Source organism: Dermacentor andersoni, chromosome 8 (assembly GCF_023375885.2).
Source record: "Dermacentor andersoni chromosome 8, qqDerAnde1_hic_scaffold, whole genome shotgun sequence".
NCBI lineage: Eukaryota > Metazoa > Arthropoda > Arachnida > Ixodida > Ixodidae > Dermacentor > Dermacentor andersoni.
The window spans coordinates 58909226-58970173 of NC_092821.1; the positions used below are offsets into that span (position 1 = coordinate 58909226).

Sequence of the window (60948 nt, forward strand, 5' to 3'; positions counted from 1 at the left end):
TAGCCTGCGCTTTTCTAACGAAGCTATATGACTAGACAGACGTGTCGATTGAAACGCATCACTGAACTAAGAAAACGTTGCATATCCATCGCGTGAGGAACAAGACACGGCTATCGAAGCCGGCAGTAACAGCCCATACAGAGGCCTGGGTTGGCGGTTCATTTAGGACTTTTTTCGAAGTTAAGATACCAATCGCAAGTGAAAATTGATGTGGTGGCACTTCCAAGCATAGTACTGATTACGGACAGCAACTTTTTATTTCTTGTACAGGCGTGAGTTTAGTTGCTGGGCGGCAGCGCATCTACCATGTCTGTGCGAGACGTATCTCTGTGAAGCTAAAACTGCTTCTCATTCTTGACATGGCAAATTATCCACCCATGTCCACCTGTTGGCGCGGCTTAGTGCTACATGTGCCGGGCTTGGGATATGTAGGTCCGACGAGCAAATGCCAGTCAAAGCATGTTCAGTTTTACTTCTTCTTTCTTTCTCTTTTGGTTGCACTAAAACGCTTTCTGTTGATTTCTGTATTAAAAAATACATATATGATGTCGAGGCACCACGTATTTACGCGCTAGAGCTGTTATTGCTAATGATGTGGGGTGTTTTATGGCGCAGGGGCAAGGCTTGACCAAAGAGCGCCGTGACAAGTGGTAATGGTGGCGATGTATTGTGGATGGTGTACACAATAAATTCCTCATGGTAGATGTAACATGCTTGCAAAAGGGCCTAAAACCTGTCGCTGTAAGTGGCGTAGAATATATAGGTGCTAAAATAGGCTGACTAGGTAGTTATGTGGCCTAAGGCAATGGGCTTTCGTTAAGACATGATGCAACAAAACATAACGATGACAGCAGGGTTTCGAGAGAGCCCTTTAATGCAGGGCTGTTAGCGCTAAAAGATGCATGGCCAAATGATTTTCAAGCTGTCGGTTCCGGCTAAAAAATCTAAGGCTGTTTGCAGATTAAAAAGCGGTTCATTGCTAAGAAAGAAATGCAGGGTGAAGGGGTATATTCTCGCGACACGCAGAAGGGAAATACTTTTTCCTCTCTATTTATATTGCAGGGCACTGAATAAGAATATGGACAACTGTCAAACAATTGCCGCACTTATTACAGGTCGGAGGATCGCTCCCAGTCAAGAGATAAGAGTCGGCAAAGTAGTACTTCCTCGTGGCGTGCTGTTTTCCCACTTATCCAGTTCCCCAGTTTTCGTTCTATCATGTGGAGCTTATTCATTGCTTGTGTATCCCACTCGCCTTGCCAATGATTCCTCAATTTACGGCGCAGAAAAGGCTTTAGGACAGTGGCAGGGATGGGGATATTTCCATCTTTGCCGCTAAAGCTCACTGACGTAGCCATTTCGTCAGCAGCTACATTGCCTTCTATACCCCTGTGGCCCGGTGCCCAGCATAAGACGATAACTTGGTTGCACATACTTGCGAGCACAACCACGCAAGTAGTTCATTCAAAACGGAGTTCTTGTGTTTTCGTAGGCTAATTAGAGTTCTCACTACACTTAATCAGTCTGTGAAGACAATAGCCTTAGCAACATTTGTGAGCCTCATGTGTTGAATAGCCTTAAGTATAGCGTATGCTTCCGCTGTAAAGATACTGGTGTGTGGGTTTAGTGCTGCAGATGCCGAAAATGAGAGTCCCAGAGCTGCGTAAGCAACACCAGCAGAACACTTCGAAGCATGTGTATAAAATTCATCGCAGGAGTAATTCTCCTTAAATTCCAGAAAATGCGAATATATGTGTGCCTCCGGGGCTCGTTTCAATATTTCTAAGAAAGAGATGTAACATTGGATAGTCTGCCACTCGCGAGGCGGTGGAAGCCGTGTAGGAGCCATTAGGACATTGTGTAAAAGAGGGACCCCTGTTTTTACTGAAAGTGCTTCCAACCGGAGGGACAGAGTAGACCTCGTGGCTGCTCAGTTTCGAAACAGCCTAGCAGTGGGCAAGTCGAAATAGTAGAATGACAAGGATATTTAATATCTGAGTTAACTTTCAGGGCGTAGGAGAAAGTTAAATATGTCCTTTGGTAGTACAATGTCCATTCGTTAGATTCGACGTAGAGGCTTTGCACAGAGCTAGTCCTAAAGGTACCTGCAGCAAGGGGGATGCTTAGGTGGTGAAGATGATATAGCATTTTCAGAGCACTAGGTCGAGCGGAATTATAGACTATTGCTCCGTAGTCAAGCCATGTTAATATTAGACTTTCGTACAGCTTTAAAAGACATCTCCTGTCGCTTCCCCAAGATGTGCGTGACAAGAGCTTCAGCATGTTCATAGTCTTGAGACAATTTGCCTCCAGATACTTCAGATGTGGCAGAAAAGTTAGCTTACTGTCTAAAAGGATCCATAGAAATTTGTGTTCATGGCTCACAGATAGCCGTTCTCCATTTAGATCTATTGCGGGGTCCGCCAGTATGCCTCTCTTGTTAGAGCACAGGACGCATGTACTTTTTGGGGGTTTAGCTTAAAACCGTTTTTGTCAGCACATTTAGACAATTTATTTATGCGAAGCTGTACTTGTCTCTCGCACATACATTGATTACATGATTTGAAACCTATCTCGATGTCATCCACATATACAGAATAAAACATAGTACGTGGTTTGAGAGTCTGGATCGAGTTCATTTTGACAATAAAAAGAGTGGAGCTCAGCACACCACCTTGCTGAACACCCGCCTCTTGCGTAAATGGACGAGAAAGAACGTTACAAACTCTAACACGGAAAGTGGGGTTGGAGAGGTAACTCTGAATCACGTTCCGCAAGTTGCCTCGAATTCTCATTTCAGACAGATCACGGAGGATTCCAAAGCGCCAGGTTGTGTCGTATGCCTTCTCCATGTTTAAAAATACTGACAAGAAAAACTGTTCGTTGACAAAGGCATCACGGAAATTGTCTCGATGCGGACAAAGTGATCTGTTGTGGATCTACTCACCCTGAAACCGCACTGTAAGGGATCGAGTATCTTCTTGCTTTCAAGAAAATAGATGAGGGGACGGTTCATCATTTTCTCAAATAGTTTGCGTAGACAACTTGTCAGAGCTATAGGCCTATAACTGTTGGGTGAGGAAGGGTCCTTGCCCTCTTTTAGATTAGGGATTGCGAGTGCTTCTTACCAGGCGAACGGAATGTAGCCGGCGGAGAACATGGAGTTGAAGAGTGACAGTAGTGTTTTTTGGGTGTCGGGGTGTAAGTATCTGATCATATCATACATTATTCTGTCGCTTCCTGGAGCGGACTTGTTGCAGCAGTTCAGTGATGCCTGGAACTCAGCCATTTTAAATCAACGATTGTATACTTCACTGGATGTGCTTTTCCGACCCAAATGCAGCTGTTCTGCTAGTCGTTGGTATTTTAGGAATGTATCTGTGTAATGAGATGTCCTTGAAATGTGCTCCTGGACAACCTGCCTGGTTCTCAAGAGAGGCTCCTTGTGTATTTACTAACGGTCAAGGATGTGTTTCGCGGCCTTTTATTTTGTTCACCCTGTTCCAGGCTTTTCGTTCGTCGGTATATTGACACGTGTACTTCTTTATCTTTATCGGGCCATCCACTTCTCACCGCCTAACAAATGTTATCGCACAGCGCAGGACGCGCCTACATGTAAAAGAAGTTTCTGGAATGTTATCGATGGTTCCGTCCACTGTCTTTCACCGCAACTTGTGTAATCTGATTGCAGGTATGCGCGACGCGAATAGTTTAGAACTTTGTGGAAGACACGCGGGTCCCAGCGGTTACTCTGAAACATTCGACGACTGATCTATAAAAGCCGACACGCTTGACCCGCTGATCAGATTTTCGACGATCGCCGACCGTGTTCGCCGCTATCGTTGTGCTATAAGTTTAGCCTGTTTTTGTGGGCACAGGTTCGCCCAATAAAAGTTAGTTTTGTCTTTTACAGTATTGCTACTGTGTTCTTTAACGTCACCACCACGTGACAATATCAATTGATACTGCTTATGTAGTTTTCCTAACTTTGCCGTTTAGCGCGATTGCGCGTTCTTCTACCTTTCGACTTGATCGCCTTGAAATTAGGTTCTCTCTGGTTGGGGAGTTACGAACGAGATTCCAAGCCTTATTTTGCTTTTTCCGGGCTTCCTTGCATTCCTTATTCCACTATGGAATACGTCGTTTCGAGGGCGACCCATTCGTTTTGGGGATACATACTAATGCAGCATCAATAATAAACGCTGTTATGTATGCTACTGCATCGTCTAGGCTAAGTTCACAGATATCATTCCAGGGCAACTGTGTTCGCAAAACTTCGTCCAGTCGGCTGAATCAATTTTCCATCGCGGAACATGTGCAGGACTTTGTTTTTTAAGGTTTAGAACGATGGGGAAGTGATCACTTCCATAAGGGTGATTAATGGCATCCCACTGTAGATGTGACACAATTGTACTAGACGCTATGCTTAGGTCTATCGAAGAAAATGTTTTGTGTATATAGCTGTGAAATGTTGGCTTTTTCTTGTGAAGCAAGCAGGAACTTGAAGAGAATTGGATGTTTTCTACAAGCCGTCCTCTCGCATCACAGTGAGAGTCGCCACACAGTGCGCTACGCGCATTTAGATTGCCGACGACTATGTAAGGGTGATGGAGCTCATCAATAAAGCTTTGAAATGTTGTGCTAGAGAGTTGATAACTCGGGGGGGGGGGGATGTATACAGAGGTGATGGTAAGTAGTTTATTGAATAGCACTGCTTCGATAGCAACTGCCTCAAGAGTTGGGACTTGCAGTTGCTGACAAACAACGCCTCTGTCGACTATTATTGCTACCGCGCCGGACGATGCAACAGCGTCATCTAGGTCTTTCCGGAAAATAGCGTATTGCCTGAGAAAGCTTGCGTAGGTTTAAGGTGTTTCTCCTGAACACACAGCACCTTTGTATTGTATTTGTGCAAGAGTTCTCTGATATCATCGAGGTTGTGGATCAGACCTCTCACGTTCTAGTGTAATATTTGTGTATCCACACTGTTTGTGTTTATGTGCTGTGTGTCAAGAAGAGCCAGTTGGCTTGTCGAGCATTTCCAGGCCCCGTGATCCAGGTTTTGTCTTTCTTGTAGCGGTCACCGGATGTGCTCCGCTCCTGAGGCGCTGTATGCGCCGCCTGGTTTGTGGTTCTGTCCATCGACTCCTGGGAGCCGCTGGACTTCGGCTCACTACAGCAGGATGTTTTCAAGGTAGGCCTTGCCTCGAAAAGCAGAGCCTTGGAGGCCACCAACCCAGAGGTCGATGGGCCTTCCTTTAGAGACGGCGCAGCAGCGCTCGCTACTGTCGCGTGGGGGGCTGGGGGCACTGCCGTGGCCACACTCTTTGTGGGCCGGGCTGATGCCCCCATCTGCTGCGGTGCCGCCCCTCTACGCGCCGCACCAGCATACCATGCGGTATGGAGGAAGGAAGTACGCTTTCGCGCTTCTTGAAAAGAAATATTCTCCTTGATCTTAAGTGTAATGATTCCATTTTCCTTCTTCCAAGAAGGACAGAACCGAGAGTACGCAGGGTGGTCACCCTCGCAATTTGTGCCTCAGTACAATTATCGGCAGGATGTCCGTGTGACGCGCACTTAGCACATGTGGTACGGCCCCGGCAGCTCTGAGAGCCGTGACCAAATCGCTGGCACTTAAAGCAGCGGTGCGGGTTCGGAATGTAGGGTTTAAGTTTGATTTTCATATAGCCTGTTTCAATATATTCTGGTAAAATGCTTGTTCGGAATGTCAAAATTAGGTGTTCAGTGGGGATCTCTTTGTCATACCACTTGATCTTTATTTTTTTGACATTTGTCCCGTGCTTTTCCTTCCAACCTTGAAGCAGTTTGGTTTCACTCAAGCAGAGGAGACCTTCTTCAGGTACGACTCCGCGTGTACTGTTCAAAGAACGATGCGGATTTATCAAGACGGGTGTACTATTAATTTCAACAAGTCCAGATAGATTCTCGTACTGTTTCTTGTCACTAACTTCGAGCAACAAATCGCCGCTGGCCATTTTTGTGACCTTGTAGCCGGGACCTAGTTTCTCAGTAAGAGAGTTTGGGACAACAAATTTTAATATAGTTCTTGCTGTTTTATCAGGGTTTCCAGAACTTAAGACATGATACTTTGGGTAAATTTGTTTGGTCTGGCCGAAAAGTTTCAGGGAGTCATCAGTGCGCCTTCTCTTGGAAAGAGGGCGATCAGGGAATCGGGAGAAGGATGAAAAAGCCGTCAAATAAATATCACTGCGGTAGCTATGCCAGCCACCGATCACCGAGCCCAACAAGGGGACGCTACGAAGCCCAAAAGCAACGAAGACACCAGCTGTACATAGTCACTATAACCTAATATAATATACCCAAGGTTGGAGAACTACACCAGGTTAACCCTTGCTACCTAGAAGTCTGGAAGTAATAAGCAGTGAAGCCAAGACAGGAAAGATTGAAAGTAAGAGAGAAAGACGAAGATTGAAGGGAAGGACAGGAAAAGGCGACTGCAGATTTCCTCGAGGCGGGTCAGCCTAGAGGTGCCGTCTATGTGAAGCAGAGGCCGAAGAGGTGTGTTGCCTCCGCCGGGTGGCCTTAAAGGTCCAAACACCCAGCATCGGCTCAACCCCCAAGGATCCCACTTTCCCCAGACACGGCGAAGCCGCGCACGACTACACGCGGTAGGGGCCAACCCTCGTGTGCTTGGGTACGTGGTGTCACAACACACCAAACGCCTGCTGACGCAGACGCCCCTGCTGGGCTAGAGCTGTTATTTCCACCACTACCCAGCGCCTCCTAGTACGCCGCGCCTGCCCATGGCCCCAGCATACGGCGCGCGACACTGGGCCCATAATCCGGCGTGGCACTGGACACCGGATACTGGGTACTGCGTTTTGCAATAGAGAATCTCGCCCAGCGCCTGCTGAGTCCGTCGCCCAATCATGCTGTCGCTCAGTTTTGCAAAGTTTATTGGGCCTCTAGGAGCATGTAGGTTGTTCTATGCACAAGATCACAACGACTCGCATGATGGGAGTTTACAGCTAACTTTACGACGTGGAGCATGCATGATCGTGGAGCAAAAAATTTGTCTTGCATTCGGCACTATATACCGCGTACCTCGCCAGGTATACACTATTCTCAAACAAAAGCGGATACAATGCCAACGTTGTCCTGCCTTTTTGCTACCCTGTGCTGACAGTGGCTTGTGCCAGTGTGAAATAGACGCGTCTTGCTTGTGCAATGACAAGGTGTAAACGAAGAACACGACATACACCACAGAGAGCGCAGTCTCTCATGTGGCACTTCAATTCTAGGGTTTTACGTGCAATCACCACAATTTCGTTATGAAGCATGCCGTAGTGAGGGACTCCAGATCAGTTTTGACCATCCCCTACATGCCCCCAATTCACGCGACATGGGCTTTATTGCATTTCGCCCCCACTGAAATGCATCCGGGCTCGTGCTTCGCAATGCACCACCATAGCTGCTAAGCCACCGCGGCGGGGATCTCTCATGCGGTACCTTCGCAATTTTGGGTGGTGTTTGTCCAAATTTATGGGTAAGTTTACGTAGCCTCGCTACTGAAGCTCCAGTGAATGTAAACATTGCTCTACACAATAAGATATTGAAAGTGAAACTAGCACCTTTACTACGACGACATATACCTTGCAGATACTTTCGAGGCTCTTTCCATAATTGACAACAGCCTTGAGCAGATGATTGAGATGATTGAGCAGATGATGTCAAGCCTGCACTCCAGAAAGCATGCGCCAGGCATGCTGGCCGGTGCTCACTCGAATCTTCAATGTTTTCCTGGAAAGGAAATTCAGTGTGAGCTTTCCGAGAGATACCATCTGTCACACCTACATGTGAAGAGAATGTGCTTAAATCGGACGAACTGTACATAGACTAATCTCCACAACGCCAATTGGCGACCGCCAGTGGAGACCTGCAGTGCGCTAAAACCCGTCATTACTGTTCTCAGCCAGAAAGGAGCTGTGAAATTGTTGTTGCCATATTCATTGCAGAAAGTTCTTGCGTGGCTGCGATACATTCTCTAAAAGTCAGCACATCGCTTTCCCGCTGCTCATTGTGTTAGTTACTTTGAGGCACTGTACTAGGACCTACACGGTTAACATATTCAAGTGTTGCATTTGGCGTTTCGTACACGCCAAATATGTGTGTTGATTGTCTCACTATTGTGCACCCAGCTGCAACACCCTTGGATTCCAGCAAGCTTTCTCCAAGCATATCGAAATTCCATGGACAGTATGTGTTGGCTTTCCTTTCTTTACCAGCAGCACAACCATTAACCGTTGAGGGTCTAGGAATGGCCACTTTTTTCTTTTTAACGTTATCATTGAACATCATCTCGAATGCTGACAGTACTCTTGTGATATTCTTGAATGAATAGAGACTGTAGGACGTCAAGAAAAGGTGATGCGTCATTGTCAAGCTGCCCTCCAAAGCAACAGTCCTGCCGATACTAGAATACTACAGTTGAAAGTGGGGTCCCTCATCCACCCACTCAATTCAACTCATCGCTCAGGTTGGTACAATATCAAGCGGCGTACATCGCTGTCTGGCGCCATCTTGTACGGAACGCATGTCCCTACCATGAGCGACACTGTTTGGTTGGCTGTAATTTGTTGCATTTCTGCCACTAGGTGCCCACAGTATGCTTCCTAGCGAGATTATTACGGCCTAGATGCTGTCACTCTAGAGTATATTCCCTTTTTTGAACCACATTGCAATAACTCACGCCCTGTGCTCTTCTCTTTCTTTTTTTTGGGGGGGGGGTGGAATTTGCCTGCCACTGTCGCATCACCATGGAATGATGCAAGCATTCTGCATCGAATTTACCACAGAGACGTGCCTTAGACGTACAGAACCTTGGGCGTGTAGAAGATTGGGAGAGTTTACAAGACATGTTGAAATAACGGTGCAGTGCTGAAGAACGAGACCAGACGGAAACTACAGGCAGGACGAGCGCCGACTTAAAACGGAAGTTTGGAGTCACTGCTCACTATGCATGTTCTTTTTTTAAGCGTCCTCATTGTTCAGCGCTACACAGGTAATTCAACATTTGCAGCGCTACCCATCGCAAGGGCTGTAGGTGAACGCTCTCTAGATGTCCCCTTTCGTCTTCTTTATTTCCATTTTCAGGCCACTATGGTCACCCTTGCCAAGCTCCGCAGTGGCAGTCCGTAGCTCGGCAACCTTCTTGAGATGAATAAATGCTACTACTAGTAGGAGCTATAAATGAGGCAGTACCAATTTGTGCAGTAACTCACGTGGCCAACTTCACTTGCAGGAGCTCAGAGAGGTGACTGAACTTATGGAACACGTGAGTACAGGTTGGCATGGTCGCCTGTGAAGTATTCGCGGACGTTTACCCACCTGAAAAGGGACAGAGATGGGGGCCCAGCAATTTTACTTCTTTGAAATGGTATTGGCATGGCGTGGAAGAAAATTGTTGAAAACAGGTGAAAATGTGTACTCGGAAGTACATGAGAAATATAAAGGGAAGGCGTACAATGCGCTCATGCTTTCAGTCGCAATGTGAGAAAGGAAGGCAAAGAATGGTTCATAAAAGCACTCATTTATATTGCATATTAGATGCAGTTGTCACTTGTCTGTAACCGCCGCATTACGCATGATAATGCTGCATGCAAGATCAGAATTTATGTGCAAATGTTATGATTGTGGGAACTAGAGATTATTTAATAAAAGGTAGATTATTGTGCGCAGACGGTAATCGATAGGCTCATTTCTTCACGAAAGAGGGCTTATGGAAACATATCCAGAAAGTGCACTGGAGTTGTCCAAGTGTGTGTTGGCATACCCCCAAATTTCAGTTTGCCCACCCCGAAAAGTAAGTTAGGCCACCCCTAAGTTTCAAGTAGGACCACCTGCAAGCTTGGAGTTGGCTCACATCGAAACGTCATGTTGTGCAACCCCTAAATTTAAGTTGGCCTGCCCCCAAATTTCAGTTGGGCCACCCATACATTTCAAGTTGGCCAATCCCCAAATTTATGTTGGGCAATGCTCAAATTTTTTTGGCTTACCCTTAAACTTGAAGTTGGCGTGTTCCGAAATTTGTTGGCTTACGACGAAATGTCAAGTTAGCCCACCCCCAAATTTCAAGATGACTCACCATGAAATTTCAACTTGGGCCATTCTCAAATTACAATTGTTCCAAATTGCAATTGTTCCACCTACAAATTTCCCTTGGCCAACCTTTAGTATAGGATTCTTCATGAATTTTTTAAGTAGCAATATGTATCCCAATGAGTTTGCATAAGTGTGATCATGGGAACAAGTTCTCAGAACAATGTAATTTTTTTCAATTGTTTCTTATCGCATATAAAGATGCCAATCATGAACATGTGCACTATTATAACCGTTTAACACGTTTTTTCAAGCCTCGCCCACTTGCGTTCGCTCTGAAGGAGCGGGTCACCCAAGAGCTGCAACGGTTACAGCGAGAGGGCATCCTGGTGCCTGTCAAGACGTATGAATGGGCCGCTCCCATTGTACCAGTCCTCAAGTGAGATGGCAATGTCAGGATTTGCGGGGATTTTAAGGTTACCATCAACCCCATCGCTACCGTCGAGAAGTACCCGTTGCTCCCGATTTAAGATCTCTTGTCAGCATTGTTCGGTGGACAGAAGTTCACCAAGCTAGGCTTCAGAGAGGCTTACCAGCAGCTGGTGCTCCAGGATGTCTACCGCAAGTATGTCACAATATCGACAACATTGGGGCTCTTCCAGTACACACGCTTACCTTTTGGCGTGGCCTCAGCCCCAGCCATATTCAAAGGGAGATGGAGAACCTCTTCAGGGGCATGAGGCACGCGGTGGTGTACTTGGACGAATTCTTGTTACTGGCAGCGACTACGGGGACCACCTGCAAAACCTGCACAACGCCCTAGCACGGCTGCAGGACGCCGGCCTCAAGCTCAAGCTAGAAAAGTGCATTTCCCTGGCCCCCAGTGTTGAGCAATTGGGACATGTCATTTCCCAGGCTGACCTAGCCCCGGCTCCCTGCAAAGTTGATGCTGTGCTTAAGGCGCCTAAGCCCCAGACAAGAGGGGGCTTCAGAGCAACTTCGGCCTCACTAACGTGTACAGGAGTTTCCTGCCAAACCTGTTGGGGCATCTACAGCCGCTCCATCTTCTGCTTCGAGATGGTCAGCAATAGGTCTGGAAGAAGGAACAGGACCGGGCATTCCAGCGCAGCAAGGAGCTAATCACCAAGGCTCCCAGTGCTAGTACACTTCGATCCTGCCAAGCCTGTCATCCTGACCGTAGATGCGTCGCCGTATGGCGTGGGAGACGTCCTGGCGCACCGGGACAAAGATGACCAGGAACGCCCTGTGTCGTTTGCATCTCGTCGGCTTCATGCTGCAGAGCAACGTTACAGCCAGCTGGACAAGGAAGGTTTGGCCCTCATGTTCGGTGTCGAACGCTTCCACCAGTATCTGTGTGGCCGGAAGTTCGGGGCGGTCACGGACCGCAAGCCGCTGTTGGGGCTGCTGGGGCCTGACAAGGCAGTTCCTTTGCAGGCATCACCTCGAGTGGTACGATGGGCCTTGAGGCTGGCAGATTACAGTTACCAGCTGGTTTACCGTCCGGCAAAGGACCTGGGACCTGATGCCCTGAGCCGCCTGCCCCTGCTAGAGGAGCCTGATGCTATTCCAGAACCTGCTCAAGTGTTCATGCTGGAGCACGCGTACCCGGAGGTGCTCTCCAGATCTGTGGTATCGCAAGCGACTAACCGGCATCCAGTCCTGTCTCAGGTGGCCAAGGCGGTGTCCTGTGGGGACGAATTGCTTAAGCAGGCCTATAGCCACAAGGCCGCTGAGCTGAGCTTGTAGCAGGGCTGCCTACTGTGGGGTTCCAGTGTGGTAATCCGTTAAAGTCTCTGGTCCAGAGTCCTGTAGTAGGTGCAGGCGGGTCATCCTGGCGTGGAAAAGACCAAGATGGTGGCCCGGTGCCATGTTTGGTGGCCTGGCCTGGACCAGGACATCGCTCACATGGTGTAGAGCTGCCAAATCTGCCAGGAGCGTCAGCGGGCCTCACGTCATGTGGAAATCACCCCCTGGCCATTTCCACAGAGACCCTGGTACGGGCTACATGTGAATTTTGGATGCCCTTCAAGGGCCATTACTTCCTGGTGGTGGTGGACGCCTTTTCGAAGTGGGTGTAGGTTCTACCTGTCACCACTCCATCAGCAGGTGCGACCATTGCGGCACTACGACACGTCTTCGCCGCCCAGGGTTTGCCGGACGTCATCGTGTCCGACAATGGTCTTGCTTTCGCCAGCACAGGGTACCTGGCCTGGCTGACGAAGAATCTGCACGATGATGGTTCCACCGTACCACCTTGTTTCGAATGGTGCAGCCGATCGGGTGGAGCAAATCATCAAGGACAAGGTCAAGAAGAGCCAGACTGGGGATTTTTGGACGCAGTTTGCCCGGATACTGTTTCAGTACCGGACCAAGCCCCACGATTTCACTGGCCGTGCCCCTGTGAGCTCCTGGTGGGTCGGATGGTCAAGACACCCTTGGACGTCGTGCATCCGGACCTCCGATCCACAGTGCTCCTGAAGAAGCAGAAGCTGGCTGCTGACCGAGGGTGCCGTCACGGGCCTTTGCCAGAATCGGGAGCTCCAGTTTTCGCCAGGAACTTCCGTCCTGGCCAACCCTGGTCTGCCGGACAGGTGGTGTCTTCTGCCAGCGCCTCATCGCTGCTCGTCCGCATGCCAGACGGGGCCACGTGGCAGAGACACGCCGACCATATCAGGCCTCGCCTCGGGACCTGCCCAGCACCCTCGATGCCTTCAGAGTTTCAGTCCGCAGGAGGACTAGCGCCGACACCCGTTGCTTCCAGCGGAGCACCGCCCACCTCGGAAGCCACAAGCGTTGCCAGTGGTGCGGCGTCAGTTGGACCGGTATCGAGCCCGGCACCACTCACACGGCTGACCACGACGAACCGTCCGGATAGAGCGAGGCTGGCTCAGGCAGCACCCGGCGTTGCCACACCCGGCCCGTCTACACCGGTGCCCATGCGGAGTACTCGACGGCAGATGCCACCGGACCGTTACTCGCCTGCGTAGCAGGCACCATCGACCCGGCCAGGACAGAGGCAGAGCCTCGTACATTGAATTTAGAAGTTTTTGTTGTTGTTAACAAACAAACTGGGGGTAAGAGGGTATAGCGAGCATGTGACGCCTCCTCGGCCATAATCTTTGTTGGCCCGCCAGGCTCGAGTGGCCTGCCAGGCTCGGTAGGCAACCTTGGCCTCGGCCCAGCAATAAACACCCACGAGCACAGCTGCTCGGCGGTCAGTCATCGTTCGTCACCAGCACGCTGCGGAGCGTCCGTCTAACGGAGGGTGCGTCGAGCCTTCCCTCCTTCACGAACCCGGGCGGATCGTGACAGTGGACGTGTGAAAGAATGCCGCCAGAGTTAGCTATTCAGCCAAACACAAACAAGCAACAATGATTAGCAGATCAGTGGGAGGTACGTGTCGCCAACTCGGACTTGGGGGTGCAGAGGACACTCCTCCAGCAAGTCCAGCGGGTGGCCAAGGCGAGTGGAGCCCTGAACTAAGGAAGACACCCATCGCTCTTCGACCGCTTTTCCCCCACCCTAATTAAAAAAAAAACTTTTCTACTACTACTACTACAGGAGTTGTTCAGAGACCTGGATTGGGAAGAATTTTCGATAAGAGTTAATGGAGAATACCTAAGTAATTTGCGATTCGCTGATGATATTGCCTTGCTTAGTAACTCAGGGGACCAATTGCAATGCATGCTCACTGACCTGGAGAGGCAAAGCAGAAGCGTGGGTCTAAAAAATTATTCTGCAGAAAACCAAAGTAATGTTTAACAGTCTCGGAAGAGAACAGCAGTTTACGATAGGTAGCGAGGCACTGATAGTGGTAAGGGAATACATCTACTTAGGGCAGGTAGTGACCACGGATCCGGATCATGAGACTGAAACAATCAGAAGAATAAGAATGGGCTAGGGTGCGTTTGGCAGGCATTCTCAGATCATGAACAGAAGGTTGCCATTATCCATCAAGAGAGAAGTGTATAACAGCTGCGCCTTACCAGTACTCACGTACGGGGCAGAAACCTGGTAGCTTAGGAAAAAGGTTCTACTTAAATTGAGGACGACGCAACGAGCTATGGAAAGAAGAATGGTGGGTGTAACGTTAAGGGATACGAAAAGAGCAGATTGGGTGAGGGAACAAACGCGAGTAATGACATCTTAGTTGAAATCAAGAAAAAGAAATGGGCATGGGCAGGACATATAAGGAGGAGGGAAGATAACCGATGGTCATTAAAGGTTACGGACTGGATTCCAAGGGAAGGGAAGCGTAGCAGGGGGCGGCAGAAAGTTAGGTGGGCGGATGAGATTAAGAAGTTTGCAGGGACAACATGGCCACAATTAGTACATGACCGGGGTTGTTGGAGAAGTATGGGAGAGGCCTTTGCCCTGCAGTGGGCGTAATTAGGCTGATGATGATGATGATGACCCCATAATTTGTTTTTCTAGTACGGTACGCAATGATAGCAAGGAGAAAACGCGAACTAGACGCTGAGCACATTTAGAAGGACGTTTGCCTCTGTTGCCGCCTAAACAAACCTGGAGGAACTGCTGAGAAAAAGTGTGCTACCAATCAAGCGAAGCTCCAGCATTCAAGTAAAAGCGGCCTATATTTACAGCGCTGAAACAATTGTTGGCGGTGTATCACCGACGACGGCGTCCGGCTTCATGTTAGCACCGACAGCTGGCCAGATCACACTGCTGCATCAGGGCTGCGACGCGGGCGGCCGTCTCTCTCTTAAAAAAATAAATAAATGTTGCCTGCAGTAAAGTATACTTTTTCTGATAAGTGGCATTGAGCCGAGTCAAGGCTGTAAGCATGGCTGCAAGGTATGGGAACAATGGTGCTTGCACAAGGTAAGTATAATTCGCATGTCTGCTACCACGCCCCTATTGCGTTTTGTTGTGCAACGACTGGCGCTGCTGACACTTATTACGCTACAGGCGTCGGTAACAGGAAAGAAAACGCACACGAGGACATTTTGATGTGTTCGCCTTTCTTATCGTGCGAGGCGCCAGTAGCTTCCACAGAGCTGGAAGGAGTTTGTCCTGGAGATTATTACAGCGCCGTTTACATTTTCTTTTATGCCAGCTGCCCTAGCACACTCCATATATGCCGTCCTATGTCTTGGCTACGACTACATTTTCTCTTCCGGCAAAAATCCGACCAGATGGTTAGCGCTAAAGTTCCTAACTATTTTTCGCTAGCAGGAAGCGTAGGCACTTTAATTAGCGCATGCGCACCAGTTTTGAGCCTTTGGCGTTATATTAAGTGTCACCTCTAGCCATTTAGCACATCACGTGCAAGCAATGCGCCAATCAAAGACTCGAACGTAGTAGAAAAGAGAGAGTAAGCGCGAGAGTGAGGAGGACGGCGCAAAGAACAAGGGGAATCAAGCGTCTTTCGCTTCCTTAGATCACTATAAATGAACGCACCTACCTTGTAAACTTGTTTTATCTAGGGACCGTATATCAATCGAGACTGCAGCGCCCACTGACGATGCAACGCATGTACGCTATGGTCGGCCCTCGCAGCAGGCGCCTTGCTGCCGGCTGCAAAAGAAGAGAAAAATGAAGCTGGGCGCCGCGTGCTCGGTGCGCAATCAGGGAACGCGCGTTGCTCTTCTAGAAGCCCTTTACGCTGGTTCCCGAAAAGAGAAAAGAAAGTGTCAGTTTGGATGCTGTTTTAAATTAGCAGACAATTTCTTTTGTTGTTCGAAAATTGGTTTTAGTACGGACTTTGCTGTCCAGCCCTGTCCAAGTATCCGTGCCACAGCAAGGCGACGATGAAAGAAATGAAGACTTCCTGGATGGCTTTGTTAGCCATGTTTTGAGGCATCGACAACTACTACCCTGCGCCACGACACCGTGACAGGTATCGTAAACTGTCATTCTTTTTGCTTTTTTGCTGAGTTACGTGGTTACCTTAAGGAAAGAAGGAGGTCTGGTACGATTGACAATTTGCTGCTTGATTCGACGCTTCGTTTCGTTTAAGAATAGTCACGCATCGTTTCTGTGTACTCGATAGTATATGGTCAAGAAAATACCGGGTTTTCGAAGCAGCCAAAATAGTTTGAAGACTCCCTGGAAATAAAAATAGGCATGCCTAAAACACAATACAATAATCTACATTGTTCCTTCGACAGTGCAATGTTATTCAGTACATTGTAGTGTGCTTACAACTTCCTTTTCTATCCCCTCCTTCCTAAATAGTAGGCAGTCTTTGTGCCCCTCTCGGCTGCAATAGCCAGCCTGCTCTTTCCCTGTCGCCCTCGCTCTGTGTTTGTATGTTTTAATATCGAGTAATAATAATAATTTTCTGTACTAATTACCGTGGCTGGTGGTATGATGCTTTCATATATAATATTTTGGGATCAGCATTGATGTAGTCTTGGTCTTGTTTAAGAAAGTGAGCGTAATTCCTGCCTCTAATCTGCTCAAACTAGCAGTACTGGTGTAGCTCCTGCGCACATAGTTTTTCAGCAGTTCTGCGAGCTAACTTTTGTTTTCGTGTTATAATAAACGGAAACATATGCAAGGAATATGCTCTACAAAACGTTAATTACAGTCGTGGAAGTTGGCATATACATAGTGCAGGCGATGATTATTCGCTGAACACCTTTTACCATAAGGGCTAGGACAGAAAACGGCTCATGGGAATGCAGCGTACGGACGCCCAAACCTTAATTTTGGCCCTTGATGCACGGAATCTTGACATCGCAGTTGTACTCACGCTTGTCTTGCGAATTTGGTGATCAGTAAGGTTATTGACACCACGTCATGGAAGCCTAGCACATTCCGTATATTGAAAAAAGTGAAGGAACTGTGGCCCTTTCTACTACGAAATCGGTGCAATACGACATTAGTGTCTCTGTGTATGCTCCCGCAAGGAATAGAATTGCGCATAGGTAGCTCATTATTTTTGAGCTCTGCAGTCAAGCCACTCATCGCGCGTGCAGGAGGAAAATGCCGCGCGGTGTTCTATTTTTTTTTTTTGTCTGCTGGTCGCGAGCTACACGCGGCAATCGTTCGCAAGCGCTGGGCAAGATGGCACGTTATAATGCGTGGAACTCTGGAACGATTCGCGTAGCCGGAAGGGGGTAGGGTTTCTACCCCCCGAAATCTTTAGCTTTCATGTTCTTATATACACGAACATATACAAACACATGCACGAACTTACATATAGGGGGTAGGAGACCCCTCGATCCCACGAAGTAAAATCCTGACTACCCCCGTGGCTCGAACAGCTCAAAAGTTCGCGGGCAAACGCGCAGTAGCTTGCAACAAAAAGCGGTGCAATGTTTTTCAGCATGCATATGAAGTTTTCTCGCGGAGGCCGGAAGGCAAGAAATGTTTTAAAGGGAGATGAAAACTTATCTGCCTGGAGTTACATCAGTGGCTGTTAACCATGACCGTCATTTATCACCAACCGTTCTTCATAGCAGCTGCAAGCTTTCGATATGTGGGGTGCAGACACGTTGATTTAAACGCGTTTCAAATGTTCACGTGCGCACATTTTTCGCAAAGCTTATTTTTACGATTCGTTCATACCGCAGACTAAACAGCTGCTTCGCCGCAGCAAATCTGCAACAGAAAAAAAGATTCAAGATGTGTGCACGTGCCGTAGACTCTGGCGCTGTAGTCCTTGGGCCACCATGGGAATGATGGGAAGTACATGGATTTGTCTGATGTTCGTGCTTGTGGATTCAGACGTTCTTGTGGCTTTTTATATTGCGCTATATAAATATTACTGTCGTACATTTCCGCGCAGTCTATACTCGTCGATGTGCAGAGGACGCCGCGAACACGTGAAACTGCTATTAATTGCAATGATTGAGCTTGTCCAGGTGGCTAAATCGAAACGCGCCAAGCGTCTCAAGGCACTGGCATGCATTCATAAGGGCGTTTCCTTCGCTCGTCGATACACGCGTTCATGGCTTAATGGTTTCAATATCAGGCTTCTGTGTTCGCATCCTGCCGTCGGACAATTTTAATGATGGTTATTTAATTATTTATTACCTAGTATATTGTTGAAAATGACCAGTTTACAAAGTCACAAAGCCGTTTCAAGCCAAAAGAACGAAGTTTAGGCAAATTCATGTACTTCCCATACTGGTACAACCGCTCTCACTGCAGCTTCCGTAGACACTAGCGCAAGAGTTCCCTCTAGTAATTATCTTATGAAACTCTATGGCACAAGCTTCTAGATCAAGTTTATTTCGTACAAGGGAATGGATCACCAATGGGTGGCGGCAGCAGGGCGAGTGCTGGTTCTTGGAGCCCTTGGGGGCAGAATTCAGAGCAACTGGAAAGGCAACAAGCTATTAATAGTAAGAAGAGATTATTATTGTTGTACTAATCACATCACGATGGCAAACTAGCAAAGTAATTATTCACACATTGTATACTGTAATATGACAACACATTTTTCGTTATCTTTTCATAGTAGTCAGGTCAATTTGCTATAGCACAGCGGTTATCAAACATACAGGCCGAATTGTACATTCTTCACGTCGACTAAGGCTGATCGAAAAAGCAAGGAATCGTGGGCGGTAAAGGCTGACGCTATCACAGCTTTCTAAACAGCGCGAGTCCACGATGTTATCGCTTACTACAAAAAAAAAAAAGACAAACAGGAGAGAAAATGGTATAACTCGTCACTTACAGCGCAAACATAGACGGAGGACAAAAAGGACGACGTAGACAAGCGCTGTCTGCCAACTGATTTTATTTTTCAGAACCAAACATATATACCCTAAAACACCAAGACAAAAGCGCCCTCTAGAGGTAACACCCGACATGAGAATGCATTCAGAATTTTACCTAAGATGAACGAGAGCGCATGTGCGATCTCAGGAAACCCAGTTCTTTTTCTGTTAGTGCGATAGATGGCTTACTAACCGAGTCGTCATCGGCAATCGCTGCTGCTTCAATGATAATTCTAGTAGTTTCATTGGGATGCCTAGCCAAGATGGTCGTTTCCTCAAAAATTGGGACGCAGCCGCATTGTGCGCAGTGAACCCCCAGGAAGCCTTCCCGCCCTTTGCGAACTTTATTGCTGTGTTCTTGTAACCTAACGTTGATACATCTACCAGTCTGTCCTATATAAGACCTACCACATTTCAGGGGAATCTTATACACTATACCTTTCGAACACCCTGTAAACTTCTTCCTGTGATTAATGCTGCAAATACTACGTTTCTTAGCCGCAGGATTGGTTCTGACGCAAAGCTGGGCCAGTTTTTTTGGAGCAGAGAAGACAACGTCGATACCCGCTCTTTGTCCTATTTTCTTAAGTTTGTGGGATATTCCATGGACATACGGGATAACAGCTGTTTTTTTACTTCGTTCATGTACCTGAGACTCAAAGCTGTGAGGCTCTCTGTTAAACTTATTACGCAAGCTTTCCGAAACTGAGACCAGAAGGTTGCTCGAGTACCCTGCAGCCCTCAACCGAGCTACCTGTGCACTGAAACTGGGATCTATCAAATGATAACATGATTTCGTTAGTGCATTATGTAAGCAGGCCTGAACGATACCTCTCTTAACGATTTTTGAATGGGCAGAAGCATACGATAACAGAGGCTTGTTAGCTCGCGGCTCGTACATCCAGCATACATGTTGCTCGGTAAAAGACAACTTCAAATCTAAAAACCTAAGAGACCCATTATCCTGAAGCTCATGAGTGATTGTGAGGGGAGATAAGCATTCTTCGAACAGGTCTAACACTTGGCGAACAGAGGCGGCTACAAAGCTCTCCTCACAATTAAACAAAACCAAAAAATCATCGACGTAGCGAAAGGCTTTTTTGATTTTTGTAGTGCCCATCCGTGACATGACGTTCCTATCTAGGTAAGCCAAAAATAAATCGCTCAACAAAGGGGCGATGCATGACCCTATACATATCCCACTTTTTTGAAGGAAAACATTTCCATCCCATTCGGCAAAAGTTGAGCTAAGGTAAAGTTGAAGCAACTTGATAAAGTCTGAGACAGACACACCACATTCATTCTGGAACGCAATGTCACCAAAACCACTAATGGCTTCTTCGACAACAACCAGGAGCGCTTGATGCGGAATAGAATAGAACAAGTCTTTTATATCTATGGACATAGCCTTAAATGGGATATCAGCATGTTGTGACAGGTACAGGATCACCTCGTTAGATCCTTTAACCAGAAACGGATCACTAACTTCTAGCTTCTTCAAGTGGCACTGAAGCCAACAGGAAAGAGTGTACTGCCACGTACCCTTTTCAGAAATGATGACACGGAAGGGCGCTTCCGGCTTGTGGGTTTTTGCGGAGAAAAACATGCGAAGGGACAATCCTTCCTTGCTGTCTACAGATTTTGCAAGATTACTCAAATTCAATTCCAATAACGTGCCTTTTGCCTGCGATTTTACCTTCTTCAGATCAACACCAGTTCGCTTAATAAAGAGAGAATCAATGGAAGCATTCGCTTTTTCCATGAAATTACTCCTAGTTGTGACAAAAAACCCACCTTCTTTGTCAGCTGCTGCAAGACAAAGACTATTGTCGGTGAGGTAGGAAAGCACCCTTTCAACAGGAACAGAGCATCTTCGAGGAGAGTACAACCGGAGCACGTCCACACCCTCAGACACGCAACGGTCACCCTCACATTCCGGAGCACGCCTCGACACGTCACGCACCATAGTAAGAAGTTCCGCTGGAGTGTTCCTTCCCACTGTGGCGAACTTTGGCCCAAGAGCGAGAGTTTGTGCGACGAAGTCCGGCAGGGACACACCTACGTCTGTATGAACTTGCTTCGCTACCTTGGGGGAAGAGGCCACAGGCCGGTTGCGAAGACGAAACAACTCCTGTTGCCACCGCTGCTCCAGGACGCTGTCAATAAGTACATTCAGCTCTCGCCATTTCTTGGCCTTGACTTGACGGCTCCCAGGACCTCGATCCACTTGAATTCTTAAAGATTGACGGTAGATCCTTGCCTGCCTCATCCATTCGGAGCGCATGATTTTACACACCCTTTTTCCATGCCCTGCAGACGGAAGAAATCCACCGAAGACCGTCAGAACCTCGGCGGGTAGTTGTCCAGTCCGGCTATGAATGCAGTAAGTCAGGATGCGCGCCTGGCAAAGGGCAAAGGTTGTCAAGGTGACAAGGACGGATGGGTGAAGACAAACAGTGTTAGCGATGCCCGACGAACTAGAAATATACTGAAGCAAGGTCTGACTACGGGCTAGTTGGAATTCCATGGTATAACTCGTCACTTACAGCGCAAACATAGACGGAGGACAAAAAGGACGACGTAGACAAGCGCTGTCTGCCAACTGATTTTTATTTTTCAGAACCAAACATATATACCCTAAAACACCAAGACAAAAGCGCCCTCTAGAGGCAACACCCGACATGAGAATGCATTCAGAATTTTACCTAAGATGAACGAGAGCGCATGTGCGATCTCAGGAAACCCAGTTCTTTTTCTGTTAGTGCGATAGATGGCTTACTAACCGAGTCGTCATCGGCAATCGCTGTACTTATTGACAGCGTCCTGGAGCAGCGGTGGCAACAGGAGTTGTTTCGTCTTCGCAACCGGCCTGTGGCCTCTTCCCCCAAGGTAGCGAAGCAAGTTCATACAGACGTAGGTGTGTCCCTGCCGGACTTCGTCGCACAAACTCTCGCTCTTGGGCCAAAGTTCGCCACAGTGGGAAGGAACACTCCAGCGGAACTTCTTACTATGGTGCGTGACGTGTCGAGGCGTGCTCCGGAATGTGAGGGTGACCGTTGCGTGTCTGAGGGTGTGGACGTGCTCCGGTTGTACTCTCCTCGAAGATGCTCTGTTCCTGTTGAAAGGGTGCTTTCCTACCTCACCGACAATAGTCTTTGTCTTGCAGCAGCTGACAAAGAAGGTGGGTTTTTTGTCACAACTAGGAGTACTTTCATGGAAAAAGCGAATGCTTCCATTGATTCTCTCTTTATTAAGCGAACTGGTGTTGATCTGAAGAAGGTAAAATCGCAGGCAAAACGCACGTTATTGGAATTGAATTTGAGTAATCTTGCAAAATCTGTAGACAGCAAGGAAGGATTGTCCCTTCGCATGTTTTTCTCCGCAAAAACCCACAAGCCGGAAGCGCCCTTCCGTGTCATCATTTCTGAAAAGGGTACGTGGCAGTACACTCTTTCCTGTTGGCTTCAGTGCCACTTGAAGAAGCTAGAAGTTAGTGATCCGTTTCTGGTTAAAGGATCTAACGAGGTGATCCTGTACCTGTCACAACATGCTGATATCCCATTTAAGGCTATGTCCATAGATATAAAAGACTTGTTCTATTCTATTCCGCATCAAGCGCTCCTGGTTGTTGTCGAAGAAGCCATTAGTGGTTTTGGTGACATTGCGTTCCAGAATGAATGTGGTGTGTCTGTCTCAGACTTTATCAAGTTGCTTCAACTTTACCTTAGCTCAACTTTTGCCGAATGGGATGGAAATGTTTTCCTTCAAAAAAGTGGGATATGTATAGGGTCATGCATCGCCCCTTTGTTGAGCGATTTATTTTTGGCTTACCTAGATAGGAACGTCATGTCACGGATGGGCACTACAAAAATCAAAAAAGCCTTTCGCTACGTCGATGATTTTTTGGTTTTGTTTAATTGTGAGGAGAGCTTTGTAGCCGCCTCTGTTCGCCAAGTGTTAGACCTGTTCGAAGAATGCTTATCTCCCCTCACAATCACTCATGAGCTTCAGGATAATGGGTCTCTTAGGTTTTTAGATTTGAAGTTGTCTTTTACCGAGCAACATGTATGCTGGATGTACGAGCCGCGAGCTAACAAGCCTCTGTTATCGTATGCTTCTGCCCATTCAAAAATCGTTAAGAGAGGTATCGTTCAGGCCTGCTTACATAATGCACTAACGAAATCATGTTATCATTTGATAGATCCCAGTTTCAGTGCACAGGTAGCTCGGTTGAGGGCTGCAGGGTACCCGAGCAACCTTCTGGTCTCAGTTTCGGAAAGCTTGCGTAATAAGTTTAACAGAGAGCCTCACAGCTTTGAGTCTCAGGTACATGAACGAAGTAAAAAAACAGCTGTTATCCCGTATGTCCATGGAATATCCCACAAACTTAAGAAAATAGGACAAAGAGCGGGTATCGACGTTGTCTTCTCTGCTCCAAAAAAACTGGCCCAGCTTTGCGTCAGAACCAATCCTGCGGCTAAGAAACGTAGTATTTGCAGCATTAATCATAGGAAGAAGTTTACAGGGTGTTCGAAAGGTATAGTGTATAAGATTCCCCTGAAATGTGGTAGGTCTTATATAGGACAGACTGGTAGATGTATCAACGTTAGGTTACAAGAACACAGCAATAAAGTTCGCAAAGGGCGGGAAGGCTTCCTGGGGGTTCACTGCGCACAATGCGGCTGCGTCCCAATTTTTGAGGAAACGACCATCTTGGCTAGGCATCCCAATGAAACTACTAGAATTATCATTGAAGCAGCAGCGATTGCCGATGACGACTCGGTTAGTAAGCCATCTATCGCACTAACAGAAAAAGAACTGGGTTTCCTGAGATCGCACATGCGCTCTCGTTCATCTTAGGTAAAATTCTGAATGCATTCTCATGTCGGGTGTTGCCTCTAGAGGGCGCTTTTGTCTTGGTGTTTTGGGGTATATATGTTTGGTTCTGAAAAATAAAAATCAGTTGGCAGACAGCGCTTGTCTACGTCGTCCTTTTTGTCCTCCGTCTATGTTTGCGCTGTAAGTGACGAGTTATACCATGGAATTCCAACTAGCCCGTAGTCAGACCTTGCTTCAGGAGAGAAAAAACAGGGTGCTGCGGGAGAATTGTATCTGCTAGTATTTACTCTGTTTTGAACACAATGTTCTAGACCCGCAACATAGCGAATTGGGCGAATTGGGTGAATTGGCAAGTTAACGGTATTGTCGTATATGTACTGCTTGACACAGACGTGTCGTTCATTCTTTGTCCCGCGTCTGCGTCGCGCTGCACATGTACAGCAAAAATCGTGCAAGTGAACAACCTTTCATGCCAGGCGTACGCATCTCAGCGTTAACAAAGGTGTTACTCGAGATAAATGTTGCTTTCGTATAATCATGCCGAACTTGCCTCTCACTAACGAGGTGTGTTTGGTATGTTTAAACATGCCGAACACACCTCGCATATCCTGGCCCCTTTGGGAGCCGACTGGTCTCGGCCCATACGCAGTACCCATACCCATCGCCGGCGCACGTCTGTCCGTCCGCATGACACCGCGTAAAAAGCTTTGCCACTGTCTGTGCGGTTTCTGCGGTTTGGTGCGCTGCAGCATGTCATTTCTAGAAATGAAATAGACTTCATACTCTGCGCTAACCCTGGCATCATACAAGATGTGGACGTGCTCAGAAAGTACGCTGCAGTGACCATAGGATGGTAAGAACTCGAATCAGCCTAGAACTGAGGAGGGAACGGAAGAAACTGGTACATAAGAAGTCGATCAGTGAGTTAGCGGTAAGAGGGAAAATAGAGGAATTCCAGATCAAGCTACAGAACAGGTATTCGGCTTTAACTCAGGAAGAGGACCTTAGTGTGGAAGCACTGAACGGCAATCTTGTGGGCATCATTAAGGAGTGTGCAATAGAAGTCAGTGGTAACTCCGTTAGACAGGATACCAGTAAGCTATCGCAGGAGACGAAAGATCTGATCAAGAAACGCCAATGTATGAAAGCCTCTAACCCTACAGCTAGAATAGAACTGGCAGAAATTTCGAAGTTAATCAACAAGCGTAAGACAGCTGACATAAGGAAGTATAATATGGATAGAATTGAACACGCTCTCAGGAACGGAGGAAGCCTAAAATCAGTGAAGAAGAAACTAGGAATTGGGAAGAATCAGATGTATGCGTTAAGAGACAAAGCCGGCAACATCATTACTAATATGGATGAGATAGTTCAAGTGGCTGAGAAGTTCTATAGAGATATATACAGTACCAGTGGCACCCACGACGATAATTGAAGAGAGAATAGTCTAGAGGAAGAAGTAAAGAAAGCCTTGGGAGCTATGCAAAGGGTGAAGGCAGCTGGGGAGGATCAGGTAACAGCAGATTTGCTGAAGGATGGTGGACAGATTGTTCTAGAGAAACTGGCCACCCTGTATACGCAATGCCTCATGACTTCGAGCGTACCGGAATCTTGGAAAAGCGCTAACATAATCCTAATCCATAAGAAAGGGGACGCCAAAGACTTGAAAAATTATAGACCGATCAGTTTACTGTCCGTTGCCTACAAAGTATTTAATAAGGTAATTGCAAATAGAATCAGGAACACCTTAGACTTCCGTGAACCAAAGGACCAGGCAGGATTCCCTAAAGGCTACTCAACAATAGACCATATTCACACTATCAATCAGGTGATAGAAAAATGTGCGGAATATAACCAACCTTTATATATACCTTTCATTGATTACGAGAAAGCGTTTGATTCAGTCGAAACCTCAGCAGTCATGGAGGCATTGCGTAATCAGGGTGTAGACGAGTGGTATGTAAAAATACTGAAAGATATCTATAGCGGCTCCACAGCCACCGTAGTCCTCCATAACGAAAGCAACAAAATCCCAATAAAGAAAGGCGTCAGGCAGGGAGATACGATCTCTCCGATGCTATTCACAGCGTGTTTACAGGAAGTATTCAGAGACCTGGATTGGGAAGAATTGGGGATAAGAGTTAATGGAGAATACCTTAGCAACTTGCGATTCGCTGATGATATTGCCTTGCTTAGTAACTCAGGGGACCAACTGCAATGCATGCTCACTGACCTGGAGAGGCGAAGCCGAAGGGTGCGTCTAAAAATTAATCTGCAGAAAACTAAAGTAATGTTTAACAGTCTCGGAAGGGAACAGCAGTTTACAATAGGTAGTGAGGCACTGGAAGTGGTAAGGGAATGCATATACTTAGGACAGGTAGTGACTGCGGATCCGGATCATGAGATTGAAATAATCAGAAGAATAAGAATGGGCTGGGGTGCGTTTGGCAGGCATTTTCAGATCATGAACAGCAGGTTGCCATTATCCCTCAAGAGAAAAGTTTATAACAGCTGTGTCTTACCAGTACTCACGTACGGGGCAGAAACCTGGAGGCTTACGAAAAGGTTCTACTTAAATTGAGGACGACGCAACGAGCTATAGAAAGAATGATTGGTATAACGTTAAGGGATAAGAAAAGAGCAGATTGGGTGAGGGAACAAACGCGAGTTAATGATATCTTAGTTGAAATCAAGAAAAAGAAATGGGCATGGGCAAGTCACGTAATGAGGAGGGAAGATAACCGATGGTCATTAAGAGTTACGGAGTGGATTCCAAGGGAAGGAAAGCGTAGCAGAGGGCGGCAGAAAGTTAGGTGGGCGGATGAGATCAAGAAGTTTTCAGGGACAACATGGCCACAATTAGTACATGACCGGGGTAGTTGGAGAAGTATGGGAGAGGCCTTTGCCCTGCAGTGGGCATAACCAGGCTGATAATGATGATGATGACCCCGTCATACTGGAGTACAAGTGTCAATATGATGTGTTTCGTATCCCTTAACCAAGGTCCTTGACTTAATATTGTCGAGCACCGTACAGTCCTCTGATTGCAGTGCCGATGGCACTGACGGAAAGGACGAGTCGGCGTCGTGCCCGCAAAGTTGGCTTCTCAGTGGCGCAGTTGAACATATGACGTCACTTTGCAACATGTGATAGCACACGGCGAATAGCGGTGAGAGCGTCGCGGGAAAAGTTATCTGCTACGCTGCTCCCTGCGGGAACATATACAGGAACACTATACGATATTTAAATGAGAAGCATTTCTTGGCGAACATTGGCCACTTTGACAGCATCTATCTAGCCGCTACGTCTTGGCGCTCTCATGGTCGTTTCGTTAACTTCGTATGTACCAAAATTGGCATAGTATGACAAGTGTGTATACGAATATAAATGATCGGTCATGACATGAATATCATGACATGTGCGTCATGTTAATCATGGAACAGCATCGGAGGCAGAGGGAAGCTCTGCCTGAGACGTGCACGAGCTCAACATCTTCGGCTACGCGCAGCTAGTGGGGCAAGTCCTCAGTGGTGATGCACACCGTCAGCTTCAATGTTACAGAACGGCTGGTTGAACTTTTGTCAACGCAACCTTGCATCCGCCACTTGCCCCTAGTGATCTCAGTCACCTTTCCAAAAGGCGACAAAGCAGTGCGAGCATCGTCGTCAGGTGCTCCGTGAAGAAGCCAGTAGAGCTTGATACGGACGCCTCGGTCACATGGGCCCACGACCACACAGCAGTGGTCTGTGACATCAAAAGAGTCTGCTGCGAGAATCTTCTATTCAAGCGAAACTTGTATTGCCTCAAAAGTAGCGTTGTAGGGGTCACTCAAAAACCCAGTTGCCTCCAGAGCAGAGCAGCTGGGGAGCAGCTGGGTTTGATGAGTTCACAGCTGCGCTGGTGGTGGAGCGTGAGACAATAGCAAGGATTCCTCAACCAATCAAGGCTGTTTCACTTCCACCGTGGATAGAAAGGCCAGGAAAGGGTCCAACGCGCGCGGCCCCCGCCGGCTTCTCTTCCGTTCAGTTCATTCTCGGAAAACGGACGGGACAGCCACATGTTGGTCATTCTTCCATGAAAATGGCAGTGTTTGACCAGCTGGTTTGACGAGCGGCGGCGAGAACTCGCTCGTAAAAGGGCTCGCCGTCGGCGCGCCGATCCAGTCATTAAGGCCTAAATATAGTCCCACGTACTGTGTACGCGCGCACACGTTACGTCACGTTGGCGAGAACAACAGCGTCTAGAGTTTGACCGATGGTTCAAGGCACTGGCGCCGCCAACGTAACCCGACTCAGAAAACGCGCTCCGACGCCTTCGGCGTCTTAAGACGCTCGCCCGCGCGCCGATAAGGTCCGTCTATAAACGCAAGGCGCGTTTATAGACGGACGTTATCGGCGCGTTAGAGCCGCCCGAGCCCAGGCAGGTCGACAGCAACGAGAAGATCGCGAGCTGAGAGAGATGGAGGCCAAAGCAATCCGGCATCGTTACCTGTGGTTTACTTAATCGTGATGAAGGTCAGGTGCACGCAGGACAAGCTTTGCTTACCCACGTTTTCCGGAAAGGGAAGGGTTCGTAAATTTTTGCCTTCTTCTTCCTTCAATGCAACCGCCCACAGACGGTTGATTTGGTATGCAGCCAGCGCAACCATTTCCGGCATGAGAGACAGTAGTGTAAAGCCCGTTTCACATGGTGTGAATTTGACTGCGTTTTCGCATTTGCGAATTCCCAGATGCGGCAAATGGGCCGTCGGACCCATTGTGAGTGCGATTTTTTGATGTTCGGAGTGCTGAAATTCTCTGCAGAAACGCACATGTGGCAAGGATGGGGCACCAATCACAACGTACATCGTAGACACGTCACTATGGTCTTCCTACTTAATTTTTGTTTTGATGAAGTAACGCACTAAAGTATAATGAACTTTCACAAAAACAGTTTCTAAGTTCCTTTAATTTGTTTCTACGGAAGCAAACTGACGCCAAGAATAATTGAATCCTCCGCTAGGTGATGGAAAATGCCAAAAATCGCCGCTGCCGCGCTGTATGCATTTGAAACGGCAATACGAATTTCCCATTTGCGGAAACCGTAACTGCGAAAGATGCAGTGTAATATCGCAGCATGTGTACAAGGCTTAAGCACGTCTCGAGAATGTTCCACTCTGTAGTGACTGGCCTTAACGTCGCCATGTAAAAAACAGTATGCAGAACGGACGCATCTGTTGGCAGTGATGACAAAATCAGTTGGTAGCCCTGGTCTGGCTTTTCAGTTGACAAGTTACTGCGGCCCTGTCGGACCACTAAATTTGCTCTTTGGGAGCTCATGCTACGCGCGACCATTCACCACGGGCGCATGAAAGCAGCTTGGTACGCCACTGCCGCATGCATCGGCAAGCGGCATAGAACGCACTTATGAATTTCTCGCGGGCAAGAGAGCGTCTTGAGACGCTTGGCGCCTTTCAGTTTGGACATGTCGACCGGCTGAGCCGCTGCTAGTGGCGATTCTGCGTATTCGCAGGGCCTTATACAGGCGCGCAAGGGAAAAGCCCCAAAGTTAACTTCTACACTCACTGGAATTCTTTGTCTTTTTTTACATCCGCGCTGGTAGTCCACATTCACAGAGTGGAATGTCTAATAATTTTTATCCCATTGCTGTTATACTGTTATCGTCATGCCATGTTTGTCATTCCGACGTCGTCGCATCATCGCCATTCTTCCCTGGTCATTTTATCGTCGCCATTCCTTGGTCATCATAGGTGGGATCGTCATGCCTGTTTGAGCACACAATTACGTTCATTGAGGCATTTCCCGGTGAAGATGGGTCAAACTTTGTCGTGTGCTGTGCACATGCAAATGATTGCTTGAGAAAAGCAGCGTTCCTCGCAAACAAATGAAACTCAGCTTTATTCAATTCCCACTGCGCATGAAATCCGCATATATTCTTGAACACTGAATTACATTAGTTATTACATTCTGCAGATGAAACAGCATATACCATATCTTTAATATTGATACCAGATAAAAATTAGGCCTGCGGCCGGTAGCAGGACATCAGTAACAAAAAGCAAGACTGGTTCCCGCATTCTTCTGGATGCACCAAGCGGCTTGCAATGGCTGCGTGTTATAAGCGGGCTGAGGTCGAGTCTCATAATCGAGTCATGGCTTTGGCAAGTAAAACCCCGGAATTTGGTTGAATAAAACAGGTTGAATCGGAAGGTGATGTTCCATGTGTACTGCAACATAATTGATGAGCTCAGGCTTCATACCATAGTGACCAAGTTAACAGTCACCTAAGAAAGAGGCAAAAATAATTGAGAAAGCTTTAGTGGCGGTAATCACAAATGCATACACGCAAGTAACTTTCGATTGCGCAAATATTTTACACTCATACTTTGAAAACCGCTAGCTGCATGCGATAAAGATGGCCGGGGTTCAACGCGACTTGAACTTAGTTATACGAGCGAAAGTGCTGTTAAGCATGGTTAGACACTGTTACTCAGTGCCTCTTCCCGGCGAGCTATATCGGCAGTGTGCTCAGACTCAATCGGGCACCTGCGGCGAAGAGTTGACGCACTCGCATCGGCGCGTGCTGCATTCATGGCGAGACTGAGCGACCAAGCGTCGCCGAAGCAGCTGTTAAGGCGCGTTTATAGTCCGACGTTATCGGCGTGCGGACGAGCGTGGCTCGGCGCCGGGCGCGTCGGAGCCCGTTGGCAGCGTGCGGTTACGTCGGCTGCGACAATGCGTCGGGCCATCGGTGAAGCTAAAGACGATGTTGCTCTCGCGACTGTGCCGTAACGTTTGCATGCGCTCACGCTACGTCGGAGTATATTTAGCCCTTTAAACCCTCGCCTATTGCTGTGGTACACAGCGGTGAGGCTCGAGTGAGAGCAGCTGCGACGCCTATCCGCAGCGCATTGCATAACTTGACGTCACACCTTCGCACTTTCGCGCCGGCGGCTGAAGGTCAAACGTGCGCCCAGATTCACCTTGGGAGTTGTATCTCGAGGAGTACAGCTTCCGCTCTAAAATAACCTATTACTGCGAAAGCATTATGTGGGTAATGAGGCGGAAAATCCGGCGTTGGCAAAACCACACGATGGTGCAAAAAGGCTACGAATCTTTGGAGGAGCCGAACCCACGGCCTTCAGTGTTAATTAAGGCGACGTTATTTAAGGCATAGGTAATTACGATAGAGTTGTTGGAAGGCGTCGCGAGGTGGCCGCCGTAGCCACAGTTTATTCGGACCGGCCAGACATGGTGTCACGGGATTGCGGGCGCTGCAGATACCGATGCCGCTACACGCCCGTGGGCCTTCTAGTTCTTCAGCGGCTCTGGAGGTTATAGTCGCGCCGCTACAGAGCTCCCCTCTTTGCGAAGCGCGAGTGAAATATGTTACGGGAACAGTTACGGACCCAGTTTCGGGCACAGTTACAGGCATTGTAACCGCGACGGTAGCCATCCCCGAGGTTGCTGGTGTTGGACCAGACAAGAGTGTTTCTGCAGGAAATTGGGTCTTATGGCAACCGAGCATGAAAGGCACCAAGAACAGCCTCAGGGAGAAAAGTTAGCGTGAACATTAGGGCCGCCCAGAGGACCCAGAGCTGGTTGCATAATTTTACATCCTGCCGCGTCTGCTCTTCCTCGCGATCTAGTTGCCGGAACTACTGGTCGGGTATTGAGATCGCGACTTCCTGGGGGCTCTGCGTGTGGTTAGCGTGTGCTGGAGGCCTGATCGCCAGCACAATCCCTCGCACATGTAGCGGTGGAAGAGCACGTAGTCGGGACTCCAGGGCTGCTGTTGCCGGCTGGCTCGGCGCGCCAACGGCAACAGCGACGTGGAAATGCCTGACCGCTTGCCGAAACGTGGGTTGAGCGATACGGTTTTCCCCGGGTGGAGGCTATTGCAGAGCTGTTGCGGCAGGTAACATCCGTCGAGCTTCGCAGTCGTGGGTAGTATAGATATAGATCCTATCGTGGTCGCTTCTTGCTGGTGTTAATGCCGGGTACACGCAATCCGAAAATGATGTACTAGGCATCACCGACAGCGCAGGTTGTGAGTGGGGCGCAGCCACAGCGATGTCCTAGTGCGAAATCACGACCCACCGCAAGTTCTCGTAGATGCCCGGACCTGGTAGAACTCCGAGCTACGAAATAAGATCATCGGGCAGCTGACAACTTGCGCAGAGTTAGCGCGAGTGTTTGGCACGCACGTTGTTGATGTAGAAGTGATTTTCGAGCTAAAGAAACCAGAAGGCGGAGCTGCTTCTGCAAAACTTTGCTAGGCCACGCATCTGCGGAATGTGAAAGCACAGAACATCGGATGGCGCGCCTGCTGCTACATGTGGCAATATCTCGAACGCCGATAGCATCAGGGTTGTGGTAGTCGTTGAAGGCATCGCAAAGGTTGGGCTTCTGTCATCACCGTGCCTGCGAAAGGGAAATTTGCGTCTAGTGGAGTCGGTGGGAGAGCCTCTGAATCGATGACGAGTCAGGTGCCCCAGAAGGAAGGCGGAAAGCTTGCAGGAACGTCCGAGCAAGCAGAGCGGCGGGCCGTAACATAGCGGAAAGTACGTTTCGCCTATTGAATTCACTGGAAAGGCTCGTCGCGCAGCTGCCTTTGAAATGGAAAGGAGGTTCACGGAAAGAGTAGAGGTTGGATGCTGGGAGGCGGCGCGTGCTGTCGATCGGCACGGGTGGACGCAGGTGATGTGGGACGACAAGGCGCGTAATGACGCGACAGTTCAAATGGCGAACGTTGTGACGGAGCGCCAGATGGAGCAGACGGAGCGCTCGAGGTGACGTAGTGAGGAAGAATGGCTGCCTGCAAGTCCTCGTAAAAGTCAGGGCCTGGGGCTGGTCGCCGCAGCCTGCAACGCAGCCGGAGCCCGGAATCTTGTTGAGACGGAAGTGATTGCCCAGATGGATGAACCAGATTTCTGGCATGTCGATATAGAATTCCCGGACACTGTACAATTGTGGGACCTCTGCCGGACCGCGTCAGGCCACGTCACTCTCGCCTTGGTAGAGTCGGTGCGTTGACGCTGGCGTGGCCGGTTCACCAATTTGTGGGAGGCGGCGCGAAGGGGCAGCCGCCGTAGCCTCCGTAGCCACGGTTTATTTAGGCCGGCCAGCCATGGGGGCCGCGGAATCTCGGGAGCGGCAGATACCGTGGCGACCCAGTGCGAGTGCGCTAGGGTGTTCTGTTCTCGCTACATGCCCGTGAGCCGTCTTCTTCACCGGCTCTGGAGGCAATAATTGCGCCGCTACAACCTAATTAAGGCACTCGAACCCACGACATTTGGTGTTATGGCGAAGGTAATTAAGGCTCAGTTAATAAATGTAGAGTCAGTTAAGGCACCCGGATCCACTCCCTTTGGTGTTATTGAGGGTTAAGTTAATTATGCCACAGGTAATTAATATATATATTTGAGATATAGAATATAAGCCACACGAAACCACAACCTTTGGAGGAAGTTCAACCCACAACATATTTTAAGTGCGAAGCATTTCTTGGCGAACATTTGCCACTTTGACACTATATATATATTCGCCTACTTCTTGTGCTCACGTGGCCGTTTCGTTACCTTCGTATGTACCAAAATTTGCATAGTATGACAAGAGTGTATGACGAACATAAATGATCGGTCATGACATCAATATCATGACGTGTGTTTTGTAGGTCATGAAATAGCCGCCTACGTCTTGGTGCTCTCATGGTCTTTCGTTAACTTGGTAGGTAGGTTACCGTGGTACACTGCTTCACACAACATCAATACGCACAGGGCGTGGGAACTGACGGCATTTCGTCTGTAATATCGTTCATTCAACACGCTCGCACATTTTTCCTCTACACGCAATTTTACTATGTCTAACTACCAAAATAACAAATGCTCGTAATTTACTTTTCGTTAATTAAGGAGAAGTAAAATTAACATGATTGAAAGAGCATAGCCATCGCGCGGTGGTAGCAATGCTTTCGCATTGATCCACATAGGGATAATCAGTGTGCCTTCATTTTTTTTCGCAGGTACACAATGACGGCTCCTAACGCTGGCGACTCGATGATGCCTAGTAGGACAGAGATATCTGGATTTCCAGCAAACACTTTGGCCAACTTGGAGTCCGCAAGGGGCTGCTTCACCGGGGCTGCCGTGATGCATCGTGTGCCTTGCACAGCGGACGAAGGCCGGACATGTCAAATTGCGACTCACTTGTCCATCTGGAACGAGATCCTGTGCTATGCTGGTTGGGAAGTGAGATTAGCATCTGGAATGAGTGGGCAGTTCTGCGTGGTCAATTTTGCTGGCTGCATTCCTTTGTTCGGAAGCGGAATAGAATCTCAAATTGAAGTTCTTATGCAGCAAGCTGCCACGATAGTGTACTGGTTGCTCAAAACTCATCGCTGCTTGTCCACACTAACCCTCGCACCACCAGTGCTGCGCAGCCAGGCAGATATCGTATGCAATGCTCTTTTGGCGGGCAAATCATTGAAACATCTGACGGTGTTGTCGACAGAAAGTGTGGCTTGTAAGAAACTTAGCGCGGCCATTTCCGGTTTGCGTTGGCTGGAAGAACTTGAGCTCACATTCGAAGAATGCATAGAAGATATGCCAGTTGGGCTTTCTGAGCTCCTTCGCACAACAACATCTCTGTCGACTCTTCGAATTTCAGGTTTACGCATGAAAGGAAAACGCGTCAGAGAATTCTACACCGCGCTCGGAGAAAACACCACTCTGAGGGACCTTTCCTTGCACGAATCGGCTATCAGCGACAGTCGTTGCCAAGCTGCTTTCGCGCGTTACCTTCGTAGGAGCACCACTTTGACGTCGTTAACAGTTGAGGCACGTAACCCGAATACAGAAGGTTGTCTTAAGTGCGTACTTCGAGGACTATGCGGAAACAAGACGGTTATTACGGCGAAGCTGCAAGAGTTTGTCTTTGACAAAGAGAATGCTCTACTTGCAGCGACCCTCCTGTCTGAAAACCGAACGCTTCGCGTGTTTCAAATCAAGCAAAGTTGGCCAACCTTTCAAGGAGGACACAGCGTACTCGACTTCTGGCTAAAGTCGCTAACCAAAAACGAAACCTTGGAGGAACTGCACCTGCCTTTGCGCTGTGGGCGGCTAGAAAAGTGGGAGGAATTTTTCGCTTTGGTTTCGTCGAAGAAAACATTGGCAAAGGTGTTGGTTGATATTGACCTCGAAGATCCTCTCCTTCAGCGTGTCTGCACGGCCCTCCGAGAGAGCGGAGCCGAAGAAAAGGTTACGCTCGGATCTCGGCGTCCTCCGAAAAGCTTGGACCTGCTCGAATATATGGAGTATTCGGAGTTGTATCTGGATGGCTGTAGTTCCGAGAAGAACGCAGCTCTTCTGTTGAACCGCTTGCTATCGGTTGACCACATCACTACAGTACGTATAGGCTTTTTCAGAGGTGACTTGGCTTTATCATCCGCGTTGGCTGACTACATCGCGAAAACAAGTTCTCTTCGCTCGCTGTATGTAGAAGTTTACAGCTGTAGCTGCGCAGTCGCGGTGGACATTACGAGCAACTGGTGGACAATTATAATGGAATCACTGGCCGCGAACGACAGCGTAAGGGAATTGGGGCTGCACAAGCCGGGTAACATGGACGACCGAGATCTGGAGAGGCTGGCCGACGTAGTGAGGGGTAGCCGAAACATCAGGAGAGTGGCGGTCTCGGGCGACGTCAGCGCCTTCGCACAGCACTTGTCCGTTGGAATCGCGGACAACTACACCCTGCTTGGTGTCACATTCTACGATCGAGTGTACCCAGAAGTGGCCAAGCATTGGTTCACAGTCAGGGACACGGCGAACCGGAACTGCGACTTGGTGACACGTGCAGCTCTCTTTGTCAGTGGCTCCCGAGACGACCGGTACGTTCCACTTTTCCATCTTCGTTGTAGATTTTGTTTGACCTGAAAACAGTAGGTGCCTGAAAGCGCCGTCATTTTTATATGCAAGGCTTGGCCAGTCGCAAGATCTCTTCTTTAGTAAATGTTTTAAGAATGTTTGTGCTACGACCATTCTAAAACATCTGGTATAATGTTCAGTAAAAAAAAATGCTCGGTTGCGTTTGCGAACACCTTCATTATTGGGTGTCCATTAAGAAAGAATTTGTCATAGATTATTTGAAGACACCTAGACTCAATACATAGTGTTGCGAAAACTGAGATAAAGAAAGTACTAAACACCCGTACTAATATAAAAAGTACCTAAATTATTTTTCGAATCTTATAGAATAAGTGGAACGGTTCACCTTAGTCAAGGCAGCTGCATGAAAAGGCTCTGGCATAAATAAAACAAGTGAAGGGCGTAAATAAAGTGTGCGGTATTAACAGGCACAATTCAGTTCGGCCTTAAAGTTCCACTCCGCCATAAACTAAACCCATTTATTTGTCCATAACGTTCGTATATGTAGTGTAAATGCATAAAGTGCACAACTAAAATTATTCTAGCTTTTGCACTACAACTTAATGTATATGTTTGGACAAGCCTTTCGTAAATGCTGTATTTCCACGGTAGTGGTGTTTTTACGTTATGCTAAAACTAGCATGTGACCACAGTCTCGTGAAAATCCTCTTAGCCATTGAACGCTGACTGCAAAGGATCGAACTTCAATTTAAAGAAACCGCGTTAAAGAAGTATCAAGAGCTATAATAATAGGTTGCCATTACCCGTACACATTATAAGAAAGTCACTCTGGCCATGGGAATAGACTTGGTAAGCAAGACACCAACACAGACAGGTGACGACGGCACCATATGTCCCCGTACTAGCCGCAGGCGCGTCGAGGATTTTGACTGCATATGGTCGGGCACGGTTAAGTTTTATTGCTAAAGTCCGAGTACATGGCATTCCTTAAAAATAGGTTTAAGATTGACGTTGGCAAGCTTCACAGGCAGAGCAGAGCAAATGCCACAAAAGATTTAGGACTCGCGGAAGTCATAATAACGTACAAATGCAGCAATTTCAGAGCGAAAAAATAAAGCGACAATGTGACCTTCATTACGGGTTGCAATAATCAAGATTTTGCCAAGAAATAATCTGAGGCAGGGCATTTCAAAACTTTATAATTGTCAGACACTTTAGTAGTTCTCATTAGTGTCCCCAACACTTATTTTGCTGTACATGCAAGAAAAATAGCACTATCTGAGGCAACTTTTACCCTCTCAGTTCATATTAGAGCCTGTGCGTCAAGAATGCCTTTTCTTTACATGGAAGAATAATTATTGTTTGCAAGTGTAAACGTTTTTTGAGTCGTATGTCAATTTATGACCGTTTGTGCGAACAATTCTGGGTAACGCTCACACGCACCCCTTAGAAGGGCAAAACAGGTTGCAACTGGGGATATATATATATATATATATATATATATATATATATATATATATATATATATATATATAGTCGTATCATCAGAAGCCAACAAACACTGACACCGAGGACAACATAGGGGAAATTGTCTTTAATAAATGCAATAAAGAAACGATAAATTAGTGGAAATGAAAGTGGATGAAAAAACGACTTGCCGCAGGTGGGTATCACACCCTTCGCGAAGTGCTAAAGTTGTGGGGTCGTTCCCAACCTGCGGCAAGTTGTTTTTATTGCGAATGCAATACTGCTCGAGGTTTCCGCTCATGGCCGTCGTTCCGGAGAATCCACCATTGACCTTTAGCGTGACCTATGTGTGACGTCATACCAGCTGTGGAAAAGCGGGGCCCCGACTCGGCTCGCCGCGATCGTCCTAGCGAATCCTCCACGGTATGTCGGATGATGTGTATAAGGTGAAGCTGCAGTGATGTGCTGCAGCTAAGAAGCGGCGGCGTGCGGAAGAAACGGATGAAGAGAGGGAACAACGTTTAGCTAAACGGCGTGCATATTATGCAGCCAGGCGAATGCGTTCAACGTCTCTTGATCTGGGTGCATCTACAAGTATCATGCATGCTATCAATCCTGACGCGACTTTGGCGACACCTGATCGTTCGACAGCAAGCCTTATGGATGCTTTAAATGGCGACGAGACTGCATCTACACGTTCGATGAGCAGTATGGAGCTCTATAACCTGAACAGAAGACAACGACGTGCTGAAGAAACGCCTGAACAGAGAGAGCAACGCCTTGCCAGGGAAAGAGAGCGAGATGCTGCTAGGAAAGCGGAGCATAACGAGTCGAGGCGAAAGCGCCAAGCGGAAGAATCACCCGACGCGAAAGCTCAACGATTGAAGAAACGACGAGAGAAATCTCTTGCCAAGGCTGGTGTGGTTCAACCGGAGGGGGACATTGCACTTCAACGACGTGAAGAGCATGCGAGAAGAGTCGAGGAGTGTGAGCCCGCAACTCGTGAATTTCACAGACGCTTTACAAACAATCCCTTTGGCTGTGTGTGTTCTGTGTACGAACGGTTGTGGCATAAGGAAAAACTTACACCGGTAAGCGAACTTATGTTCCCTACTTTGAGGAGGACTTACCCAGAGTGGGATGAGCAAACGTTAGCGAGTGCAGTGGTGTGTAACACGTGTAAAGCCAGTCTCAGAGAAGAAAAGATTCCACTGTACAGTGTGTCTAATGGGTACAAATATCCGCCTATGCCAGAGGGTTTGCCGCGGTTTAATCCTGTAGCCGAACGATTGCTGTCTCCCCGCATACCCTTTGTACAGATCCGCAGGCTCATGAATTGGAAAAATGGTCCGTATGGCATAAAGGGCCCAATAGTTAATGTGCCGGTGAATACTGACGAAATGTTGAAGAAATTGCCAAGACATGTCGACGACCAACAGTCAATCTTTGTGAACGTTAAGAGGAGACTCTTTGCTAAGACCGTTTACTTAGCAGACGAAGTTTCACGTGAACAGTTGCTGCCATGGGTACAGGTATTGAAAAACTCTCCATTGTACAAGCATTATGACGTCAAGATTGTCACAATCAAGTTTAACAAGATGATCGATGACATTGTAGACAATGAGTTTGCGGAATGCGACAATGTAGGTGTTTGCGATCCCGTGACTGAGGCACTTGCCCGAACGTTGGATCAGCACACTATGGTCTATGCTGAGGACTTTACTTTGACGATTGCTCCGGGTGAAGGCAAGAAGCCGCTTAGCATCCTCTGACACACACACGGAGGAGTTGTCATTCCCGCAAATATATCTCGGCCATGCGAGGAACATTAAGCCAGAAGCGAGACCCACAGTCTTCACAATGGCTGCTTCTGAGATCAGAAGAAGTGATAGGAGAGGAGCTTTCAATCATCATTCATATGTATACCACGGTAGCAAAACCATGCAAAACAATAAGCTTTACTAAACGAATCGCCAAGGACGGCTTCAGTGGAACCAGGGCGCAGCCAGGCAGTCTTGCTTTCGCAATCCACTAGGCTTAACCAAGCTAAGCCATTGTCAATTTTTTTTCATACACTGTCATTTCCAATAATTTATCGTTTCTTTATTTCATTTATTAGGCACAAGTTGTCCTTGGTGTTTGTTAGTGTTGGCATCCTATAATATGACTAATAAAATTCGGGCCCCTCGAATAATCCCCTTTCTTCTCGCTTATATATATATATATATATATATATATATATATATAAGCGAGAAGAAAGGGGCTTAATCGAGGGGCCCGATTTTCATTAGTCATATTATAGGATGCCAACACTAACACCAAGGACACGCTATATATATATACATATATACATATATATATATATATATATATATATATATATATATATATATATATATATATATATATATATATATATATATATATATATATATATAAGCGAGAAGAAAGGGGATTAATCGAGGGGCCCGATTTTTATTAGTCATCTTATAGGATGCCAACACTAACACCAAGGACGCCTTGTGCCTATTAAATGAAATAAAGAAACGATAAATTATTGGAAATGAGAGTGACATAGACATCAACTGGAGCTGACGATGCCTAACTTTTTTGGAAGTTAATTTGTTGTGCGACGCAGCTGATCTCCTAAGCCCACCTTTATTACATTGTGTCAATGGCCTAACAGTTTCAGCATCGGGCTTCAGTGTTGAAGAAACCGGTTTCGTGAAACAAGCATAAACATGCAATTTCTTTATATATATATATATATATATATATATATATATATATATATATATATATATATATATATATATATATATATATATATATATATATATATATATATATACGCGAACTGGACCACCCTTGCTATTTCGACGTGGCGAATATGGCTCGCGGCGTGTCCTTGGGCTCACTCGGACGTCGACACTCGATAACATTCGAACTGACCTAAGCTAGATGTTATCTTAAGAGGAAGCTTTAACTCGAGTGCTCATATCTAAATACATGTAAAAGGAGAATTCGTTGTTCTCGGCGACCACTGCACCAAATTTGATGAGGTTTCTTGCATTTGAAAGAAAAACTGAAAGTGCCTGTTGCTTCCGTATTTTTGCTTTGGTCGTAAAGTATTTTTATTAAAAATTATCGAATATCGAAATGTTTCAAAAAACAAAACTATCAAGTTTATAGCTCTGTAACTCAGCAAAGAAAAATGATAATGTAATTCTGTGAATTGCATCTACTAGAACATCCAAACCGGACAAAATTGATATGTTACACATGAATATAAAAAAAATTAGTAATATGGAAATACAGATTTTGGAGAACCCTTGTAAACAACGTAAGAAATTGACGTAAGATGTAAAATGACATATCAAATTTGTCCGCAGTCAATGATCTAATGGATGCCGTTCACGGAACCACGATATCTGTTCTTGATGCAGAACTATGAATTTGTGAACTTTGTGCTTCTATTTCTTTCAAACTTTCGCATTTTTGAAGATTATTGTAACAAAATTCATGCCCTAAATTGAAATTCCGCTTGCAACAGTCACTAGAATTAAACTCTCTCTAAATTCAACAAATTTCAATAAAATCGGTCGAGGGGTTGTCTCAGAAAAACGTTTTTGCATTTTTCATGTATTGGAATAGGCCGCGTCGGAGTTGGGCCCGAGCCAAAGCTTCCTCTTAAAGGGAAGCTGAAGAGTCTGTCGAATTCAATAAGACGCTCATATACGAATGCGGGAACCTTACAAACCATGAAATTAAAATTTGGGGGGGGGGGATTTTTCACTTAGGAGCGACGCAATCGTCGGTTAAAATTGCGCTGTAGCTCCGCCCCCCGTCGAGCGCCGCGCGCTGCTGCTGACGCTGACGATGCGAGCGGAGACCGGAAACGGCGGCGTAGTGACGTCAACACTGGTGTTCCGCTCCTTCACAGCCTCCGCGAACGTGCCTGACCGGGCTTATTTCTGCGTGCGTGCCGTCCTAGTCTGCTTCGCTCGACCCTACATTCCTTTATTTGTGTGTATATAGGAGTGGTAGTTGACGTGCGCAGCATCAATTCAACTTGTAGGCTGATCATGCCGGCGTTCTGTGCAGCCTAAGCTTGCACGAACACCAGCGGCCGCGACGATGTTCCGATGTTCCATTAGTTCCTGCAAGACAAGAAGCTTTCAGCTAAGTGGGAGGCTGCTGTGAAGCGAAAGAACTTCAAGCGCTCAAGAACAAGTGTTGTGCTCTAACCACTTCCGTGACGATTACTACCGGAGTTTATCAATAATGCGTGCTTTGGTTTCTCCTAAAAAAATAGTTAGCACGCTGAACGGAAGGTGCATGTTTATCGCCCACCCTTGACGCAGGTTTCATCGCCAAGCGCCGCGAATTTTCTATTCACACGGGTGTTGTGAAACAGCCTGCATGCAGCTACCGTAACGCAGTGCAAGCGTAAAGTTTGCATGTGTTGGAAAGTCTGGTCACGCCAAGACGCTGCACTCCCCCTTCTCTCGCACGCATAAGAAACCGACCACCTCACGTAGCCGACGGAATTCGCCGGTTACGAGTAGCGTGCGGATGGCGCGCTGATGAAGGTTCTATACTACACGTGCTACAACAGCCGGTAAACTTTTCCCGCGTTTAAACCGTCTGTGTAGATTGCCGACAGCTTTGGGGCAGCGCACAAATTCTGAAGATCGCATCACCGCTTACGTTCTACGAGGAGGCATGCAGGAACATAACACTGCAGTTGTTTGCCCGGAAACGTACTCACTGGAATGCTGAATGCAGCTTACCAAAAACATACTCGCCAAAGAACATTTCCAACACAAGGAGATGCTAACACATCGCCTTCGTTCGCTTGGAAAGCAGTGCTTGCACCAGCATTTTTTGCTTCTTGGAGAGGCCGGCTCTTCGGAATCGGCTCGTACATGTAGTATGTACAAGTATGTACGTACGTGTAGTATGTAAAAGTATAAACCCCTTACAAGTGATCTTGCAGGCAACAGCGACAGCGCTACAAGCGAGGCGACGGCTGTCGCGTTCACTCGTCATCTGCAAGCCGAACTCCACGCGAGCGACGGCTTTGAGCGACGACTTTTCGGAATGAGGGCAGCAATATACGCGCCGAAACTAGCGTGACGCATGCTTTATCAATTTAAGTTGAGGTATTTTACTGAAGAAGGAGCATAAAATATTTCTGAAGGTGTTGCACTAGATTCTTATTCTTGTACGTGTAAAATTCAATAGTTTGCTCGTTCCGTGCGACAAACAGCAGTATTTGAGTTGTGTACATCCAGTTTCGGCTTCGCACAATTGGCTAGTCGCTCATAGCATTTCCGGGCGACGAGCGACGAGTTCTAGATTTCTAGAAACGAGCGATTCTATGCAATCGTAGTTCCCTTCGGGTAAATTTTTGTTGCTTGTTCTTTAAGCTGCATGTGTCGCACGTGTGGGTTTCTGCGCATACGTTTTTCCAAGAGTAGGTCTTTGCTGCATCACTAGCCCTTGGAGTACTTTGCTGCGTGCCACTTTAATCAAATAAACATATCTGTGCTGTCCGGCGCCCTGTTCTCAGATTTATGTGAAGTATCGTTGAAGAAAAAAAAATTGGAGGACGCTTAAACTTCGCCTTCAAGAGTGGAACGCGATAGCGTTATCGCACCCCGTTCGCACCGCCCACTCATTCGCTCGGCATGCTCTTGAGTCACACAAAGACGAAACGTGCGCGTGAGCAAGCGGAACGAACCAAAGAACTCGGTGTCTCGGAGGGAGAAACGATCTACGCGAGCCAAACATCATGATCGGCACAGACAGCCAGGCCGCGACGCGCCATGAAGGCGGACGCCATCATGGGGCTGACGCCTCGATGGGATCGTCCTCTATCTCGCTTGGGAGCACCACGCAGACGCATGACACCTCGCCAGCAGCACGGCACACATTGCAGGGGACGCTTTCCTACTAGACGCGCTACGGCGCGGCGATCACGTCAGATGCGTCCCGGATCGGACGCTGCACCTAGGAATCGCTCTGTGAGCAGAAAGAGGAGCCGCGTCGCTTAAACACGAAGGTTAGAGTGACGCACGCTGGAAGTTGGAAGGGGAGAGGGCGAGAAAGCTTATTAAACGCAAGGGTATTGGGGCATCCTCGCACCGGTCCCCGCACGGCCCCAATGCGCTCAAACGAGACGAAAGGGAGAAGCGGGCGAGGTGCGCGCCACCTGTCGGGGCAGCGCCGTACATTGCGAGGAGGGGGTCTTCTGTGTTTGTCGCAATATGGCTCTGTGTGTGCGCCAAGCGCAGAAGAAATGTAGCGGAAACGTACTTCGCTACTCGTTTAAGTGCCGCTTCTGTAATTTACATGCTAATAATTTCCGATATACAGCGCAGTGCAACTTTCTACGGCACGTTTCTGAAGCAACACCGCATTCACTAGAGGCGCTTTTGTCGCGCTTTGAACCGTGGAACTCATGGCTGAGTGGTAGCGTCTCCGTCTCACACTCAGGAGACCCTGGTTCGATTCCCACCCAGCCGAATTTTGCCGAATTTGCCAACAGGTCGTCTTGTTGTTAATACAGTTTTTCTTCACGGAGATGTTCAAGCGCGGCCTTACCGAGTCGAAGATTTTCGCGACGCGTTGTCTGGTTTGTCGCTGCTTCCTGAAGTGATCGCCTTAGGGGCGTATCGGATGAGCCACGTGTGGGCCGTAACTTTCAGTAGTGCCGAAGCCGTGAAGAAGTTACTCGCCACGAGTGAATTGAAGGTCAAGGGCCGGCGCTGCGTCGTCATTGATCCTGGAAACCAAGATGTAAGGATGAAAGTGCACTGGCTGTTGCACAACGTTCCAGACGAGGACGTGCGGGGGTGGCCTTCCTTCCTTATGGAAAAGTGACAGAAATTAGCAGAGAGTGGTGGCGAGTACACGGAATCACTGACAAGGGGTCCACAACCAGGCTGGTGTCCATGCGTCTCAAGGCAGGCGTTAAGCTGGAAGATCTACCACACCAGCTGAACGTCGCAGGTGAACAAGCTTTGGTGGTCGTATCAGGCCGTCCGCCGATGTGCCTGCGCTGTCATGCAACGGGGCACATTCGCCGCGACTGCAGGGTTCCAAAATGCAGTGCCTGCCGTAGATTCGGACATGAAGAAGGTCAATGCCCTAAGACGTACGCCAGCGTCGCTGGGCCCACGAGTGGCGAGGATTCATCCGAACTTCTCATGGATGAAAACGACGCTGAAGAAGCTTCGAAGCCGTCAAAGGACACCACAGTCCGCAAAATGGTAACGCTGGCAGCCAACAAACCCTTTTTGGAGGAAAGGCGTCAACCAGCAGAGCGCGAACGGGATACCAAAGACCAGGCCGTGGAAAAAGCCACCACATCGAAGGACGCCTGTCAACCTATCAGTGAGGATACAAAAATGGAAGAAACCCAAGAGACCTGCATGGACGTCGTCGAAAGCCTCAGTGGACAGCCCACCAAGCGGCCATTGGAGGAGAGCGTCGAGGAAGCAGACAAAGGAGTTGAAGAGACAGAACCACCGCCGAAGGGACTCGGCATAAGACGGTCTTTATTGAAGCAGAGGCCGAATTTTTCCGCTGAGCGGCGGTCGGCGGGAAAACCTCCCCCTTGACGCCGACTCTCCGCGCAGCGCAACCTTTTGGGGTCTTCGGGAAGACGTGGGGACTCTGAGCGAACTCATTTGCAAGTGTCGTGAAGCCTTCCGGTTAGAAGATGCCTATAGCGCTCATTGTGCTGCATAAGTGATGTGTCTACAAGGTTCATCTTCGCTATAAGTGTTATACTATGCTAACTAATTTTTCAGATTGTAAAGGGGTACTGTAATGCGATCATTTTGCAGAATATATAAAAAGAAATGGCTTTAAAATCAGGCACAGCACTACGCATAGCGACGATAAATATCAGAGGTCTGGCGTCTAGGAGACGACAGTACCAGCTTAGTCGCCTGCTATTAGAAAATGAGCTGGATATCGTAGCAGTTCAAGAGACAAAGGTAGAAACGCAGGAACAAAGTGATCGCATGGTATCACCCTTTAGAAATCGGTACAATGTTGCCATAAGTCATGCAGTAGGTTTGTCAGCAGGTTATGCTCTATTTCTTCGAAATTCTATTGAGATTGTAGAGGAATCTTTGAGTGTCAGTCAATGTGGTCGTTATATTGTTTGTGATTTCACCTTCGCAATGAAAAATTGGAGGGTGATTAACGTGTACGCACCAAACAAGGAACATGACCGGCGAGTGTTCTTTGAGGAAATGGAAAAACACCTGCTATGCGATAAGCTGGTCATATTACTGGGTGATTACAACTGTGTTTGTGAACCAGAAGATAGAGTGAACAAACGACCTATTCGAGATAAAAGTGCAATATTTTTAAGCGCAATAGTGGATGAACACAATTTAGATGACGTGGGATCTTTGTTTTCATGTAACTTCCCCCAGTTCACTCATTTTCAAGGAAATAGCCACGCTAGACTAGATAGAGCTTATATATCGACAGCTCTTGTACCTTTGTGCAGTAATTACACAGTCAATCATGTTTCTTTCAGTGACCACAGCTTAGTGTCTTTCTCGCTTGGAGCAGAAAAAAGAAAAAGTACATTTAATTGGCAGCTCTGGAAACTTAATGACAATCTATTGGATGACAAACCTTTCGTAGATTACGCAATGGAAAACCTTAATGACTTACTTGAAGATCACCAGAACATAATTGGCAGATGGGAGCTTTTCAAAGAAAAAATAAAGGTTAAAGCGATAGAACGGGCTTCTGCACTTAAGCACAGTAAAATAAAACGCGAAAAAGAACTGCAAGCCCAGTTAGACTTCTTGATCAGCCAAGAAAGTGTTACCCCCGGCCTGCGCAGTAAAGAAATTCGAGACGTCAAGCGACAACTTGAGCTTATCGATGTCGAAAATTATAGAGGAGCAGTGATACGGGCTCGTGCAGAGCATTTGTGGATGGGCGAAACGCCCACCAAACGCGCCCTTAGTGACGAAAAAAGATACGCGACCAAAAAAGAAATCAAAGAAATAAGGTACCGAGGTGCAGTCACAGATAAGAAAAGTGATATAGAAGACGCTTTCGTAGAGCACTTTCGGAAATTGTTTGGTGAAAGGAAAGAAGTAAACAAGGGATTCGTAAACGCTTTTCTTCCACTTATGCCGCAACTAGATGACAATGCAAAATCAGTCCAAGAAGCCTCAATTACATTAAAGGAAATTGAAAAATCAATCGATGATTTGAACCCCGGAAAGTCGCCCGGTCCCGATGGACTGGGTTCAGCGTCTTATAAGAAATTTAAAACTCCTATAGCTAAGGCATTGCATGCGGTAATACAAGAGGCATATGAAGTAGAATAGCTTCCCCTTTCCTTCCGTCAATCACATATCATTCTCATTCCTAAAACGGACGACCGACTTAAGCAATTATTGGTAGGTTCTTACCGGCCAATTACCCTCTCTAACGTAGATTACAAGATATTCATGAAGGTCGTGGCAAGAAGATTACAAGGTTTTATTAAAGATATAGTCGGACCATACCAGACGTGCGGAATTAAAGGTAGGAGCATAACGACGAACTTTCATGTAGCAAGAAATATTTTAGAGTGTTGTGATGTGTTTTCCAACCACGTGGCAATGCTCCAAATAGATCTGGAAAAAGCTTTTGACCTTGTCACGCACGAAATATTGTTTGCCATTATGGAATATGTAAATGTAGGGAAAATAATACTGGGAGGTGTAAAAATGTCGTACACTGGATGCTCTGCCTCAATTATAATTAACAAACAAGTCAGCAAAAGCATCCATGTCGTCTCTTCGGTGAAACAAGGGTGTCCTCTGTCGTCACTACTTTTTAGCCTTTATTTAGAGCCATTTTGTTTAAAGATTATTAAAAATGAGGAAATAAGAGGCTTTCGTATTATGGCTTGTGAAGTCAAAATATTATCTTACGCCGACGACATAGCTGTTTTCTGTACCGATAGAGAAAGTGTAACAAATGCGATAAAAGATGCCACAGCTTTCTGTCAATACACAGGGAGTAGAATAAACTGGAATAAATGTCAGGGTTTTTGGCATGGTGAATGGGATAGTGTGCCAGTCACGTACGCCAACATTCAGTGGACGACTACTCCAAGTAAATACCTAGGCGTTCCACTACAACATTACAAGGATACACAAGAATACTGGAAAGAACAGACAGAAAAGGCTCGAGAGAAAACACAAAAATGGGGAGGACGCGACCTATCAATTTTTTCCCGTGCCACAGTGCGTAACATTTTTATTATTGCTCGAGTATGGTATGTTTTGCAAGCGTTGCACATGTCGCGCATGAGTATTCAACGACTGCATAGAGTGTTGGCTGTTTTTGTAAGGAACCCATCATGGGAAAGGGTGAGCCGCACAAATTTGTTCCTTCCAGTGCGATCGGGAGGACTGGGTTTGATTCATTTGTTCGTGAGACAAATTGTCTCTAGGTTCGTATGTTATCGCAATCAAAGAAATCCTTTTTTAAGAAGTGTTATGCAAGTGAGATTGGCGAACGCATTGCCAGATGTCATTGTGTCATCATGCGCCCATATGCAACGCAATGTCCGCGGATACATGCATGAAATTGTTGCGGCTGTCCAGTTTCTGAAAGTAAGATTTTCAATGGAATACCTCAGCGAGGTCAAGAGAAAACGCCTCTACAAAGACCTAATTGATGTGATGATGCTTGTTCCCTTGTATCGAAGGATGTACAATCCTGGGCCAGGCAGCAATGTTTTAAAAAGGGTTAAAAGTGTGACTATTCGATCGTCAGTCAAAACTTTCTTTTTCATGCTCCATAGTGGCACACTTTCTACAATACCGTGGCTAAAGGAAAAAGGGTTGTTAGTACCATGGTCGGTAGACTGTGTAATATGCAAAAGGCCTGAAACAATCGAGCACATGTTTCTCGATTGTTACGATGCCGTATTGTTATGGGACATCTTGCAAAGAACCCTGAAAAAGGAACTGCCGCTTACACCCTACGGCATTCGATTTCTTCCCGTCGAAAGCGAAGGTGTGCCGTACGATATGCTAATGATTCTAGTAATGCACAGTGTTTGGAAAACCAGAATGTCAGTGCGTAATGCGGACGTCAACGCGAGGTCAGCCCGGGACAACTTCAACGAAAGCATTGCATATTTACGAGATGTGTACAAACAGAAGGAAGAAAAGCCAGATTGGTGTGTTTATCTGGACGAACTCCTGACCGTGAAGCGTTTTTTTACCCACTTATGCTAGCCAGACACAAACTAGCATTTTTAATGTGATGTTGTGATGTTGTTTTTCACTGTATTGTGCCAAGTTGGCAATAAAGAGTAAAAAAAAAACTCATGGCTGAGTGGTAGCGTCTCCGTCTCACACTCAGGAGACCCTGGTTCGATTCCCACCCAGCCCACCTGTCATGTTGTTTTTATTTATGATTTGCCTTCCGGGATTTTCCGCTCACGGCTAACGCCGCCGACGCCAACGACACCGGCTTCTCTACGACACGAGCTCTTTAACGCTTTCGCGTTAATACAATGCAACCTTGCCTCATGTTTTCGTCTTCCTCGCGTAAAAGAATGCGGAGTAATTGATACGACGATTCTGAATACCGCTCTATTGGCACATAGTACACCACATTTTTGCCCTTGAACCCCCTGAGATGTTACTGCAGTCAGTATTTCAAAAAATAACAAAAAACACGGTAGGTTAGTGGCTACGGCGTTGCACAGCTAAGCTCGAGGTCGAGGGCTCGGTCCTAAGCTCGTTTCGAAGGCGGCAAAATGCGAAAATGCTCGTACACCTAGCTTTATGTGCACGTCAAAGAATGCCATCTGGTCAAAATCAAACCAGATCGCTTACAACGGCGTGCTTTCTGATGATATCGTGGTTTTGGCATGCACACCCTAGAATTTCTTGGAAATAATAAAGAAAGAAGGCAGCCAGCTGTGTTCTATGGCTTTTTTCTAAGGACATAAACAAAATGAAATTGTTTTTGATTCTATGCTTGTCACATACATTGAGATCATTGTTAAGCCTTATGTATTTTTAAACTTCGCGGATAAAATAATTCTAGTCCTTGAGCTTGATTATTCAGAGAGGCGGACATTATTTGCACGAGAAATCAATACATATAATAAATGAATTAAGAAAATTCCAGTAATTATCTGTTGAATTAATTTTTCACGCACATATTTCTCTTTACGGATTGTAGCCGGCAAGTTTGAAAGGTGTAGCCACTTGGAATAAATAACAAGAATGGCGCTGTTTGGAGGTGTGCGCCATCAAACTTGCTGTTAAAATGCGCTGCTGTTCCGCTTACTTTTTTACAAAACGCTCTTTCGTGCATTGAAGCAAAATAGTAACTGGAACGCCCATGCATTTCGTTCCACACTTTGGGAAATATCCCGTAAGTTGCATGATCCTAGAAATTCCTTTCAAGTGGATACGTCATGCCAGCTCACTGGCTAACAATCCTTAAACTGCAAGATGTGCCTCGAAATAATTCAGTGGCTAAGTAGTGAAGTTCTGTTAATTAGTTGAATATGTTGTTTGATTTCTCATGCTAGTAATCTCCGCTTCCTCGAATAATCCAACTCAAAGGCTAGAATCGAAAACAACCTGAATAACAAGTACCTTCTCGATCAGGCTTATACAGTTCTTTTTCACCTGCTGGCACGTTGAAGGAGATCACCGAATGAGCTGTGAAGATTAGATTGGTCCTTACTTTCCAGCCTTACCGATACAGCCTGAGTACGTATTATCCTTTCTCTAAAACTGTTGTTCATATTAGCGTGGAATCGTTGCCGTGATTTTTTCTCTCCGGTCGCTGATTAGTACAGCCAGGGCTTCCATCTAGAGTGTACAAGAGGTGTAATTCACTCTAGTTCCATGCCTTATAAGGCCTTCCGCGACAGGCTGTTGGCTACCACATGGTCTCCTACAGCGGGCCTCTGGAGAATCGTTGGCGGTACACAACACAGCTCGACAGTTGCAAGCCGTGACTCATTGCTCGCCCCCGTTGGATAGGACGAGGACTCGCTCCGAAAACAAGAACACCTCTAGCTTCCGGGGCTGGTGGCACTGAGAATACGAGCCCTCGGAAACCACCAGTGACTGAGACCCGCAACAATGCGAACGCTGAACACCACCGCGGTCCTGTCGCTGCCGTCGCTAGAGCGGAGGCACTTCCGCCGGAAGTGGCCGCCCGTGCGTGCGCCGCCGTGCTCGCTCTTAAAACAGCAGCTAGCTGCGCGACGTCTTATCGGAAATACTGTATGTTTCCACACTCCCACTGTTTTTCTGTCGCCGTTAAGCCTCGTTGTGCGCTTCAAGGCACGCCGCTGTTGGATGGCGTAGCGCTATACTATACCAGTAGAAAGTCTATGATTCAACACTACACCGTGTTTTCGGCAGCCTCCTCCGAAATGCTGATCGACGCACAATCAGCGGCAAGGGTGCAAGAGCCTGTATGCTTTCCGGCAGGTGCTGCAGATTACGCGGCACCACAATGGTGGAGGTGCCGTGTTTGGTATTGCGAGCACGCTTATACCTGTCCAGAGTTCTTACTTATTTTTTTTCAAATATTGTATTTAAAATACTGATAGTTTTTCTATTGCACATTATGTCGTAAATATGTCTGTCTACTATTTGATTCCCCGGGAACAGCTTCATACCTCTCCTTAAGCTCTTCGGGCCACGCAGTTATGAAAGCTGGTTTGATTCGCAACTTTGCTTTCTTCGATTACTTTCCCGGCACTTTGGTGTTCCACCAGCAAGAAGCAGCGTGAAAAAACACGATACTAGCAAAATTTCCTCGCCAGGCTTCGTGCTGCAGATCGGCGGCTTCGGTGCTAAAATTACGTGTTATCTTTAGCAAACGGTGCTCAAGACAACAGGTCACCTGGCTAAGATTACAATTTGAACCGACTAACAAGAATCGCGCGTGCGCCAAAACAAATACAGAGACAAAAATAAACTGCACCGACTTTCCGCAAGAAAAACTACGGGTCACCGTAGTGCACCGCAGGGCTCGCAGAACACTCGCACAGTTCTTTTGTTACGCGGCGCTTCAGCAGGAGAGCGCCATCCAGTCCACTCAGTCTTATTCTATTACACCTTACTATTACTAACGCTTGCAACGACTCCGGTTCTAAAATTTCTACCCTCCTTTTTTCATCCTGATTTATTGGCAACCGCTTTGAAACACGGCGGCGACAGGTAGACACCTATTGCTGAGTTGATCAGGTATGCATACATGATTTTCATTCTATAATTTTTGTATGAATCTTCTGACTATTTATATTGCGATAGCAATTATATTGACTCTCCAGTCGCATTTCTTCCGTCGCTGTCGCCGTTGTCGTCGCCGTGAGGTTCAGTATAAAGTACAAGTGCGATAAAATCGTCGCCGCGCACCGTATGCAGTATGTGTGAGTGAAAGCGAGCAAGTGCGAGCCGGCGAAAGCGGCTCGATTTCGCGTGTGCGTGCGAGGAAGGCGGGCCGGAACCGCGCCCTCTCCTGTCGCGTGCGAACCATGCGGCTGAGGCGAGGGCGGGGAGCGTTCTTCTCCGGCGGCTGCTGCTTCTTACGGCGCGGCCGTGAGGTAGCCGTATTTTGAAAGCGATCTGCGACGTGGCCGAAGTGCGTGGCCGCACGAGCCTCAACTTCAACGCGATCTGCAGTGTTTGCAGAGTGCACACAGTGCCGGTAACTTGGTAAGCGCTGTGCTTTCGACGTTTCGTTCGCGTTGAAGCCACAGATACGTGAAGGTGAATTCGATCGCTGCTGCTGCCGCGATTCCTCACTTCAGCACTTTGGCAGCGAGTTACCGCGCTCATTGAGCGACATGTGTTAATGCTAACCTGCGCGCGAGTGATACCGTGCTTGTTAATTTGGTTGGTGGGCTAGTTGGTGGGCTAGTTGGTTTGAATCCATGATAGCATGTGTAAGCGCGACTGAACGAGGACATAGAAAGAAACAGACACGCAGAGACAGCGCTGCCTCTGCGTGTTTGTTTACTTCAACGTCCTCGCTCAGTCGCGCTTACACATTATACCATTGGTAATTTAGTTAGTAAACGAATGTTAACAAGTTTTTATACGGCCGATAAAACTACTAACCTTACATCGTATAGCTATCTACCAATTTGCTATCGCAGTCGGGGGGTCGACTTCCCGGCGGAACTGCGACTTCATTTTTATTGCGACATCAATTATATGGACACTCAGGGCGCAATTCTGCCGTCACCGTGGTGTTCCGCCTAAAATCCAGGGGGGTCGGGGCCCCCCCCAACATTGTCGGGGCCCCCCCCAACATAACATTGTCGCCGCGCCCCTTATCCGGTGTGCGCGAGTGACTGCATGCGAGGGTGACCCGCCAATGGTGGCTCAGTCTTTTAGCTTTCACTTTATTACTGTAAAGACCCCCTTTCGCCTTTCGGGCAAAACTGCGACCCTTTTTCTTCTTCATCAACACTTCTCTATCTGCATTCTACCACTACCTATGCCTGTAACGGGGCCGCTGGTATCAATATCGTGCCTCCTATATTTTCACCGATATTCTAAACGTCTCTTGCTGGTCTCGAATGCTGACCTGTTGATGCTTCCCTCCACTTTAAATACAAGCGCTTCCAAAAGGTGGAAGTTACGATGTGCTCTAACGACTGTGGATTTTCGCTGCAGCCTACATGTGCCTTCTCTCACAAGAGCCTTCTCTTGTTGCAAGTAATAGCTGCGTACGCATTTGTCCTTAGGCGAATAGCTCGAGCCTCAAACAGCAACGCTCTGTCATTTGTGTTATCGTGTACATTTATTTCGCACCCTTCTTGTATATACCCACTGAATCTTTTGTTTCCATTTCTTGCATCCAATTCGCTGTCTGTTTCCATCACATTATTATTTATGACCGCTGGTTGTGTATTTACGCTTTCACTTACCCTGTACTTGGTTACCAACTTCCTTGACCTCTTCCTCCATTCTGTGTCCAGGCTTGTCGTTACAGTTACGTGCGCACTCTAGCCGCCCATCTATTTTCATCCATGTTCCTCCGTCTTTCTTCAAAACTAATTTTGTTCCACGCTTTTCTGACTTAAAACGAGGCGCAATTGATGTGACCCTGCACTGCTTTATTTGTGGTTTTGTCGCGCGTTCCCAAAGGCCAGCCAACCTACCGATCTTTGGTTAACATTAAATCGCGAGAAGATATACCAATTCAAGCACAGAATGGCATTTGCTCACGTTAGCGATGGTACCATTACTCCTTTCCACATTCCGCACACTACATTATACTTCTTGAGATCCCACAGTGGTCTGTTTCATTATTGCTGCGTTCCGTTTCCCCTTTATTTTGATATTATGTTGGTGTATGCTTGAGTAAATATTCCCTTCGTTTATGTATACGCCGAAGTATCCATACTACTTGACTATGAGTATGACTTGCTGTTAAATTGACGCCATGTAATTACTCGTCTCTTCAGTAAAGATCCCAATTCCCGATCTCCATGCACTTTATTTGTCGCTGTGTTGTCACACATATTCGCCAGTCTATGTATTTTGTTGCATTAGCATAATTTCGCCCGCATAAATCCCTTCGGGGACCTTATTTTGCAACCTTGGCCCATTACGCATTTAGGATCAATCAAGCAATAATCCGATTTTCCAGTTGTTCTTGAATCTCCTGAAAATAAAGCGCGAACAACAACACAGAAAGAGGACATCCTTGCTTCAATCCTTGGCGGTTTTCCACCAGATCATTACATTTTCGTCCTTGCCATACAATTTTTACTCTGTTCTCTGTTGCCTTTAAATACCTACCTCAGCAGCTCCTGTACCTCAGCAGCATCTGTACCTCCGGGCTTGAGTATATCCCATAATACCCTGTTTACGTCTTGATACCCTCTCTCAAACCTAGAAAGGCAAGGAATAAAAGTCAATTCTGAGCTAGTGAAACCTCTACGCATTGAGTTTGTACAAGCATATCATCCTCTAAGCGTCTGCCTTGGCTGAACACATTATGCAGTCCCTCCAGCACATCATTTTAAGACGAAATCCTTATATTTCTGCGTTTCAACGTCGCGTTGTGCGGTACAGAAAATATCACTTCACCCAAGGAAGGCCAGAAACTAACCAGAGCATGGCCAGCCGTGTACGAGAGGTTATTAATGACAAGCAAAGCTTATTAATGTTTGATTAGGGATTCGATTAACGTGGATTAGGACGGATTAAGGTCGGGTAAGGTGGCTTAAGGCGCATAAAGGAGGATTAAGGCCGATTAGGGTGGAGTAAGGGGGATTTCGGTGTATGGAGGAGGATTGGGGTGGACTAAGGTCGACTAAGGTAGATCAAAGAGGACTAAGGTGGATTAAGGTGCGTTAGAGTAGGCTTTACAAGGGCTCGCCTTCGCGCCTTAGGCGATAGCTAAGGACACCTGGCAATCGTTTTTTTTTTCTTTTCTACTTCCACTTTTATAATTTAATGGCTTCCATTGTCATTTCATGTAACACCGGTGTTACTGTAACTGGCCTGTACAAGCTCATCTTATCCTTATCACCTTTGCCTTTGTAAATGAGGTTCGTCTTGGTGTCAAGCCATCCAACCTAAATTTTGTTCGTTTTAATCACTTGCTCAAATGCATTAGTAAGCAGTGCCTTGCTCTTTTGACTGAAGTTTTCGATTAGATGTGCTGCTATTTTGTTCTGTACTGCGCTCTAGTATGAGCTAGCAGCGCCACCTAGGATGGCAGTGCCATGTATCGGCGAAGTCGAGGGATACGTGCGATGGCATATGGACTCTGAGATATGGAAAAGACAGGCTTGTACTGGTTTCGCCTCGGATCAGTAGACGCGGAAAAGTACAAATAGAACGCGCTCTCGGCTGCCATTGCACTGCCTCTCGCAACCTCTTGGAAGCACACTTAAGCTTGGCAAATAGATGAAATCACTTATGTGCACGATGTGGGCGAAACTTAAAGCGCAATTGAATAGCGTCCCGCACGTAAACTACGCTATCACGCTATACTGAAACTGACTTTCTGCCGTCCGTTTGCGGATTAGTAACCCTATTTCCCTTAACCCCGCTATTACGCTGGTGTTCAACTAAATCTTTATATTCTTTACGCGTTTCAATTTCGGGGTGCAAAATATTTAAAAAAATGCTGAGGCCACACGCGCCCATTCTGCGCGATCTGAGCGCTCTCAAAAGGAAGGTAATTGCAGCTGACTACAAAGGGTCGATAAAGGGTCTTGTAGAAGACAGAATGAGGCACACAATGACACAAGTACAGATTGTTTCACATAACGTTAACCAAACTTTCAAAATAGTGTGGCACACACTGGGCCAATGCCATCAACGCCATGTTACGTATAGCCGGCTTGAGTTACTCGGACTATATATTGGAATTCGATTATAGGTAGCTCCAATGTGGCATTCAGTAATGCAAAATTTTCAGCGTTTCGTTTGAGTCATGAGCGCTGTAAGTTGGCACTCACTCTCAGAAACAATAAACGAAGTGTTATCTATTACCGCACTTCTTTGTTGTGGCCTGCAATGTATTAAAAAAAGAGCATGATGTCACTGCACTCTTGCCTGAATGAAACGCAGCGCCCTCAACAGAGTATTTCTCGCTGACAGCTTATGGAAGTTAACGAGTAAAGAGTGGCTGCCGTTTGCCATAATTCTTGCTTTTCTTGTCATACCAGCGCTTTGAGCTGAGAATGCATGAATTTATATGGTTTCGCACGTTGTCCCAACAGGTGCCATGTCGCCGCACTGGAGCGGGTGCAGAAACACGCTGCGCTCTTAGAAGAGCTGGCTGAAGTGTTGTGCATGGACGAGGCCGAGGTCGTTGTTCTCGTTCGAGAATCGCTCAAGTGCATCGAGAGTCTTCCCGACTTCATGCGATACGCGGGCGTCGTGAAGGAGCGACTGGATTTCCACCCGAACGAAGATGGGCACGCACAGCTGGACATCCTGAACGAGGACTGCTGGCGTCTTGTGAGGCGTTACCTAATGCTGGATGACGTCAGGAATTGTGAGCAAGGCCTCGAGTTTTTGTGACCGTGAAAAATGGGCCAGAACTGCAGTGAGAAAGCAACTCCTAACTAATTCTCAGGGTGCCATGTGCTTCAAGCAATATCATGTCTATAAATGCAGTATTATATCCTTATCGCACCATGCCAACTGCAGGCATTATCATTGGAGTGTCACATGAGAGCATTTCGCCTTAGGAGCTAAGAAAAGAAATGCGGGCAACTATATGCAGTATTTTCGAGTAGAGTCTCTGTAGGTCATGTAGCCATGTGGTCGTGTAGAAGTTGTTCATTTTCGCATTGCCTGCAGCTTACTTATTGGAGAAGTTCAATGTGAAGGCACTAAGGTTGTATACAGTAGCCACCATTGTGTGCAAAAACTAGCCCAGTGAACTCAAAATGTGCTCTAATTAATGTGACCTTTTTTATACTGACGTAGAGATCGCAAAAAATTGTAGGTTGACAATGCTCTTATGCCAATCTAAACGGAAGGATAAGTGAATCCTAAAAATTGAAATAGACTATCCGTTTACATACTGTCGGTATGTATAGTGGCAGCGATGATCATCCTCGAAGTGTCACCCACTCATTCCTTGAGAGAGAGAAAAAGAGAGAAATAATGATTGGCGTTGAAAGGCTGAATGTTGGGTTGGCGTATTTTTTCCGTCACAGTACCCTGAATCGGATAGCACGTACAGACAAAAAGAAAGCTGTATAAAAGGTTTAGGCCAAGAACAAAAAAAATGCTTGCAGAAAACTGCAATTGTCAACATCATTGTCGTCATAATCGTCATCACCCTGTATCTGCTGCAGTACGAAAGCCGGTTCAACCAAATCTATCTATCTATCTATCTATCTATCTATCTATCTATCTGTCTGTCTGTCTGTCTGTCTGTCTGTCTGTCTGTCTGTCCGTCCGTCCGTCCGTCCGTCCGTCCGTCCGTCCGTCCGTCCGTCCGTCCGTCCGTCCGTCCGTCCGTCCGTCCGTCCGTCCGTCCGTCCGTCCGTCCGTCCGTCCGTCCGTCCGTCCGTCCGTCCGTCCGTCCGTCCGTCCGTCCGTCCGTCCGTCCGTCTGTCTGTCTGTCTGTCTGTCTGTCTGTCTGTCTGTCTGTCTGTCTGTCTGTCTGTCTGTCTGTCTGTCTGTCTGTCTGTCTGTCTGTCTGTCTGTCTGTCTGTCTGTCTGTCTGTCTGTCTGTCTGTCTGTCTGTCTGTCTGTCTGTCTGTCTGTCTGTCTGTCTGTCTGTCTGTCTGTCTGTCTGTCTGTCTGTCTGTCTGTCTGTCTGTCTGTCTGTCTGTCTGTCTGTCTGTCTGTCTGTCTGTCTGTCTGTCTGTCTGTCTGTCTGTCTGTCTGTCTGTCTGTCTGTCTGTCTGTCTGTCTGTCTGTCTGTCTGTCTGTCTGTCTGTCTGTCTGTCTGTCTGTCTGTCTGTCTGTCTGTCTGTCTGTCTGTCTGTCTGTCTGTCTGTCTGTCTGTCTGTCTGTCTGTCTGTCTGTCTGTCTGTCTGTCTGTCTGTCTGTCTGTCTGTCTGTCTGTCTGTCTGTCTGTCTGTCTGTCTGTCTGTCTGTCTGTCTGTCTGTCTGTCTGTCTGTCTGTCTGTCTGTCTGTCTGTCTGTCTGTCTGTCTGTCTGTCTGTCTGTCTGTCTGTCTGTCTGTCTGTCTGTCTGTCTGTCTGTCTGTCTGTCTGTCTGTCTGTCTGTCTGTCTGTCTGTCTGTCTGTCTGTCTGTCTGTCTGTCTGTCTGTCTGTCTGTCTGTCTGTCTGTCTGTCTGTCTGTCTGTCTGTCTGTCTGTCTGTCTGTCTGTCTGTCTGTCTGTCTGTCTGTCTGTCTGTCTGTCTGTCTGTCTGTCTGTCTGTCTGTCTGTCTGTCTGTCTGTCTGTCTGTCTGTCTGTCTGTCTGTCTGTCTGTCTGTCTGTCTGTCTGTCTGTCTGTCTGTCTGTCTGTCTGTCTGTCTGTCTGTCTGTCTGTCTGTCTGTCTGTCTGTCTGTCTGTCTGTCTGTCTGTCTGTCTGTCTGTCTGTCTGTCTGTCTGTCTGTCTGTCTGTCTGTCTGTCTGTCTGTCTGTCTGTCTGTCTGTCTGTCTGTCTGTCTGTCTGTCTGTCTGTCTGTCTGTCTGTCTGTCTGTCTGTCTGTCTGTCTGTCTGTCTGTCTGTCTGTCCGTCCGTCCGTCCGTCCGTCCGTCCGTCCGTCCGTCCGTCCGTCCGTCTTGCTTGCTTGCTTGCTTGCTTGCTTGCTTGTTTTGGTTTGCTTTGCTTTGCCATTGCCTGCAAATTGCCTAGCCTAATCGCGCCGCTTAATCCTATGCCATACTCGACTGATCTTGTTTTAGTAGTCATCCTTTAACTCTAAACACCACTGAAAATGCCCTTTAAGCTCTAAAAGACCGGCTACACTTGACTTATACCTCCTTATCTCAGCTAGAACACCAGGTACTGCCGTTTGCTTTTTAATCTCATCGTGGTGTTATCATGAGGATGGTCACCAATCTCAAGAGTTTCTGTCGTTGAGCTTTTTTTCACATGTAATAGCGCACTGCACTTCATGTACAATGATGCGTTAACCTCAGTTTTCCGTGTTGCCTCCACCACAGTCACAATGAGCATGAGTACAAAAATGACTTTGTTTGTGATGCATAGATAAATTACGCCCTATTTTGACGATAAGCCACTCAGAAGTATACAATTCACTTGTATTCCATTTTCTTGAGATATAAGAAAAAAGGAAGGGGGCCCGAAAAAAATGTGGAACTCTGTTCACTTGACGGTGATTCGGGCCCCCTTTACAAGGCATATATCATGGCAGTTAATGCGGAACATCAAAGAAAGAAACACTCATTATGCGTACTTACGGAAAAAAAAAACTTAGTATGCATACACCCACAAAAAAAACACGAGACACCACATGTTATATTTCTGAAAACAAGAGAAATAGATTAAATATCTTTCATTACAATCTCATTTCACTAGTTTAATTAGACTAATACACAGTTTCATTACACAATAGAAACATATATAAAATAGAAAGAGAATAAACGTACATTTTTACAGAGATATGAATTACTCAACGCATACAAAAAATTTTCTTAGTGTTTTCTTACTGGTAGGTTCAATGAATATTTCATGTTTTATCAAATAGTTTAAAAGTTTTGGCAGTCTGTAACAAAGCATCTGCTCACTCATATTTAATCGAGTGTGTGGAATAATCCAGTTTTCAGTATTAGCGATAGGGCAAGGGTGAGTTTTTTTCTTAATTTCAGCTAATGTACGTAATGTTCCATCAGAAAATATAAGGCATTCTTTGTATTTGAGGGCTAAATTGTATGCGTAGAAGTTGTGAGCAGGAACTACGCAGAACCGTATAAATAGCGGTCTTGTGTGTGCTCTGTAGTGTTCTCCAGCTGTATTACGGACAGCTTTCTTTTGCAGTACGTGTAATCTATTTGTTTGTTAGTCACGTGGTGCCCCAAACAAGAAAAGAGTAGTTCCTTTGAGAGGAAAATAATGCATGATACAGCTGTAGTTTCACACTACTAGGAAATAAAAATTGTGATTTTGCGAAGACACCTGCGGGTTTTGGAAATGCGGGCAACGAGATGGTTGATATGTGTATCCCACGACAAATTTTCTTGAAAGTAAGCTCCAAGAGTTTGGACAGTGTCAACAATCTCTATGGCGGTATTATCCAGAACTAGGGTGTCTGTTGTGGGAAGTATATTTGGGGTAATAAAAATATGATAGCTTTTGTTTTGTTTAAATTTATTTGTAATGAATTCAAATTGCGCCGCGTGCTAAAGCTTTTGAGAACATCATTTATATCACTAGTTTATTATGTACATTCTGTGAACGGAATAATAGTGTCGTATCATCTGCATATAAGACATATTTAGGTGTTTTATTAATATTTGTGATGTCACTTATATAGAGATTGAACAATAAGGGACCTAAAATACTCCCTTGTGGAACCCCTGTATTTACGGGTCTACATGAAGTTGAGTAGCCATCGATTTCTACATGTGGCATGCGATTCCGGAGGTTTAATGCTATGACACGTAATGGTAAACCGCGAACACCATACAACTGTAATTTGATTAGTACTGTTTGATGATTCAGTCGATCGAACGCCTTCTAGAAGTCTATGTATATGACTGATGCCTATGACTAATTGCTTTTCCTCGAATGCTCTGAGAATAAAGTATTTCTGTGTTAAAAGGGCAAGTTCTATGGAACGGCCACTGCGAAAGCCAAACTGGGCGTCATTAGGTATATTGAATTTATCAGTGAACTTCGTAAATCTTGTCAAAATAACTTTTTCTAGGCCTATAGAAAAAATAGGTAATATGGAAATTGCATGGTCAGTAATAAGAAAAGTCTTTTTTTGTCACCTCCTTTAAATGTCACAGCCACCTTTGATACCTGCATTTTCTTAGGAAAGACACCTGTACTGAGCGCTAAGTTAAAGATATTGCAAATATGGGGTAAAATAATGTCTATTACATATTTAACTGGTCTTATCTGTATTACATCTATGTCACAAGCGGCACTATTTTAAAAAGAATTTAATATACCGAAGATTTCATTATCATTCTGTAGGACTCAGATATATACTGCTATCGTTTTTATTTATTTCGTTTGCTGCGTCTGGGTAATGCGTACTCACCATTAAACTCGTAAAAAGATCCCTAAATGGCTCACTTAATTCTGAACCCTTGATTGGTGCATTGTTTAGCATCAATTCTTTAATAGTTGCTGTGGAATTTGAGCTTCCCCGTAATTCGGTTATCTTTTTCCACATAGCATCGAACTCGGTCTTTTCATGCTGCTGAAAAGCACCACAGTTGCTTAGTGGCTATGGTGTTGGACTGCTGAGCACGAGGTCGCGGGGTCATGGCGGCGGCATTTCGATGGGGGCGAAA

General features: G+C 46.8%; 2 protein-coding genes across 3 annotated transcripts; both read left to right on the forward strand.

Moving 5' to 3' along the window:
* The first annotated feature begins 15604 nt into the window (after positions 1–15604).
* On the forward strand, positions 15605–56179 carry LOC126538942 (uncharacterized). Of its 2 annotated transcripts, none has more exons than XM_055075101.2 (3): positions 15605–15961; positions 33657–35522; positions 55766–56179. In XM_055075101.2, the coding sequence occupies exons 2-3, from the start codon at positions 33664–33666 to the stop codon at positions 56067–56069; spliced, it is 2163 nt and encodes a 720-aa protein (XP_054931076.2). In that variant the 5' UTR covers positions 15605–15961; positions 33657–33663; the 3' UTR covers positions 56070–56179. The 2 variants fall into 2 exon arrangements, with proteins under 2 accessions (XP_054931076.2, XP_050041588.3); XM_050185631.3 differs by lacking the exon at positions 15605–15961 and adding an exon at positions 28022–28201.
* Positions 36355–38759, forward strand: LOC140219945 (uncharacterized). The gene is made up of 4 exons (XM_072290123.1): positions 36355–36394; positions 37459–37511; positions 37599–38078; positions 38520–38759. The coding sequence occupies exons 1-4, from the start codon at positions 36355–36357 to the stop codon at positions 38757–38759; spliced, it is 813 nt and encodes a 270-aa protein (XP_072146224.1).
* Positions 56180–60948: the final 4769 nt, after the last annotated feature.

Coding starts and splice junctions, on each gene's coding strand:
- LOC126538942 (XM_055075101.2), top strand. CDS start 33,664: ATGACGGCTCCTAACGCTGGCGACTCGATGATGCCTAGTAGGACAGAG. Junction 35,523..55,765: donor AGTGGCTCCCGAGACGACCG/GTACGTTCCACT, acceptor TTGTCCCAACAG/GTGCCATGTCGCCGCACTGG.
- LOC140219945 (XM_072290123.1), top strand. CDS start 36,355: ATGGGAATAGACTTGGTAAGCAAGACACCAACACAGACAG. Junction 36,395..37,458: donor CAAGACACCAACACAGACAG/GTGACGACGGCA, acceptor GATGTGCTGCAG/CTAAGAAGCGGCGGCGTGCG. Junction 38,079..38,519: donor ATAAGGAAAAACTTACACCG/GTAAGCGAACTT, acceptor CCATGGGTACAG/GTATTGAAAAACTCTCCATT.